The sequence below is a fragment of the Nelumbo lutea genome, chromosome 5 (assembly GCF_056320005.1).
Source record: "Nelumbo lutea isolate HS-2025 chromosome 5, American lotus-T2T, whole genome shotgun sequence".
In the NCBI taxonomy this organism is placed as follows: Eukaryota; Viridiplantae; Streptophyta; class Magnoliopsida; order Proteales; family Nelumbonaceae; genus Nelumbo; species Nelumbo lutea.
Window position 1 is genome coordinate 27,595,909 of NC_142688.1, and position 61,508 is coordinate 27,657,416.

Consider the following 61,508-nt stretch of genomic DNA (forward strand, 5'->3'; position numbering starts at 1 on the left):
GCCCTCATAAAAAGCATGAAGCCTAGGCCTGGGCCCGAGCCCGAAATTTAACCCATACTGTTAGCGACTGAATAGAGAGAGAGAGAGATTATAAAAAAAAGAATAAAAAATGTATATATTAAATTATAAATATATATTTTATATAATATATAATTTTGAGTCGGATCGGGCCGGACTGAACTTTTTTGATAAATCCCAAGCCTGGCCTGAAACACAATCGAGCTTACAGTGTTAGGCCTGAGATCAGGCCCGCGGGCCTAATTACATGACCAAACCCGACCGGAGTACGGGCCGGGCCAGGCCATCGGACTACCCAGCCCATGAGTAGATCTATCTGCTACCAGCGGGGAAGATAAGACACCATATGAAATTGGCATTGACCTGTATGATAAAGGTTGATACGGATGAGAGCAAAGCTAGTGTTTGGAATAAGAAATATATGCTATCTAGAAGGTATAGAAGAAATGATGGAGTATATTATTAAAGTAAGAAGGGAAACCTCCGGTGTTTTTGAAAGTTGACTAGGACAAGTGGGTTGATGATGATGAGGAGCAGAAAAGTAAATTTGGAGCTGACATGGACTTTGGGTATTTTGATTTCTATACGTTTATCATGGGAGGTTCTAGATCAGAGGGATTTGATGCTGCTGCCGGGGATGATGAAGATGACATTGATACTGACGTCAATGATGCCAAGGCAGCCGGTGGTGAATCTGAAGCAAAAAAATAAAAAGTAAAGCATCCTTTCCGAAATGAGCATGGTTTTAAAAGAATATACAAATATGTATACTACAAATGCAAATAAAATACAAGGTTTTGAACTTTACACATTTATATTTGTACTCCTTTCAAACTGAGCCTCATGCAGTATGAATGACCAAATGATCATGTAATGGGGTTTAAAATCCACCGAGGTATTCAATATAAACTGATCAGAGCATACATCTAATGGATTTAGCTCGTGCTCAAATTATTTCCAAGTCACAGGAAATGGCTAATAAACTAGAATCAATGAGAAAAGTTTCATCACTTAGGTTTTATTTTGAAAATTTGAGGAATAATGAGTGTAAATTCAACATTTCATTTTTTTTTTGTCAATACTTAACGATAATACCAATTGTTAGAAAACCTAAAGATTCTATAAGTGATTCTTCAAACATTAGGGTGAGTTTTTATCCATTTGCTAAATCATTAGGGGTACTTTAAGTATTTAACCTTTATTTTTAATATGTTTAATATTAATTTATTTATAATTTTTAATACTAATTAATTTATAATCAACTCCAGTAGCTCATAATCATGAATATTGACTTGAGTCAAGTTCGAGCTAGAAACTCCAAAACTCGGTCGAGCTTGAGTCAATTTTTAAGCTTTGAGTTTTTAAGTCAAGCTCGAGCTCAAGCTACTTACTATTCAGCTTGAGTTAGTTTGATTACACCCCTAATTCACCCCCATCCACCCATGACTAGGGCTGTAATTGGAACAAATTTAGTAAAATTCAAATTCAATCTGATTATTGAAAACTTGCATCCGAATCCAACCTGAAATCCAATCAGATTTGAAGACTTTGAATTTGAATTCAAATCCTAATAGACTCTAATCAAATTCAAATTTAATCTGACTTTGCTTTAATTTTTTAAAATATAAAAATAAAAATAAAAAGTTAATTACTTTTCAACTTTTATATATAATAAATTAATGTAAATATAACATACTAAATTGTTATATATTAATTCATATATAATATAATATATAAAAATATATTTTTTATAAATTTAAATATAATAATATAAAATTTATATATTAAAATCAATAAATATTATAATATTATCATAGTCAGTTTTAATCGGATTAGATTGAGTCAAATCTGAATCTGATCTGATTATTAATTAGATACATATTGCAAAAACTGAATATGATCCAATTACATCATTTCATCATTCGGAACCTATATAATCAAATCAGGCCATAAACTTTCAGGTATCATCGATAGGCCTATCCATTACCCAACCCTCTGATGGCTGTTAATATTAGGAAAATTTTATGATGCCGAAAAAGCTTTAATTATTCCAATTTTTTGGTAAAAGACTTAAACATACCTTGAGTATTCATAAATTGACTTAAATGTACCCTAAGTTTTTCAAAAATAATTAAAGATACATTGTGACTCTTTTACCCTTCATTTTCATTCAAATTTTCAAAATATACCTAAATTTTTTAGATCAGTGGGTGGTTGGTATCAAGGTTCAAAATATCGATACATATCGGGCCATATTGGTTAATACATATCATATCGGTGGCCTCCCGATATGCCCCTACAGGGGTAGGGGTGTTTCAGGGTCTCAACCAGTTTAGAGGGTGGACAGACCTTAAACCAGCCCATTTGAACCAGATTCAAAAAAAAAACTAAAAAAAAATAAAATAAAAACTGTCGATATTGCCCGATATGCCACTACCAACATATCGGACTTATCGATATTTTAAACCTTGGTTGGTATATCATCCCTCGTATCTATAGAATTTTGGTTAAACAGAGCCGTCCCGACACCCAATGGGTGAAAAAGGCACAAAAACGACAATCATATCACGTTTGCTTCATACAGAGCCATCTCTCCCAAAGGTGGTAAGTTCTTATTTTGATTTTTTTTTCATTAATTAGATGAAGATTTGATGACAATATTTAATACTCATTTCAATGAATTTATCCAAGACAATTTCATATTAGTTTCACATAAGTTGCACCTGGCTCGGGTATCATTGTTTGGAACTTTTTTATGAAAAAAAAATGTTGTTTCGTACTCTCTTTCTAGTTAAAGTCATTTGTTTCTTATCCGTAAAGATTGGATTTACCACTCAAGTTCTGGTACTGCACCATGTAGATTGAGTTGGGCCCCATAGTGAACAATAAAAAAGATTTTGAGATGAGGCCCCTCTTGTACATGATTAACTTTCCATTTCAGATTAATAGTAAAATGAATATTCACATCAAGTTGGAAACCATCATGTATGAAGCAGCTGAGAAAAAAGAAAATAAGGAAAAAAAAATGGGGCCACCCATTGATACAAGTTAGATCAACGAAAGCGTCTTCATTGCAAGGAATTGTGAAGCCACCCAGTGGAGGATAGAACCCAAACTCTTCCTCGGCTCGGCGTAACAAGTCCTGGAATAGAGGATGGTTCAAGTAATATCAAAAATCAGAATTACTAATTGCTCTTTGCTTCCATTTGTCAGGAATTGAGATTTAACCTAAAAGGACAAAAGAGGACTTTAAAAAATTTTAAGTGAATTTTTATGTGACATTTTATTGATGGAGGGTATGTTTAAGTTTAATAGGGTCAGCACGTAAGGTATATTTAAATCTATTTGAAAAATTTTAAGTTAATTTATGAAAACTTGAGGTATGTTTTAAGTCTTTTACCCTTATTTTATTTATCATTTATCAAAAAAATAGTTTTACCATCTTAATTTTTTATTTTGTTTTATTTCCTAAATTTGTTTTCAATTTTGTACTCCCACCACCAATCTTTGGCAGAACATTTTTCCCTTCAAGAAGGATCAATGAGGGTTCTTTTGAACTTATAATATAGAAAAAAAATCAAAAAATGATCAAATAGATTTTTGAAAATTTTTAGATGTCTTATGAACACAGTCAATCTTAAGATTGATAGCGTGCTCATGGAGGGGTAAAATGATTAGTTTAATTCTAGATTACAAGAAATTAAGTAAATAGGTAAACCCGAGATGATGATTTCTCCTTGTTAGTATTTGATCAAAGCCCTACAAGAGGTACAAATAATCTATCCTTTCTCTAATTATAAACATAACAAATATATACATGTAGACCTTGCAAAAAGTTGATCCAATCCGTGAACCTGACCCAACCCAACCCTCAAAAACAGAGTTAGGGTCTCATATTTATCTACCTGAATGCGAGAATGACCCATTCCAGAAAAACCTGGGTTGGGTTGGGCTGCATCATGGGTCAACCCGTTGACCCGATTGCCAAGTCTAATAGGAACTATTTATGCATTGTTAGAAGTTTCCACTCTTTAATTTTTTTCTATTTAGTTTTTACTCTTTATTGTTTCCTCTTTAAATTGTTAAATGTTCAATTTTTTTTATTTTATATTTGGAATTTTAAGGTTAATTCATTTAATTTTGGCATGTTTCATATAGTTTTTATTTTTTTAAGATGACCAGAATTGACTCAAGGGTCAACCCTAACCCGAACATTTAGGGTTAAGGTCTAACATTTGATAACCCAACACAAAATTCAACCCGACCCACAATCAACCCAAAGGGTTTTGACCCAACCCGAACCCGACCCATCCAACCCAATTGGCAGGTCTATAACACATGGGTTATACCACAAATTAGCTCTTCAGAAAAATACCAAAAATAAATAAAATAAAAATTATGATGCATGAAAAAAAATCTCTGCATAGTTTTTTCAAGCCATTTAAAGAAAGGTCACGAACCTGTGCACAGTTTAGTTCTAAAAAATATATATTTCTATATTTTCTGAACTTACAAAGTAGATAACGTTGCATTTCACATATTATAGAATCTACTAAAATATATACACACACACATATATATATATATACGCACACATTTAATGTTATAAAATAAATATTAAAGAGTATAACACCTTATTTTGAGGGTTGATTGTCCCAAGGGAAATTGACCTGAAAAGTTGAACAAAAATACATTTTTTAGATATTTCCTACAGTCGTTTAATGACCCCAAATCTATCCCACGGATGCACGGAAAAGGAAACAGAAAGCAGAATGAAATAGAGACGGGAATGACCGCCCATGTAGCAGCAGAAGATATATCCAGGTTAAAGGACTAATTAAGAAATTTAACAAAATTATAATATTTTGTAAGATGTATCTTTGGAAATCTATGGAAAGACATGGAGCCTTAGTTCAGATTCAGAATCTCTTAATAACCTACATTACAGAAACAATACAAGCAACATACATAAACTCGTCAAATAACAAGGTAAATATAGCTGTTGGAAGAGGAAAAACGATTCGGGTAGACTTCGAACAATTTGTAATCCCTTGCTGCCCTGAACAGGGCCAGGCGGAGGTAATTCCTTATCAGGCCAGTGATGTTGGAAGAATAAGCAGCTCAGAAGCCGCATCTATTCAAAAACCGTATTTGTCATCTATCTATAATCAGTAGAAGGTCGAGGTTTTCCCTTTGCGGAGTTCAAGTGTTGGGAGACGAATATGACTCCCATCACAACAATAAGGCAACCCACAAGCGTGCTAAAAAAGAGGGCACCCGGCTGCCTAGTCTGTACAAACCCATATACCCCATTGGATGTCACAAGAATAATATCAGTGAGGCCATCGTTTGAGAAATCCGCACAGATCAGGGCATGGGTGGGAGGTGCCGGAAGATCAAGTGTAGTTAGTATGCTGCCTCCAGGAGATATAACCGCAGCTTCTTGATCTCCTGCTGCAAGAATGATTTCTTGGTTGTCATGTACACGCAGGAAGAATGGCTTCAGTGTAGGCACTACTACTCCAGATTCCATCATCCCTGCCGGAGATGGGAGGTTCGACCATGTCACACCTGTTATAAGCTGCCACCGCCAAATAGCATCATGCCCATGTAAGCCTGGGGAGTATGATGTCACCTATAAAAGCACACATTCATAGGTTGTTAATCACCACCATAATAACCAGTAGCAAGAGATTAGTTGGTTCAGCACAATGTACACTAATTGAGATTAAGAAAAAATGAAACTGTTCATAATCCATACCTCCCCCCGGTTTGTTAAGAAAATAACATCACCATGGCTTCCCTTCCGATGCCTATGACCATCATTTCTTTGAATGAGAATGGGTGTTGCTACCTCTAAAGAACCTACATCATGACTGCGACCAAAGCTTCTGCTGAACTCTCCGTGTTGAAACATATTGAATGGGGAATGGTGGCATATAGAAGCATTGAAGAGTTGTTCTCGTACAGGAACACCAGATGTGGCTACGGCCCAACATGGCCTGAGGACTTCCATGGATCCACTTATCACAGTCTGCTCTACACCATTACCTCCAACAACCTATAAATGGTTCAGAAATTTATATCATTACATTCATGCAAAGTTGCAGCCAAAATGTTTACAGTTTACCTTGAGGATTTCAAACTTTGTCATCAGTGCCAATTCAGTTCAGTTTATTTGGGTTTTGGTTCGGTTTTATATCTTTGAAAACTTGGCTTTCGGTTTCAGTTTGGTTTTGGAAAATCTCTCAACTGAACCAAATAACAAAATAACCAAATTAATATATATATATAATATAATATATTTAAATTATAAATATTTATATTTATATTATACAAAACTGGACGACCCCTCTTTGCCCGTAAAACCGATTTCAAACACCAGACCAATTTAACTTTGTTCGGTTCGGTTTGTCAAAAGGGTCAAGGCAAAAAATTAGTTAGGTTCCCAATTACAACTGAACTAACCAAATGGACACCCCTAGCCATCATCATCATCATCCATGCCTTATCCCAACTATATGGGGCCGGCTACATGAATCCTGTTTCGCCAATCCATTCTATTTAAAAACATATCCACTGTTAAATTATTAGTGCTTAAATCACTTCTTACTACCTCCATCCATGTCCTGTTTAGTCTACCCCTAGCTCTTCTAATCCCTTCCACTTTTAACAAATCATTCCTAACTGGATCTGTTGGTGGTCTTCTATGCATCTAATTAAACCATCTTAGCCTACTCTCTTTATCACATATTAGAGCTACTTCTAGGTTTCTACGGATGGCTTCATTCCTGATTCTATCCTTTCTAGTTTTTTCACTTATCCATCTAAGCATTCACATTTCTGCCACAATCATTTTCTGAACATGTTTCTTGACTGCCCAACACTCCACTCCATTAAAACTATTTTATAAAATTTTCCTTTTAATCTAAATGGCATTCTCCAATCACACAAAAGTCCAGATGCACCCCTCTAGTTTGCCCAACCTGCTCTAATTCTCTGGGTGACATCCTCCTTAATCTCTCCCTTGTTATGAATTATTGAACTAAGGTACCGGAAATGGTCACATTGAGTTATCTCTTGGTTTCCAATCCCATGTGTCTTCTGATTTACACTCCTATTATTACTAAATTTACATGTCACATACTCTGTTTTAGTCCTACTTATTTTAAACCTCTTATTTCTAGGGCATTTGTCCATAAGTTTAATTTTGCATTTAATCCTTCATTTGTTTATCAATTAAAACAATGTCATCCGCAAACATCATGCACCTTAATATGTTTAGTCAATTCATCTATAATCAATCCCAAATAGATAAGGGCTAAATGCTGAAGACCAATCATAATTATAAAACCTAAAGTCCCTCCCACTGGTGTTCTAACATTGGTTGTTGCCCCCTCATACATATCCTTAATTAGGTCTATATGCCTATTTTGAGCCCCATTCTTTTCTAAGATCCACCATATTATCTCTCTAGGAATTCTATCATAAGCCTTTTCTAGGTCAATGAACACCATATTAAGATCTTTCTTCTTCTCTCTGAAATTTTCTATCAATCGCCTCAAAAGAAATATAGCTCCCATGGTTGATCTCCTTAGCATAAAGCCAAATTGGTTCTCTAAAAGAAATATGGCGCATTAATCGTCTCAAAAGAAATATGGCTCATGAATTTAATCCCTCAGTTATTACAACATCCTCTTCTTTTACTATCTTACTAAATAGCTTAGTTAGCTATAACAAGCCTCTCTCTCCTACATTGCCACACTTCTATTGGAATCCCATCATGTCCTAATGCCTTTTCCTTCATCTTATTTAGTGCCTCCTAGTGTTAAAAAATAAGGTGAATGTAGAAGCAGCCTAAAAAGTGTTGGAGAAATTAATGTGGGACTTCTTGTGGGAGCCAGCAGAGGAGAAGGATCATAGGGTGGGTTGGGAGGTGGTAACTAGAAGTAAAAGCCTAGGAGGTCTTGTGATAGGGAATATTAGGAAAAGAAACATGGCCTTGCTAGGGATGTGGTTGTGGAAATTTCCTTTGGAAAGGGACAAATTGTGGATGAAGATTGTGGCTAGCAATCATGGGCTGGAGGACAATGGCTAGAATTCTGGAATTTTGGCAAGAGCTACAGCTGCATCTTCGAGGAAATTTATCCATGATATACTTCCAGCATTCTCTCCTTGGATCAGGTATGGCTTGAACTCAAGTAACCTAATAAAATTTTGGGAACAAACTTGGGTTGGGGATTTCCTTTTGATGGAATAGTTCCCCTCATTGTTTGTCCTGTCAGACCTAAAGAATGAACCTATTTCTTCCTTCTTAGTTCCTTCAGACTCAACTTCTGGCTTTGGGTGGAACCTAGGCCTGAGAAGGGCCTTTAGGGATACAGATTTGGACTACATTTTGACTTTGTTAAACATCTTTGATAATGTTTTCATGGACCCCACTAAGGAAGATATCAGAATTTGGACCCCCTCCTTCTTAGTGCCTTCTCTTGTGCCTCTTTTTGAAACCTTAACTCATCCTTCTACTCCTCTTGGGTTGCCCTTCCCTGTTAAAGAGGTTAGGAGTAAGCCCATTCCTCCTCGGGTTGGTAGTTTTTGCTGGGAAACTTTCTTGGAAAGAATCAACACAAGTGGCCTGCTTCAAAGAAAGAGACCTAACTCTTGTTCATCCCCAAATCGGTGTTCTCTCTGCAAGGTTGATGGGGAAACTTGCTACCACCTTATGGTTACCTGAATGTTTGCTAATATCTATTTGGGAGTGGGCTTTCTCCCTTTTTTGGATGTAATTGGAACCCCCCTTTGAATGTGCAAAGTCTATTCTCTTCATCCTTTTTCAGCTGGCCTAAGTTCGTTGGCCCTTATGGGAAGAAAGTAACTCCCGTATATTTTCAGACAAGGAAAGAACAGCGAAGAACTAAACAGATTTGATACAGCTAAGGGTGGTTCACAGGCTGAAATCATTGTACCTTTTTGCAGACCTTTCCATGACTGACTTGCTGAGAAATCCGAAAGAGAGAGCAAACTCTGCTCAAGTTAAGAGGATTTCTATCTCCATTTGACTTCCGCACCCTCTGGATTCATAAAACTGAATTTTGATGGGAGTCATTTTGGAAATCTAGGGATGTCTGGGATTAGGGGTGTCTTTAGGAACGAGGAAGGGTCTATTCTGGCCTTGTATTCAGGCCCAATTGGAGAAGGGGACTCCCTCGGGGCCGAGATCTTGGCGGTTTTGGAAGGAATCCAAAGAGCAAGACAATTGAACATTAGAAGATTGGTCCTTGAAGGTGATTCGAAAGTGGTGGTTTGATGGCTAAAGGAAGACAACAGTACCATATCGAGCTATAGCAATGAAAGGAAAACAGTTCAAATGGTTTGCTAGGGACATTGAGGTGAAGTACAGCCGGGTGAAAAGAAATGCCAACTCATTTGCCGATGGGTTAGCTAAGCAAGGGGTGAATAGGGTAGGGTGTCTTTGTTTTGGGCTAATTTCTAATTTATCTCTTTTTGTAATTTGTTGATGGGCAGTTAAGTCATTTTACCTCCCCTATATCTTGTGATATTTCCCTCTTTTTTTTCTTTTAATTTAATGAAGATGGTGTTATTGATAAAAAAAAAAACTGATTGTTATTGATAAAAAAAAAAAAACATGTTAGACGCATTAAAAATAAAGATCAAAGAGTCATGGTAAAACATAAGGAAATCAAACAAAGATGGAAAAACCAAGAGAGGGTGCTAATGGAAGAGAAGCTAGCAATACCAATAGTGTTAAATAAGATAAAGGAAAAGCATACTCCTAGTGTTAAAAATAATACATAAAATCATGGCAGTCTACATTCTCTCATTTTATCATCTATTGGAGATACTCCTAGGTTCCTTCATATGAGAACCTTTTCTTTCTAGTTTTACCACTCATCCAACTAAGCATTCACATTTCTGCCACATTTTTCTGGTAACTTGCCACACACTCATTTTTTGGATATGCTTTTTCTTAACTACCCAACACTCTGCTCCCTACAACACCTTAAGTTTCCTTCCACCTGTAAATTGCAGTAGAATGATCTATCGATCCCATTCCTAATCCGTGTAGTGCCACCAATAGTTCAGCTCTTGTGTAATTTCCATTGCCCACCAGTCTAGAATACATAGCCAGTATAATCCCATGCCCTGAATGCCGGCTCCTGCACTCATCAAAATTTAACTTAAATTGATTTGTCATTGGTGGAGTCCAAGGTACACTCCATCCTTTGCCCGTTGATGAAGATGCCACCATCTACCATCCACCGGGGATGCTATATATGAAGAAGAGATCAAAAGTGCCCTATGTAACTGTCACAGATAATAGTTTCTGTTAATTTTTCTTCTGATCTTTTGTTTCCATTGAAGATTCTTTCATTCTCTCTTTCCAAGTTGTGCTTGTCCACAAGGCTGCTACCCTGATGCACTCCCACATTATCTTCCCCCCTATATCATCACATCCATATTCAGTTCCTTCCAAGATCTTGAAGTATTTACCTCAACAATTTTATGGCTGGCTTGCAAAAATGAAAACCATTAACATGTTTGCAATCTTTTGTTTAACATTCTTGTAATAAAGTATTATTTATCATATGACTGAGCCACCCAGCATCACATGGCTAAATAGGCTGTCAATGGGTTGGAACCTGATCAGCAATCAATCAGATTAAGCTAGATATGCACCATCTTTCAGATTGCCTTGGCAGGATCCATTAAGAATTGCTTGGATTAATATGGATATATTCAAATCAATACATTAGGGATCCAATCGACTTGTGCAAAGTTGTATGTATTAGATTACTCATATATTTCTATGACATTAATGCCTTCAGGATTCTATTATTAATTCACTAATTTAATTGGTACATTAAGTTGAACAGAAGGTTTCTCTGGTGACTGGTTCACATGTGGTGTTGTTTTAAAAGCCAATAGAAGAAACTACAAGTGATCCACAGATATCAATGCCTTGTCCAATACATCACATCAAGAAAGGGCCACTGATGGTATGGAGAAGATGATGATGAGAATACAAAGAACAGGAGATCCAACCAGTTGACACTTGACAGCTCCATATGCTTATCTCAAGGTTGTAGAAATACTGGTTTAAATTATGCAAGTTGATATGAAAATCACCTAAAAATTTAAAATAACTGAGTAGCATCCAAACAAGTGAAATCATTGTCATGAGTTAAAAATACATCTATAATAAAGCAAAGCCTTCCAACAGGAGGGCTTCTCCTTCAAACATGTGGCTAGCTTCCCACTCAGAAAAGGGTAAATAAAGTTTAATTCAAAATAAAAAGTGGTCTTGGGCCCACTCTGACTCTAAACCCCATTTCCTAAATTCTAGAATCACGTTGTTTCCAAACCAAATAACAAGAGAGCTGCTCATACCAAATCAAATATTCAAATTTATATTTCAGTTTTATAATTCAAATAGAAAACCCAGACAAAAGCTTTCAAAGTGTTACATTGGTGCTGGTACCATTCTTCAGATAAAGTAGGTTGCCTATTTACAAATCAAACCTAATTTAGTCTCCTAAAAGAAAACTCATCCTAAATACTTCATACCGCGTATGGAATTTGCACTGCATGCCTCAGATGGAATTTGCATTTCAATTTTCATTTTGCAAGGAAAAAAGCTATCAGATATAAAGGCAGGCATTGTCCAAGTAAAAATATTTTTGGCACCTGAACATGATCCAGGACGCCATCTCCATTGATATCAGCATGGAGGCCACCTTCTTGAAGATGAAGCTGGAAAAAGATAGAATGAAAATCTCATTACACAAATCTATTGGTGCTGATAATAACAACAAATCTGAGAGAGAGATAATATCATGAAATAAAGAATGATCGCATGGTATATCTTATATTCAGATGCATAAGAAGACACAGGTCTAAGACAATGCACCAATAGTGGTATAACTGTATAAGAGACCACCCCTCAATCATGTGGATGAAGAATGATAGAAAAACAGTTTAGATACTGCAACTTTAGGGCAAAATCTAAACAAGCTTTTACAAATGGAAGGAATTGAATCCAACATTTATAAAACTTAAAGATTCTTCAAGCAAAATATATATTTGTTAAGCACTATGGCATAGGCTCAGAAAAATGCTACAAGGCATCAGAAATCATTCCATGAGTTTCTGTGACAATCTTCCCCCTACTCTTTATGTTTTAGCATTGGTTCCATTCTTCCCCCTAATATTTTTACCTTATTTTTATTTATCTACTGTTATGCTGATTTACATAATAAAACACAATTCCATTTTTCTTAAGACAAAATCCATCCAAGACAAATTCCTTGCAGTCAAAACTTAGGAAAGAGTTCAAAACCTAGGAGAAGAGCCCAATAAATTGTAGGATTTGTGTCTGGAATGGGCTAAGATACTGCACACACGATCAAAGCTGAAGGACTGGATTAGCTATATCATACTCAATGGGGAAAAAGGTGACGAGACTCAAGAGTCACCCAACAATAAAGCTTGAACATCCCCTAGGATCTCTTTCAAATTACTGTTTGTGGCTATCTTCAAAAAGCATCCAATAAATTGATGTTGTGGGACCAAGGCTACAGGACCCAATAATAAATGAACCTGAGCTCCCAGAAATCCCTATGCTGTGCATGTTAAGACCAGCCAAAGGATGAGCACCAGTTGTGAGACTGACTTGGCCAAATATCAGGTTGAATAGATATCACAGCTACATGATTTGATGCTTTTTATTTGGACCATGAAAAAGTCCTGTTAAAGCTCAAGAAAGATTCCAAATTAATGCACCCATGAGATGGTTAAAATTTGTCAAATTATGATGATTATTGTGGTAGGCAATGCTTTCTCAAACCTTTCAATATGCACCCTGTGTCAAGTTAAGGGGGCCCAGAACCCTTGACAGATCCTATATCCTCTAAGAAAGCCTAGATTCTAGGATGGGGGGTGCAAGATGCTGAAGATGGATTGAAGTCTAAGAAGCCCATCACATAGAATAGTATCTTCAAACTGAACACTCCAAAAGATTGAATCATAAAACAAACTGGATAAGAAAAGGATGGGATCAAGAATTCCAATAAAATGCCAGAGTAACCCCTCCCCGTAGGCACTGCATCCTATTCAGTAGCTTTGAGACCATATTTGCTTTTGATAAATGAATGCCAGCGCCTGAGGCTTCTGAATCAACCTGGAATTTGTTTTTCATGCATCAAATAAAATTATCCCATATCCAATTTAAATCTCAAGGACCATCAAATAATGATCAGGGATTACTAAAGGTGTAAATCGGGCTGTGCCGCACGCGGCCCGACACAATTTTGAGCCGGCCCAGCCCAATGGCCCACAGCCTGTGCTGCAGCCCTGCACTATTGTAGCTGATGGACCGTGTCGAGCTTGGGATTTCAGGTCAGCGGGCCATTTCGGCATGGACCACACTGTCATGCCGTGCCACCCATGGCCCGTGGGCTGGCACGGCCCATATATATATTTTATATATAGTATATAATATATTAATAAAATAAACTTTTTTTTCAATTTTATTATACTATTTTATTTAATTGTTGTATATATAACTTTGGCCCGGTCCATGGCCCGGCCTGGCCCAAGGGTCAGCCCACGGACCAGCCCAGCCTGGGTCGAAGGCCAGTGCTGGCTCGGGCCATGGGCCGTGCTGGGCCGACCCCCCAAAATATTCTAGGGGAGGGAGGCACAGCCCAGATACCATATAATAATATTTTTTAGTCTCCAAACGATATAATATTTTTTTAGTCTCCAAATACCATATATGTGTGTCTAAGTATCTATTCAAAACATGATGACCAGATTTTACCTTACAAACAGTGCGGCCAGAAGCCAAATGAACTGCTTCTATCCCTTCCTTCTGATGAGCCACTACCACATTAGGAACCCACCATAGCTGAGTGTGATTTGTTATGGTGGGAAAATAAGGTAACCGCTGCATTAATGAAATTAAGAAGTTAGTGAAGAGCATCAGCAACCCAAAGTGACCCATCTTGGGGTAAAGGTCAGTAGAAAATACATCTTTTATGTTGCATTAGTCCTAGAAGGGAAAGTATAAGCAATACACCATATGCAAAATGCATGTTAATAAAATATAAGCAATTGACTCCTGATTTTGCTCATAGCATTGGAAAATATAGTAAAGGACAATCTAACTTACTAGAAGCTAAGATACACATATATGTTAACATGCTAAGCGTTAAAATGCAATCATGATACTTCCATCAACAAAAAGTGGACTTCAACAGAACTTACCAAAAGAAATATAAGTTTCATTAAACATGGCCAGGTATAAGGGCAGGAAAACACTCTCAGCTTATGATTTATGTAGCATCATGGCTATAGGATGCTTTCATCTATTTAAGTTTGTGTTTTCAAAATGAAAAGTCACATCATAGTTGCTGAGGTGTCACCTAGTCAACTAGGTGCCCTTTGTTGGGTGTTTTGTCTTAACACCTTGACTTATAGCAACAAGGCACCCACCTAGACAACAAAAATCACAAGACGAACACCTTATATATTATAAACCATATATATCATTTATGCTTTGTTTTAAAGTTCTGCTATTAGAAATAAAAAGATCCCAAGGCTTTGAGAAGAAATAAAGAAAGAGGGGAATGATAAAGAGTTTTCTTTTGTCTTTTGTATTTTCTGTTTCTATTTCCCTTAAATAAAATAGCGGCTCTACCATTGTTCCTTTACTTACCTTTGAAATCGTTTTACATTCTTCAAAGGTTCTCCATCACAATCACCTAGTATATGATTAACATCAATAGGGGTATCAATTGGCTTTGCACCTAATTTGCCTGTCTAGCAAGAGATTTAGGATTTTTTATCAATAACTGATAATTCATTAATTGATTAAGGAAAATAATATGAAGGGAGCTAAAATATCTTAACTCCCCACTACTAGCAATGTATACCCAAAATACAAAATCAGTTACAACTGGGCCCAAAAAATAAAATTCCTATTCACCCCTTGCCCAGCTAATCCATCTACAAATGAATTTGCACTTCTCGTTATCCATGTGCATCGAACTTCAATGTCTTTGGTCAGCTATTTAAATTTCCTCTTTTCATTGTTGTAGTTCCAGAGCCTAGTGTTGTCTTCTTTTAACCAGCTCACTACAGTCTCAGAGTCACCTTCAATGATCAGCTTGTTTATATGCAAGTCCTTGGCCCTCTGAACCACTTTCAGAGCTGCTAATATCTCAGCTCTCAGTGAGCCTCCTGCTCCAATTGGACCAGAGAACAAGGCTAACAGATTCCCTTTTTTATCCCCTATATGCAAGTCCTTGGCCCTTTGAATCCCTTTCAGAGCTGCTAATATCTCAGCTCTCAGTGAGTCTCCTGCTCCAATTGGACCAGTGAACAAGGCTAACACATTCCCTTTTTCATCCCTTATAACTCCCCCTATTGCAGAAGGCCTTGGATTACCTATGCTGCTGCCATCAAAATTCAGTTTGGTAAAACCAAGAGGTGGGGGGACCCAATAGGAGCTTGAGACCTTCCTACCTGAAGCTGAATTTGCAATTTCCTTCCAGTTTCTAATCAAATCATCTACTAAGAATTCTGCAAACAGATCCAAGGTTTTCAGCCAATAAATTACCCTTATATGAGTCACTTCTACCACTGCTTCCACACTTCTCTCCTTTTCTGAGAAGATCCTTGAATTTCTTTCTTCCCAAATAGTCCAACACTGTCACCCTAACACATCTCCACATAACCTTTGCTCTTTTTGTTGACCAAATGGAAGAAGAAGAGGTAAACAAGCTTGACACATTCAATGGGGAGTTCCACCTGCACCCAAACAAAGAAGTAAACCATTCCCAAATAAAGTTTGCAAATTGACGTGAATCCGCCTTTGAAGGGTCCAGGCAGACACCTTGCAAGATATGAAGAAGTGACAAAGGGCTGTTTAGATCTGAATCCCTGGTTCCCCTTCTGCAACCCAGATCCCAATCAAGCTCAAGACCACCAGCATTAGAAGAAAGGAAGTTGGAAACCGTTTTATTCTTATAATCAGACAAAGCATAGAGAGAGGGGAAAAAATCTTTCAAGGGTGAGTCTCCTACCCACAAGTGCTCCCAAAAATTAACCAAGCTGCCAGAGCAAAGGTCATACCTTATAAAAGGAAGGAAGGAAGGTAGGATAGCATGTATCGACTTCCAAAGAGAAGCACTAGTAGCTCAAGCCAACACTCCTGCATCCCAACCTTCAATCCTCAACCCATGAATACTCAAAATCACCTTGGCCCACAGTATATCCTTCTCTATTGGAAACCACCACAACCACTTCCTTAGTAGGGCTGTATTTCTTTTCTAAAAGTTGCCAATTCCTAATCCTCCAAAGTCCAAACCATTGGTTACAGTTTCCCAATTGACCCTGTGGTCCCTTTTTTCCTCCCCAAGTTCCCATAGGAAATCTCTAATTATCTTCTCTAGACTTTTGGAGACCCCCACTAACATTTTAAAAACCAATAGAAAACAAACAAATACATTGGCCGAGGTCGATTTGATTAGGGTTATCCTCCCACCCAAAGAAAAGTAAATCCTCTTCCAAGAAGCTAATCTCTTTGTGACTCTCTCCAACATTGGGTTCCAGAAGTTGCCATTTCTCGGACTATTCCCCTAGTGGAAGGCCCAAGTAATTTATAGGCCAAGTACCCAGGATAGCAGCACAATCTAACATCCCCCTTGCATCTATATATTCACACCTACTACACAACTCTTATCAAAATTAATCTTCAGATTTGGCATTTGCTCAAAGAGTTGGACCACTAGCTTTAGATTCCTTACCCATCTAAGGTCACCCCCTTCGCAAAAAAGAATCATGACATCAGCAAACTGCAGATGTGTAATAGGCACTCTATCTCTTCCCACTCTCCACCCTCTCACCAGGTCCCAAGAATCTAATTTTTGTATTAGCCTCCCTAACACATCAGCTACCAAAGTAAAAAGAAAGGGGGATAGAGGGTTGCTCTGCCTGATCCCTCTAATGGCTGGGAAGCTATAAACTACAATCCCATTCACCAAAATTGAGGAGTGGCAAGTCCTCAAACAACCTCAAATCCATTTACACCATTTCTCCCAAAAGCCAAAGTTCTTCATGACTTCCACCAGAAATGACCAATCCACCAAATCGTATACCTTCTCCAGATCCAGCTTGCAAACTACACCCTTCTTTCCATTTCTTCTGAAATCCTCAACACTTTTATTCGCAATTAAGATCTGGTCAACAATCTGTCTATCTTTTACAAAGGCTCCTTGGGTTGGGGATATGATAAAGGGAAGCACGAATCTTATTCTTTGAGACAACACCTTTGCAATGATTTTATATAAACTGTTCACCAAGCACGAATCTTTGAGACAACACCTTTGAAATTCATCAAACACCAACATTAGGTCCTCTTTGTAAATTCATCAAACACCAAAAGTCCAGATAAAATGCCATTGTAAATTCATACGGGTTTGGTGCCTTTGACCTATCGATAGCCTCCTTCACCTCTTCCAAGTCAAATTTCCTCCCCCAACCACTCCCTATCCTCTACACTCAAGGGTGGCCAATCCATCCCCTCAAGCCACACCATGTTATTTATGGGTCTTCTTAGTGTTTTAAAAGCGCAAGGCGCAAAAATACAAAAAAAAACTGTTAAAATTTAAAAAAGTGTCAGAAAATTCAAAAAAATGCAAAAAATAAAAAATAAAAAATATTAAACATAACATTAATAAGAAATATAAACTTAAATTTTAAAATTAATGGTTTAAAAAACCTATTATCTAAAATTAAAATACATAAACATAACATGTAAAGCATATTCAAATGAAAATTTAAAAATAAAATCAAACATAAAAAACATTTTCAAGCTTGTAAAGTCCACAATCTCTTTTTTTCTTCAATTGCATTACTTCAAGTAGCTAATGTGATGTAAAACATATTACATCCTTGATCCTACGAGTCGCCACTATGCCACACCCCTCGAGGCAAGCCCAAATTAATCCATGTTAGGGCCTTAAATTCTTAAATCTCACACAGAAAACAATGATTTTATAATTTTAATTGCCTTTTAAGAAGATATTTTATTAAGACCCTAACATGGACTTGTTTGGGCTTGCCTCGAGGGGCGTGGTCGAGGGACCAAGGACAGAGCCCCCAGCCCCAACGGCTAGGTTCAAAAAGGCAAAAAAAAGCATACAATTTTCAAAAGGCCCACGCCTGGTCCAAGGTGCAAGGCGCATCAGGCGTGTGCCTTTTGAAAGTGTTGTGCCTAGGACCTGGGCAAGGCGCGTATCCTAAAATGTGCCTCGCCTATGTGCCTAGGCATGCCTTTTAAACCATTGGGTCTTTTAAAAAAAATATCTAAAATGATCAGAAAATGCTCCAACAATCTCCCTTTGATTAGATAGTGTTACCCCTTCAAATTCCCAGCTTGAATTAATTTTTTTCTCATTTGAGATTGGATGTATTTCCTTTTAGAGACAAAGATACCCTTTTGTGAGCAGGCAACCCCAACCCAAGGAAATCTTTTAGGGTCCTAGATCTTTCACTTCAAATTGGGTGACTAGAAACTCCTTTTACTTCTATATCTCAAAGCCCTAGTTACCTGTGATGATGATGTCATCTACATACACTATCAACACTACAATCCATCCCTAACACCACTTGACAAAACAGGTGTGACAGACTGACAATATTTGAGCCCTACTTACTAAACCACCATATGAAACCTGTTAAACCAAGCTCTAGAAGACTATTTTAAACCATATAGGGACTTCCTCAACTTACACACCTTGTTTTACTTTGGCACAAAAACTTGGTGGTTGAACCATATACACTACTTCTAGATCACCATTCAAGAAAACATTTGGCATTAAGTTGGTGCAACTCCAAGTCTACATTGGCAGCCAATGATAAAAGAACCTAGATAAAATTCACATTTGCTTCTACGGCAAATCATAGTTAATGCCAAATACTTGAGTGTTCCCCTTTGCCACCAACATTACTTTGTACTTTCTATTGTCCCATCCACCCTGTGCTTCATTGTGAACACCCATTTACACCTTATTGGGTCTTTCCCTTTTGGAAGATCCACCTACTCCCAAGTATGGTTCTTTTGGAGGGCATCAATCTCCCTCTTCATAGCATCAGTCCATTCAAGGTATGTTAAGGCCTCTGCAACACTTTTTGGATAAGAGGATACTGTCAACAACAGACAAAAAGGCACAATAAGAGGGAGAAATATGGTCATAGGACATATAATAGGTGATGGGATGTTTAGTGGTGCATGGTTTGATACCCTTTCTTTGGGCAATGGGAATGTCTAGGTCATCCATACAGTCATCAACTAAAATGGGAACAAAGAAATCAACAAGGACAAGAGTACCTGGTTGGGTTGGACTTATCTCTTGGTATTCTAACAATGTCAATTGCTCCATCAGGATAGAAAGCCTTTAAACATAATATTTAAAACACCTACAAACATGTTACAATGCAAGAGGGTCTAATGTAATATTAAAAACCTCATAATACAAAACTTATGAATAGAATCTTTAGTAAACTCCTATTACATGTAGATGTACGATAATATTGTAGACCCCTTAATATAAAGCCAATAAAAATGAATAAGGAATAAGAAAGTTAATAGTTTAGATAAACTATTCATAAAAAACAAAAATAAAAAAAATGATTAAACTAATTACTTATTAGAATAAGATACTAGTCTAGAATGGTGTATAAATGCTTCTTTTATCAATTCATAAAATCATCATTCCATATTTTCCCATATTTCAGAATACTTCCACAACGTCTATACTTTTTACAATATTTCCATCCAACATTTCCAACATATGTTCCATATTTGGGTAACCAAGATTTCCATTGGCATCAACATTTTAAACCTTGGTTCCAACAAGTATCACATGTATGTCTAGAACGCGGCAATGGGTAGACCATAACTTGTACTTATCATCATTCTTATTGGTATCACTCTTCTTCATCACATGATTGCCACCTTTTGCAAGTAAAGCCACCTGTTGCTTTTCCCATCAATTGTAACCATCATATTGTGTCTATTTTCCACAGCCTGAACCGGGGCATACACTTCTTGGGTTGAAGGCAGCTCACTACTCCCCAAAATCTGAACTCTAAGGGCCTCATACACAGGGTTTAGCCCCAACAAGAAGGCAAATACCCACTGCTGAGAGACCAACTTCTCATATGTCTTGGCATCATCATCATGTTTCCACTCAATAGCTAGGTAGTGGTCTAACTCCTTGCACACTAAGATAAGGGTTGAGTGGTAGACTGACAAACTACAATCCCCCAAATTACAAGTTAAGGATTCAACTTGTAATTGATAAATCTTGGCATAATGCCTTTGCTCAAAGTTGTTTTTGCTTGTTCCCATATCTCACTAGCAGTATCTGTCCACAAAAAATTCTTCCTCACATCGGGCTTCATGGCTACAAGAAGCCAAGACATCACCATACTATTCTCATGGTCCCACCTATCATATTCAGCAATTCCACTTTTAGGTTCTTTCACTTTCCCATTAATATATCCAGCTTTTCCCCTTACAGTAACATGGAGCTTTATACCCATAGACCAATCCAAATAGTTCAAGCCATTCAAGGGGGTGGTCGACATGAGGAAAACCATGTTATCAACCCCTAAACTAGTTGTCCCACATGACAAGGAAACTGCAGAAGAAGCAAAATCATCAGTGACCATTAAAACAAACACTAGAAACTAAAGTAGGAAGAAGCTGAAGTGTACAACTGGTCATAACTCACCTCCAACACCCATGATCGCAAATAAGGACACAAAAACATCAACTGAATTATTCAAAGGAGTCAATTGAACTGCTGAAACTGAACAGCCGCAGCTGCACAGCACTAGAACCTGAAGGTTTAGCCACTTTCAGTCCATATACACCAAGGTTTAATCACCCTCAGTTCACATACACCATGCAGCAATAAGAATTGTACATACCACCTATGAAGGAGTCAACAACTCCTTTTCCATACAGATACAAAGACACACACCCCAAAAAACCTCACCTCTACTGCATCGAACTGTCACCAACTATTCTCCTTGGTGTTACTACCAAGAGAGAACAAAGAAAAAAAAAATTGCTGATTTGATCAGACCAATTAAGAGGACAACACTCCACATTCCAAAAAACATAAAGATTTTGGGTAAGAACAGCGATCTAATGCTTCTACTGCCCAATGTTCAGCTCTGATACCATGTTTTCACCCAAAAAACAACAGAGAATTGAGAGGAGAAGAGAAGAAAGTGTTTAGGGAACCAAAAGAATAGGCAGGTGGCACCCTCTCCTTTATAATAGGGTAACAAAATAAAAAGGGAGAAATTACAATAATGCACCAGGCAGCACAATCTAATAAAAAAGGATGCTGACTGCACAATAACATACTAACCATATAATAACAACAGTAACAAAATGTTCTATGAAGACCACTGACGAGAAGGCCAATCCTAAATCCTGATTGAGATAAGAAGACAATGATGATATGTCTTAATAACATAGTTCTTTGGAAAAACTTCCCATCAATCACATGGATTCTTGTTGAAATGATATTGTTAAGTATTTTTATAGGTAATGCAGCTTCTTTGCTTTTGTAACATAATATATAAATATAGTAAATTTTACCTTCTTGGATTTTGCAGAGCCAGCATAGTTTGCTGCTTTCCCAATAAAATTTGCAATTTTCTTTGTTGAGTCCTTCCCTGGAGGATGGTTTTCCTCGGGCTTATGGAAAGGGTAATTTGCACTTTTCCCAGGAACTCTCTTCAATGATTTTCGTTTGTGCCTTCTGAAGTTTGCCAGGTGGAAAGAAGTGTCTTCCCTCCTATCCTGATTAAGATGCAACCATAATGTGATTTAATTCAACACTCTTATCAATTTAAAAGGGGAGGGGAAAAGAGGAAGCGAAAGATAATTACCCAGTGATGTGGCATGACCCCAAGAATTGATTCTCTAAATTCCCTGCATTCAAACTGCAGTTTAACATGTTACAGTAACACCACAATGAATTTTCTTTTACAAGCAAAATAAAATTTAACTACCATGTCAATGCTTTAAGCAACAACCAAGTACAGTAGCACTTTTGACAGAAAACAACTAGCTTATGGACAAGCGAGATGAGGAGAAAGGGAGTTCTATTACTTGGTGCAATAGAACCTTAGGTTCACATGTGTGAGAACACAGATCCAAGTCTGAATGTGTCCACTTTGTACAAAAGATGCCTAACTTTAGGTAAATATCCCATCCAAATAGCCAGGACTAACATTGGATGATGCCCTAGAGAAAGATCTAGGTGCCTTTAGAAAAATGATCAGAGAGATGTGATATTTGATTTCTAGATTGAATCCTTTATTCAATCGGGATGCCGGCCCTTGTCGAGTAAGTTTGGTATCCACTACTCATGTGATAAATTTGGGTTTGATTTCCCCATTTAATTCAGAAGATTAAAAAAGGTTTAATTTGTAATTAATGGCCCAATTTATCTAAAAGAATGAGATACAGATCTTACAAGTCCAGACCCAAGGCACACTAGGCGCCTTGCACACCAGGCAGGCGCCTTTTCAAAGAGCTGCGTCTGTGACCTAGACAAGGTGCATATCATAAAATGCACCTAGGCGCATCTTTTAAACCATTGACTCTAGTAGATTTCAGACCTCCCCTTTCTACCATTTTACAACCTCTACCCATCGAGACCCAAAGTTCCACCAAATCTCTCTCAATGCTTTGAAGGTAGAGGGAATCAAGTAATCTGGTGCCAGAAGTATAAGACCTTTGTTGGACAGGGAGGTAGAAGAATGCATTGTCTTATTAAGCATTGACATGGTAAAATGGACACACAAAATAAATATATGTTCTTAAGGAGAGTGATTATAATATTGTAAAGTGGACCAAAAATCATTTCCAAATGAGTCTCAATGAACATTAGTAAAGTCAGGTAGAACTTAGATCCAATCCAGAAAATACAAAAACAAATTTTCTTTTTGATAAACTACACAAACATAAATATAAAAATGTTGTTTTCCCAATATTTGTGCATACAGAATAAAAATGATAGGTATCAAAAATTGGCAACCACATGTTGACTGACAAATTTTGATAATTGACTTAAAACCATACCTCTCCAGGATGACGAGCATTTAGAGAATGAACATCAAGCTTGTAATTATGTTGGGGGATTAACATTGCAGTATCTGACGATTGCATCTGAATATTCTGAAACACCACATGACTAAATAAATAAATAAATAAAACTAGTAGTATTGTATCATTAAAGAAGTATCAAAGATAAGATCTCCATAATCAATAGATAAATATAGCAAAACCCAAAACTTATATAGAAAACCCTTGCTGTCTTGGAGGTGGCTATGGGAATATAAGGGGACTATGGGAAGGGCCTTGGTGTCTTGGAGGTGACTTTAATGTTATAAGATTCCTGGAAGAGACAAATAGTCTAAGGTGGAGGTCGACCTTGAGTATGAGGAAATTCAATCAATTTGTGGATGTTTACGAGCTTAAAGAGATCCCACTATCACACAGCTGTTTTACTTGGTCCAATCTCCAAGTGAACCCGATTTGCTCTAAGCTGAATAGATTTCTATTCTCAAATGACTAGGAAGAACATTGGAGGAATCTAAACTCTAGAGCATATCCAAGGGTGACTTCTGACCATCGGCATATTGTAATCTATAGGGAGGAAGGGAGAAGTGCTGGTCCTGCTCCCTTTAGGTTTGAAAACATGTGGCTAGGACACCTGGGGTTCATAAAGAAAGTCAAAGAGTGGTGGCTAGAAGGCAATCCAATAGTGAAATGGAGTGGAATGAGGTTTCATAAGAAGCTCCAATTACTGAAAGGCAAAATCAAGGAGTGGAATCTATTAGAGTTTGGGAGATTAGAGGAAAGAAAGCAAATAGTGACTGCACAAATTGAGGACCTGGGTGGCAAGGAAGAAAGGGGTTGTCTTACAAAAGAAGATAAGGAGCTAAGATGGAAATTGCATAAACAGTTAGAGGATTATCTTCTTCAGGAGGAAATAAGCTGGAGACAAAATTCAAGGAGTAAATGGCTAAAGGAGAGGGATAGGAATACCAAATTTTTTCATGCAGTGGCAAGTGGAAGAAGAAGAAGGAATTTTGTATTAAGTCTGGAGATTGAAGGGGTTACAATATCCACCCAAAGAGAAATAGCAGGGGCTTTTGCAAATCACTTTAGGTCTATCTTTAGAAAACCCCTAAATAGTTGGGTGTGGATTGGTTGGAAAGGAAATTTGAAGTGGAAGAGATAAGGGAGGCATGTCCTCTAATGGATAGATCAAAGGCACCAGGCCCAGATGGTTTTACGATGGCATTTTATCAAGATTGCTAGGAGATATTAAAGGAAGATCTATGGACTGTGTTTGATGAATTCCACAATAGAGGGGTGATCCACCCAGGGCTAAACTCCACTTTTATTGCACTGGTTCCTAAGAAGAGGAGTGCATGTCACCCAAAGGATTCCAGGCCGATCAGCCTAGTCAACATCCTTTATAAGATTATCACCAAGGTGTTGTCCATCAGAATAAGGAAAGTGCTCCCAAATATTATAGCAGATAATCAAGGAGCCTTTGTGAAGGGGAGACAGATAACACATCAGATTTTGATAGCAAATAAGAGCTTGGAGGAGTTTAAGAGATCCAAGAAAAAAGCGTGATTTGTAAACTGGATTTGGAAAAGGCTTATGATTTGGTGGACTGGTCTTTCTTGATGGAGGTGATAACCAATTTTGGTTTTGGGGATAATTGGTGCAGATGGGTCATGGGTTGTATCAGGAACTGCCATTACTCCATACTGGTAAATGGGACAGTGGTCGATTTCTTCCCAGCCTTAACAGGGATTAGGCAAGGAGACCCCCTCTCTCCCTTTTTATTTACTTTGGTAGCTAAAGTTCTGGGGAGACTAATTTTTAGAACAGATTCCAGGGGCTTTATCAAAGGTTGGAGAGTTGGGAGGGAGCTTGTGCCACTCACACATTTACAATTTGCAGATGACACCATACTCTTTTGTGAAGTAGGGGACCCTAACAGGATTAGAAACTTGAAGCTCACTATACGACTTTTTGAGCAAATATCAAACGTTAAGGTGAATTTTGAGAAGAGTTGTATAGCTGGGGTAAATATGGGCGAGGGGGAGATCTATGAGGCTGCAAACATCTTAGAATGTGCAATAGAAAACTGGTCCCTTAATTACCTTGGTTTGCCATTGGGTGATAACCCTCAGAAAGGTGAGTTTTGGGTTCCGGTTGTGGAGAGGTTTGAAAAGAAATTAGCAACTTGGAAGGAAAACTATTTGTCTCTTGGAGGGAGAACCACTCTAATCAGGTTTACTTTAGCTAACCTTCCTGTTTACTTTTTGTCAATCTTCAGGATTCCGACAAAGGTGGCTAGTAGATTAGAAAAACTAATGAGAGACTTTCTCTAGGAACCGGGGGAAGGAAAAGAAGGATCGTAGGGTAAGGTGGGAGATGGTTTGTAAGAGTAAGAGGGAGGGAGGTTTGGGTATCGGGAATTTAAGGAATAGGAACCTAGCTTTTCTAGGGAAATGGCTTTGGAAGTTCTCATTGGAGAAGGACAAACTTTGGGTGAAAATGGTGGAAAGTATTCATGGGGTTGCAGCAAATGGATGGGACTCTGGGATTCTGGCAAGGAGTACAAGAGCATCTCCTTGGAAAGCTATTCAAGCTATTCTACCTTTGTTCTCTCCATGGATCAGGTATGACTTGCACTCAGGCAATCTCATTAATTTTTGGGAACATGTTTGGATTGGGGACTCCACCCTAAAAGACCAACTCCCAAGCCCTTTTGCCCTTTCCACTTTTAAAACTGAATCGGTGTCTTTATTCATTGTTCCTTCTAATTCTATTTATGGGGTCGGCTGGAACTTGGGCCTACGAAGAGATATTAGGGACATAGAGCTTGATGGTATTTCATCATTGTTATCCATTCTTGAAGGGGTGTTCCTAGAGCCAACAAAAGTAGATAGTAGAATTTGGACTCTCACCCCCTCTGGTCCTTTCACTTATGCCTCTTCCTTTAGTGCTCTCACACATTCTTCTTCTCTGAGCTTGTCTTTCCCTATTAAAGAGGTGTGGTGTCATCCTATACCTCCTAAGGTCGGGAGTTTCTATTGGGAAGCCTTTCTGGAAAAAGTTAACACAACAGATTTACTTCAAAGAAAAAGACCCAATAGTTGTTTTTGTCCACACTGGTGTGTTTGGATATCACTTACTAATCTCCTGTCGGTTCACTAACATCATTTGAGAGAGTTGTACTTCTTTGTTTGGGTGCAAGTGGACCCCCCCTTCGAATGTGCAAAGCCTATTCACATGTATGCCATTTCGGCCAACAAAAAGGGCCAAGTTTATGTAGAGGTGTACAAGAGCTGCAATCTGTTGGACTATTTGGGAGGAAAGAAATTCACGAATATTTACAGATAAGGAGAGAAGTTTGGAAGCAATGCTGGAGGTCATCCACATTAGGGTTATACACTGGCTGAAAACCTTGGCTTTGTTCATAGAATTCTCAGTTGATGAGCTACAAAGAAAGTGGAAGGAGATAGCAGAACTTGTTCCAATGAGGAAGGCCTCAAATGTTTGTTAGGTCCCCCCACCCCATGACTTTGATAAACTGAACTTTGATGGCAGCAGCTTGGGCTCCAAGGCCATCCGGAATAGGAGGAGTAATAAGAGATTAACAAGGGAAGTTGTTAGCTATGTATTCTGGACCAGTTGGGGTGGAAGATTCTTTGAGAGCTGAGATTCTTGCAGCTCTTGAAGGGGTACAAAGAATCAAAGATATGCATATTAACAAGTTGATCATAGAAGGAGATTCTGAAGTGGTGGTAAACTGGCTGAAAGAGGATAGTCGTAGACTTTGGAATTACAGTAATGAAAAGAAGAAATTCAAGTAGCTGACTATGGACATGGAAATCCAACACAAATGGGTAAAAAGAAGTGTGAACTCTTTGGCAGATGATCTAGCTAGACAAGGGGTGAATAAACATTCTATTTTTTTGGTCGTCTTGTAATTTTTGTTCTTTTGATGCTTAATGGTTGTACTTGGGAGCTAAGATTGTTTAGCCCCCTTGCGCTGTAATTTTCTCATATTTTTAATATTAATTCAATCCACAGTTATTGATAAAAAAAATATATAGAAAACACTTGCTCTCTGTGCATTATAACAATGACTCCAAAACAGTAACATTATACAAATAATTGTATATTCTCATGGAGAGTGATTCGAATGCAGTGTTTTAAAAGGCATGGGAGGCGTACGCTTGGAGGCGAGGCGTTCCCAAAACGCCTTGAGGCGTATGCCAGAGGCGCTAACACCTCTGAGGCGTGTGCCTCTTGCGCTTTTTTCATGAGGCATGCTAGAGGCGTACGCCTCATGCACATCTAATATAAAAAGACAAAAAAAAAAGGAAAGGAAAAGAAAAGAAAAGAAAAATAGGGAAGGGAAAGAAAAAGAAGATTAAAAAAAAGAGAGAGAAAAGGAAAGGAAAGGAAAAGGAAGGGAAGAAAAGATAAGGGGAAAGAAAGTGGTTTTTGCCCCCTACCCCTTCGGCTGGGGGGCTTCGCCCCCAGACCCCCCCCCCCCCTTTGAACTAATGTTATGCATTTTTATTCTTCTTAATATAAAAGGTTTTTATTAAAAATAAAGAAAAAATGAGATCCCCCCTCCTCTTAAGGAGGCTTACGCCCCACGCCTCTAGGTGGTGGAGCGCCTCGCGTCATGCCTCCACTTTTAAAACATTGTTCTAATGTTGTTATTGTTTGGATGAGAGATGGATCTCATTTCTCCTCAAGGTTTAGAAACAATTATAGAGATGCCCAAATCTCTAACATCTAGGTCAGGCATCTCATCAAAAGTAACTTTTAAGCCTCATTCGTTTTCCTGAAAGTATGGGCCGGTAAGTTGGTAGTTCCCACGAAAAAGAAATAACATATGTTCATTTTCCAGTACTTAGTGGGTCCCGCAAAAAAGAACACTTCCCCATCAGCTCCTTTACCTGGGAAACAAAACTCTCCTTAGACATGGGTACATTACTTATCCATGCGCACCGAAAATCGCTAATACGTGATGGGGCAATATTGTCCCTTCAATAATGTCACTTTTATGGATAAATCGGTCATTGTACAGCTTTACCTAGGAATAGAAGAACACTGATAAGTGCTCATATTGGTATTAGTGTTTCCCAAGAAACACTTGTCTGGATAAGTGCATTTACCCAAATAATTCGTTTACCGAGACACAAATGAGGCCTTAAGGTATTCAACATCAAAACTCAGCATCTCATTACAGATGAGCTTGCCAGAGATGCAGTGTTGAGAAGTAAATTGTACCAAAGTAGACTAATGTAGCCTACAAATGAGGTGCAACTTCATTCCTTTGTCAGTTGCCTAGCCCTTTCCTCTTGTAGGACAGACTGGGCTCAGCTAGTGAGTGAGCATATTGGGGTTGGAAACTCTTCTATCTTAACAATACTAGATATGTACAGCACCTGGAAGGCATGTGCAAGTTTTGATGTTTTAGACATCAGATCAGGGAAGGTGCTATGTTTGATGCAGAAATCTTTTTTAAAAAATAAAAAAGAAAATTCAGAAAAAAGGTTACAAAAGAACAGGTCATAGCTGTCAAGGCAATGCCTAGGCAACAAGGTGCCCATGGAAGCTCAACTTGCCTAATCGCCAAGCAGTTTTATACAGTGTGTAAGAACATTGATGTGGGCCCCACAGCTGTGGTCCCACTCTGTCCGTAGGGTAGAATGTATCTAGTCATAGCTGATGGTTAATTTATTATTTTGTTATCTTAGTTGTCATTTTTTTTCAGTTTTATATTGCTATGTGTTATTATGTAAACACCAAGGGCAGGTGTGTCCTTTCATGTAACTAGCATAACATATAAATATTAAATTGACGTGGCGGCGGCAGAACATTGAGGTTCTGTTCTTCTACTCAAAACATGTGTTCTACTGCTCTCTCACCACTCTTTCTCCTCTTTCTTCTTCACTTTCTCTTCTCTTCGAACCTGAAGTTTCTTAGTGATCAAGACTGATAGCAGTCTTGAACACCTACATGGTATCAAAGCCAAGTTAGGGTTTCTCATGTGAGCCTAATACCAGCCGACCACATTAGAATCTCCTAGGACTGGAAGCTGAAAAGGAGGAGTTCGCAGACTGATTCTTGGAGATCACCAGAAGTGCTAGCAGCTATTGGAAGCTTGTTAGGGTTGCAGAGTGTTGGTGGTCAGGAAGGATCAGAGAAGAATAGGGTTCGGGTAACCCTAGAAGGCAGCGAACATTTTTTCCTTGTAAGTTATTTACTTTCTAAGAGAAGTTCTATCAGAGAAGATAGGTTGGACCTATCTGGAGGTGAAGGCCAAACCATTCTAGGGTTTTCTCTCTTCGATTCACTAGGGTTTTATAGCAAACCCTAGGTCGAACTGTCTCAACTTTGTTTCTGGTTTGAAAGTGATCTTGCGGCAAGCCCTAGTGTTAGACTGAACCTTGTGATCTACCTAGAGCTTCCCTCAAGTTTATTGTTAGCGTTGATCAGATTCTATGGTTTCTTATTAACCCTACTGCAAGTCTATCTATACAGTACTGATTGGATTGTGCAACTGAATTGTTCACTTTAAGGACTGTTTAAAACCCTAACTTTGCCAAGCATATCAGACCTATTTTTATGCTGTTTTTCAGAGTCCTAAGGGGGTAGAGCTCTACGGACAGCTACTGTTGTGTTGGCTAGTTGGCTTCAGATCAGAATTATCCCAGTTTTGTGCACATACATTGTGAATACAGATCAGGCCTATACTGTTTTTTATTGTGATTGGTAGTCTAAGTGTTGTTTTGAGACTTGACAGAAATGAAGTTTAAAAATCAGGCAAAAGGCAGCCTTGGGAACATCAGTTATGGTAGTGTTTCTGAGATGGGTGGTCAGATTACAACCGTAAAGTTTGATGGATCAAACTATTTGGAATGGGCCCAATCAGCCATGATGGCTATTGGTGGAAGAGGTAAATTAGGGTACCTCTTGGGAGACATGAAAGAACCTCCCAAGGGAGACCCGACATATACCAAGTGGATCCAAGAAAACTACTTGGTTATGCCATGGCTGTGTAATTCTATGCAGCCTCATATTAGCCGGAATTACTTGTGGGCAAAAACAACTAAGGAGATATGGGATGTTATGAAAGAAACTTATTCCCAACCCCTTAATGTTGCCAAAGCATATGAAATGAAATGTGAAGTGAAAAATCTTAAACAAGGAGAGAGACCGGTTTCAGTATATTTCTCTACCTTGCAGTCCTTGTGGCGTGAGATTGATCACTTAGAGACTCTTGAGTGGGAGAGTCCCAAAGATGCACAGATATATAGAAAGCAGGTTGACACAAACCATGTATTTGAGTTTCTGGCAAGCCTAAATTCAGAGTATGATATTGTATGACAACAGATTTTGACTAGAGACAGTGTGACTCTCTCTCAGGCATACTCATTTGTACACAGTGAAGAGACTAGAAGGAAAGTTATGATGCAACCTCAGCCCCCCACACCAGCCTTTGAAGCGGTTACACCCAAATCAGGGGGTGATTCAAAGAAGGACAGGAGGAAGGAAGACAAGAAGGATGTGGTATGTGAACATTGTAAGAAGCCCAAACATACAAAAGAAACATGTTGGAAACTGCATCCTCACTTGGTTCCTGCAAAGTTGAGAAGCAAGAAGGTCACTGCTCATGTAGCCGTTAACACTGATTCAGCATCCTCATCTGGCACAAAAGGAACATCTTTAGAGACCTTGGCTGCAGTTCGGGCTGCCCTGATACAGTTCGAAAATGAAGTTGGAAATTCAGCTCAGCCACCGCAGTCACCATCAGCCCCTGCCACATCTGCCTTCGCACATTCAGGTACTCGAGCTCCAGCCTATCATGCCTCAGCTCCAGGTACTACTGAACCTTGTTGGGTAATAGATTCAGGTGCATCCGATCACATGACTAGCTTGCCTTCACTGTTTACTACTTACCATTTGTCTTCGGGTAGGGATAAAGTATCTATTGCAAATGGCTCCCTGGTTCCTATTTCTGGGAAGGGTGACATCAAATTATCAGATGCTATCTCCCTGTCATCTGTCTTGCATGTTCCTGAGCTTGATACTAACCTTCTTTCAATCAATAGTATTACCAAGCATATGAACTACTCAGTAACCTTCTTCCCCGACCGATGTGTTTTTCAGGACTTGGAGACGAAAAAGGTGATTGGGACTGGTCGTGAGACGAATGGGATCTATCTACTCGGGGAGAGGTTACTTATGTTGTTAGTGTTGTCAGCCAGTACATGCATTCTCCTAGAACCACACATCTTCTTGCGGCAGAAAGAATCTTAGCCTACTTGAAGAGATGCCTGGGTAGGGGTATACTATTCAAGAACAACCACATAAAGGTGGAGGTCTATACGGATGCTGATTGGGCTGGGAGTGTTGATGACAGAAGGTCTACCTCAGGATATTGTGCTCTTGTAGGAGGAAACCTTGTCTCCTAGAGAAGTAAGAAACAAAGTGTTGTCTCCCGATCAAGTGTTGAAGCAGAATACAGGTCCATGGCCAACAGAGTGGCTGAAATTCTATGGCTAAGATCTCTACTTGAGGAGTTGGGTATTGAGTATGAGAAGTCCCTGATGCTGTATTGTGATAATCAAGCAGCCATTATTATAGCACATAATCCAATGCAGCATGACAGAACCAAACACATTGAAGTTGACCGCCATTTTGTACAAGAGAGGGTCTCATCTCAAGAAGTATGCCTCCCTTACATCACATCCAGTATGCAACTAACAGACATCCTCACTAAAGTCGTATCAAGAAAGAAGCTAGAAGCGGATCTATCCAAGTTGGGAATGATGAACATTTACTCCCAACTTGAGGGGGAGTGTAGAGAACATTGATGCAGGCCCCACAGCTGTGGTCCCACTCTATCTGTAGGGTAGAATGTATCTAGTCATAGCTGATGGTTAATTTATTATTCTGTTATTTTAGTTGTCGTTTTTTTTCAGTTTTATATTGTTGTGTTATGATGTAAACACCAAGGGCAGATGTGTCCTTTCATGTAACTAGCATAACATATAAATATTAAATTGAAGTGGCGGTGGCAGAACATTGAGATTCTGTTCTTCTACTCAAAACCTGTGTTCTACTGCTCTCTCACCACTCTTTCTCCTCTTTCTTCTTCACTTTCTCTTCTCTTCGAACCTGAAGTTTATTAGTGATCAAGATTGATAGCAGTCTTGTGAACACCTACACAGTGTTATAAAATACCAACAAACATAGCTAAATGTTGTCTTTAACCCTCAAAGACTTAAAAAAACCAAACCAATAAGGAAGAACTTAAAATTTTGTCTAATCAACACACTATCTTTTCCTATAACAAAATAGGGGTTCGGCCCACATATTTTTTGAGAACTAAAGCAAAGCTACCTTCTAGAATTCTCTGCAATTTGCACTAGAATTTGTACTTGTAGAGAACCAGCACTTAGTTGTGAGTATGGCATGTAACAGACAGGATAGGGCCACATAAATCTAACCCAAAATAACAATTGTTTATGTGGATCTCAAGATGTAAAACTGAAGAGATCTGACTGAATAGTAAAGACAAAATGCTATGAAATATAAAAAGGGAGAAAAATCATATAAAAGGAGAAGTTTTAGGGCAAAAAAAGAAATTCCAACAAAAAAAGCTGAGGTCAACAAAAGAAGTGTGTGACTTGTTCTTTTCTATATAGGCTATAGTTATTGATTTCTTAATTGTTCATCAGAAAAAATACATATCATGTGCTTCTGAAACTCCAAAAAGTCAATGCAGTCATTAATAAAAAAAGTAGGGGAAAAAGAGAAAATTCCTGGAAAACAGTTGAGCTATATTGGGTGATGTCACACACTAGCAACTTGTAAGACGGAAGAAGTTACAAACACTGGAATGCAAAATGACAAGTTCGTACATATCATCATCGTCTAAGCCTTGTCCCAACTATGTGGGGTCAACTAAAAGAATCCTTTTGACAGGGGAAGCATTGTTCTAATCTTCTCAAGACCAATTGTTTTGGAAATTCACAAAAAGCAGAGCTACCTGCTGCATTCCAATGGTTAAAATTTGCCTCAAGAGCTGGCTGAGCAGAGGTTCAGGTGCAGTAAGACTGCCAAATGGTAATAAATTGGTTGAAATTTGGAAATGAAATGTCACATCACCCAATAGAGCAGGGAGCCAATAGGCCTAGCTGTAAGATTAAAAGCGAATCTAAAGAGGCCTGACACATATTGTCCTTTATTAGAAAGGAGGGCATGCTTCTCTTGTACATTACTTGTTCTTTTTACTGATCAATAAAATTTTTTACTGTTACTAATCGAAAAATATGGAAAAGAAGTGCCATGAGATTCACACTCTTGGTAAGATATGCAAGAGAGTCAGAGTCCAAGTGGCTGCCTAGATCAGCAAATAGTATGGCTGATCCACTAGCAAATTCAGGTGTCTCAAACTCAAAGGAAATTTTATTATCAAAAAAACAAAAGAAAACTTATGTTGGGGTGAACCAGGAAAGGTAAAGTGGGAATGACGCAGGAACCAAAGAGTCAAATTTGGAAATTTCTGAATTCTTATGTATTTCATGTAATGTTCAACAGCGGGACTATTTTGGTCATTTTACACACTGTCTGTGAGATCTGGCCTAATAGTTTGATTTGCATAGTCATAGTTAGTTTGTGTTTAAAACTTCAAAGTCATTGATCAAGTCTTTTAAGAGTTATTAGTTATCTACAATACTGGCAATTCTATTAACTCCAGTTTTTCCAAATTGGTTAAGTCGTTTAAGATCTCGAAGCTTACATCTCACACATCAGATCCTAGTGCCTTGGCTCATCTGCCTTTAAAACAGTACATCCAATATCAAAAACAAAACTTCCTTAAGAACTGTTAAGTGTACTTAAAATAGTGCCTAGATGGCTTATCTTTCCAAGGAGAATTTATTTTCTTTTTGGTCAGCAATGAGAAGTAAATATATGAGTGAAATATCCCAAGAAAGCAGAAAATACGAGTAGAATAGAAGAACAATTATTTACCTCATTCTTTCTACTCCAACGGAGTATTCCAGTGCGACCAGCAAATGCATAAAATGCAAAATGTCGCAAGTCCACAGTACCAGCGTTCTCAAAAGCCTATAAAGGGCATAAAAAAATATACATGATACCTTCACAATATGCATTTATGTTCTTCCTACTCAAGCACATTATATTAACTCCACAAAAACCTAATTAATGTTGACCTTACCATCAGAGAAAGTAACAAAAGCAAAAAGGGCAACAAAAAAATAGTGACTGACTTGTTAGCGAAGAATCATGATGTTAATGCAACCAAGCTTTAAATTAAATGATTTGATGTGACAAGCACATTTCTTTTCCTTTTCATTCTTCTTTATTTTTTATTTTTTGGGGAATGGGTGAATAGAACCAAGGGAGACATGAAGAAGAAGAAAGAGACAAAAGAAAAGGAACAAAAATACCCTGTAAAGTGTAACAATGACATGAAAGGAAATCTTGTTTAGTTGTAGAAGATGAAGAACTATGGCCCGAGGACTCTAATCAAAATTAGAAAATAGTTCTCAGTTGGAAGGGTTCAATGGACATGTCTCATGTTCAATGCCAAAATTTGACTGAAATATCTGATCTTTCCTTCCAAAGGTAGATTTCTGACTGTTTTTAAATATGGGAGACCATTCATAGCAATTCAGTAGAAGGGAAAAGAATCCAACCTTCCTTCGCATATTCTTTTCTCATTGAAACTAAGGTATCCAACACCTGCAAAAACTTTATACCTTGAAGGAAGATGGGGAGAGGGAGGGAGAGATGAAACACACACATAAACCTTCATCTAATAGCATTATGGCAATCCATCTTGAGTGATGAAAATTGATGCATTTTTTGTTGATAATGTGCTTTCTGCATATGTGTAAAAATCAACTCTCCTCATCATGTTCTGATTAAAGAGTAAAAAAGAAATTTGCAACTTTCAAATATATAATATTACAATTTTTCTTGGTAATGAAAAAACCAAAAAGAAAAGAACAAAACTGCTTAGAAGCAGCTTTACTACTAAATGAGGAAGAAACATCTCAACAGCATTATCATACAATCGCTAATTAACTATAGATAAATATAATATAGAGGAATGTGACAACAATAAGAACAAGACAATAAGTAAAACAGCTTATGGAAAATGGAAAAGACTGAGAAATCTTTCCTGGAGTCAGAAGACCCATGCAGAATACCACCTAAATGGATCCTCTTATTTGACTGGGCAGAAGTTATAGGATACCATTTTCTAAAAATCTTAGTAAAGTCCACAAGTTAGGCAATGACTTAACAGTTTACAAGAGTGGTGAAAATCAAAATCCGTTGCACATTCACAATGAGAATTTGCTGTGTAATTTGCAATGAACTCAGTATTTCTTTATGTTCAAAATTTATGCTAACCATCATATCTAGTAAAGATTGAGTTTACAAAACAAGCTATGGTAAATTTGAAACTAATGGTAACTAAAAGGTTAACTTTAAGTGTTAAACTTGTCGTATCAGGCTTTAACCCCAGGCAACAATACATCCACTTAATTCAAAGGAACAAACCCAAAGTAATTGTTTTCTCCTTGTTCAGTCCTCTACTGTCCCTGTGAAAGCTTGTTAATGGTTTCACTCCTTGAGAATCCCACATAAAATGGCCATGAGTGGTGAGAATCCTTTGGACATAGGACTGTAGTCAGTGCCTCTTGCTAATGGTAACTAAAAGGTTAACTTTAAGTGTTAAACTTGTCGTATCAGGCTTTAACCCCAGGCAACAACACATCCACTTAATTCAAAGGAACAAACCCAAAGTAATTGTTTTCTCCTTATTGTTCAGTCCTCTACTGTGCCTGTGAAAGCTTGTTAATGGTTTCACTCCTTGAGAATCCCACATAAAATGGCCATGAGTGGTGAGAATCCTTTGGACATAGGACTGTAGTCAGTGCCTCTTGAGTTTCTGTTGCCTGATCTCTCAACTGGCAGTTCTTACACAGTGGCATTAGTTTCATCATACAGTTTGTATCTATAATCTGGTGGATTGACCCATGAGGTCTGATACAGAAGAGGCTGAAGCACTGGATCTAATTCAGTTTCATAACATCACCATCCAAATTATGTACATAAAATAACTGCATACCCAATTTAAATAATCTGTATTTGAACCAACAACGTTGATAATGAGGTAATCATATTCTAGTTATGGAACTAGAGCAAATGACCGTAACATGTCCCATTAGTCAAATCAATAACCAAGCTTTAAGTTTTAGACTTTTAGTTGCATAACTATGTGCAAGCACTGTATGCCAAAGTAATTGCATTCACATCAAAGGATATGGCATCAAAGAAGAAATTAAATGCACATCGAATCAGATTTTATGGCATCTAAGAAATGAGATACAGAAAATCTAATGTGCATAAACAACAAAAGGCGAATACCTCCTTCTCAGTGGCACTTCTTCTGTGCTGCTCAGCACTTTTCTCTGTCATTCCAATCACTTCAAAAGGATCTAGGGAAATCTAGAAAAGATGAAGTCCTAATAGTTGTTAGTGCATTGAAGAAAAGAGGTAAACAAACATTAAAAGATATTTAAGCTCTAATCTTAAACCAAGCAAAATTGTAAGTTTCATGTTGGATATACATCACCACAATACCAGAAGATCATACATTACACATAAGCAGTGTTTTAAAAGCGCAAGGGCCAATTTGTGCCTAAAGCACAAGGCAAGGCACGCGCCTTTTTTGAAGCGAGGCACAAAATTACAATAAAAATGCCAAAAAGTAAAAAAAAATGTCAGAAAATTCAAAAAAAATCAAAATTCAAAAAACGTTAAACATAATGTTAATAAAAAATATAAACTTAAATTTTAAAATAAATGTTTTAAAAAACCTATTATCTAAAATTAAAATACATAAACATAACATGTAAAGTGTATTCAAATGAAAATTTAAAAATAAAAGCAAACATATAAAGCATTTTCAAGCATGTAAAACTCACAATCTCTTTTTTTCCTCAATTGCATTACTTCAAGTAGCTCATGTGATGTAAAACATATTGCATTCTTGATTCTATGAGTCGCCTTTGTACCACGCCTAACCCCCTATTTGCTAATGGTGTTCATTCATTCATTTCAATAAAACATCTTCTTAAAAGGCAATTAAGATTATAAAATCATTATTTTTATGTGAGAAATAAGAATTTAAGACCCTAACATGGACTTGTTCAGGCTTGCCTCGAGGGGGTGGGCGGGGGTCCCCCATCCCAGCCATTAGGCTCAAAATAAAAAAATAAAATAAAAAAATAAAAAGCAAAAAGCAAAAAGCACAGAATTTTAAAGTCCCATATTACATAGGTTTAATGTTGGAAAGGGTGTTGACTCAAGTAAGTTTAATGTTGTCCATGTTACATAGGTTTTTTCAATATTCAAAGATGGTTTCGTAGGAGTAGGGTTGACCAGCAAATACAAAAGAATTTATAAAAGAAGAGAAGCAAACTCTCAAAATATTTGTTATGAGAGCGCACAAGTGGAGAAGCAATCTCTACAAGTTGGAGATGGGAATGAGTTTCATCCAGCAAATCCCCAAGGTGATGAACTGAAAAAGGTTGACTTGGTAGAGAAGACGGCTTGCTTGGATGTTAATAAAAGCTTTGAGATTTCTTCCAATGTGGTATTGGAGGAGGAGAAAAAGAAGGGAAGTTTAGATTTAAAGAGGTTAGTTGATAGAGAGGTGGAAATCAGAATGTCTCTAGGCTTATTCTTTTTGGGAGGGGAGAGTTTTGCTAGGAAAGCTATTGAAGCCTTTGAAAGAAAGAGGAAGGAAGAAAGTATGAGGAAATTTGTTGGTGCACCGTGGATTGAAATCCTAATGGAATTCATTTGCTTGAGTTTTGTTCTTTGAACTGATCTGGGAGCGTGTCATCGGTGAGAAAGGTGAGGCATCAGAAGATTGCGAACACTAGAGACTGTTAACACCGGAAACCTACAACAAGTCCTAGATTACTACAACAATGAGAAAGTCAATAGCAATCAGTTCAAAATCCTTTGAGTTCGACACAAAACCTTTCAAACAAGATGATTTTATAATGCTTACTGAGAGAGGAAAGGGTGGTTGGTCGAGAATATCCTTGAAAGCAGAGGAGACGACCTAGATGAGAGATTTCCTCCGAGAGGTGATTTCCATGCAAACGGGAATAGTTAAAGAGCACAAACACACTCACAAAGGGAAGGTGTATTAATTCAACAAAGTGAAAATCGTTGGGGTAGATTCATCCGTTTAAGTTGTTGGGAACTCGCCAAAAAGCAAAGGTTTATCTGCATACCGCAAGAAGAAAAGAAGTCAAGTTGGAAAATTTTTCTCAAAGTGCTCGATTCTTTCACCCCTAAGCTCGGACCTTCAGTCTCTGAAACCCCAGCTACTTTCCCGTCACTGACGATCGGGCAGAGCAAAGTTGTGAAGGTTGGAGGTTCGGCCTTTATCTCTATCGCCACCAAAGAAAGACCTTTTGGTTATAGAAAGAATGTGTTTGTGTGCACCAGAACTGACGAACTGGGTTGGAATGAAATCGAACTCGACCTCTGAGCAAACCTTCACACTCCGACCCTCATCCGTCTTTACCCATTCTCCAGCAACAAAGCGGTGGGGTTCACTCCTTCTAAAGACCTAGCCTTTGCTTGAGCTAGAATGAAGAATTTCTACATTTACGAAAGTTGGGTGAAGCTAAACTGTCGGTGGCCAACTGCAAACACCGTCCCCTCAAATCTACTCTTTAATGGATGGATTCCCGTTTCACTTGTGGAAGGAGGAAGTTTTCAAGCTGATCGGAAGTCTGTGCGGAGGACTAGAAGAAATCGATCCCAAAACAAAAGGCTTGTCTGAGTTGAGGGAGGCTTGATTGAAGGTGAAAAATCAAGGAATACACTCTATCCCTCGATCAATACCAATCCTCGATAGGAATGTCTAGTTTTTTGCTTTGGTCGTAGTGGAGAAGACAACCGAGTCAAATATCAAACTCGTTGAGTCATCTCGGAGCAACGGTAGACAAATACATGGGAGTTCTATGGCCCACGATCAACCAAGAGATGGTGCAGATCGATTACGTGCAAAGGAAGGAAAACCTGTGGCGGGTTCTGAAGAGATGGGCGAAGTCAGAAATAGGCGGGCTTTTGCTCTGCCGAGAAATAGAAAGAGAGAGGAAGCAAGAAAGAATAGCTCAAAGAGTCGGGTTAGGAAGCCTTTTCAAATTTTAAAAGGAGCCTTGGCTCAAAAGTTCAGCTCAAAGAAAGAGGTGCTTCTTTTGGGTTCGGATGAGCCACATCAGCACAAACATGATCCAGCTAAGAATCCTAGCCTTGTCTCAAGCCAAACCCACCTCTCCCATGTTGTCCGCATGCGTCAAGGTACTCAGCATAGCCTCTCTTCAGCTCCCACTTACAATGGACAGAACTTCCCTAACCCCCCCCCAAGCTCAAAATCTCGCCAGAAAGAAGTCTTCCGTTCACCGACACTCAAGTACCCATCGTCAAGCGCTCCGGAGAAGTAGAAGAGTCAGACTCAGATGAAGGTATGAGTTCCTACAAGATAGAGACAGAGGCCAACCCACAGGAAGTGACACTTTCCAGAGCCAAAGCTCTCCTTGGAGGAAAGGAGTGGGGGTGCGTCGATTTGTTAGAAGAAGTCTGTTTACTTGATCCAGAGTACGGGATTTAGTTGCCTACTTACAAAAGCCCTGAGGATGAACGAGGAAGAAACTCACCGCACTCTTTTAACACAACCTCATCCAGATCTTGCTCTTCTTTTAACCTCGAATCTACTCGTCCTTTTAATCATTGTAGCTTTCCACCTTCTCACTGTAGCCATTTGTTTCCTTGTGATCCAAGTTCAGGCGACCAACAATCCCAACCATTGGACAATCCCAGTATTCACAATCGCAGTCTAGTTCAAAGGAAACTTCGCTGGTCAAAGCAGAGACCAAAGTTACAGCAAGCCAAGAAAAGGAAAAACAGAAAGTAACTGAAGTTATAGAGATGGCAGGGAAGCTAGGAATTCACTGTAGTGGAACTAGTGGGATCTCGAGCTTGGAAAGAAAGAACACAAAGGAAATTCGTGAGCCTAAGGAAGTAAACTACTTAAAGCAAGGAAAAAGAAAGGGAACCAATAGGGAATTAAAGCGTCTGCAATGAGGGATGGTAGGCCAGAATGCGGATAGCATAGGGGAAAAGAGTAGAAGATTAAGTAAGGGAAAGCCAACTAGAGTAAACTAATGAAGATATTGAGCTGGAATGTAAGGGGGTTGGGTGGTGATGTCAAGAGAAGCATAGTGAAAGACACGTTGAGAAGAGAGAATCCTAACATAATTCTCTTAAAGGAAACAAAAAAAGAATCCGTAGAAAGGAGATTGGTAAAATCAATTTAGGGAACAAGAGGCAGAAATTGGGCTGCCCTTCTGGCCATAGGCACCTCAGGAGGAATTATCATAATGTGGAGAGAAGATGTAGTGTCTGGAGTAGAAATAGAAAAAGGTGATTTCACGATTTCAATCTTGTTCAATAACAAGGAAGAGGACTTCACCTGGATCCTAACTGTGATTTATGGTCCAAACACCCCCTCAAAGAGGAATCAGTTTTGGGAGGAGTTGGATTCCCTTCATGAACAGGCAGACATCCCCTGGGTTGTGGGTGGGGGATTTCAACATCACTAGATTCAGTTGTGAGCACTCAAACGAGAAAAGAGTAAACATAAGTATGAGGGAATTCTCCAAATTCATTTCTAGGCACAGGTTGCATGATCCTCCCCTTAGAAATGGAAATTTTACCTGGTCCAACATGTAAGAGAATGCTTTAAGGTGCAGGCTAGACAGATTTCTTATATCACTAGAATGGGAAGATCTCTATCCATTGACCTATCAAGAGATCAAGCCCCGATGCATCTCTGATCATTGGCCAATCGCACTTACCATAAATCTGAAGCATCAAGGGAAAACCCCTTTCAAATTGGAAAAATTATGGACTTAGCATAAAGATTTTTCCAAGAAGGTGGCAACCTGGTGAGAGGAATACAAAGTGGAAGGCTGGCCAAGTTATAGATTTTTGGAAAAGCTAAAGTATGTGAAAAGGAATCTAAAAAGGTGAGGGACAGAGGAAGTTAAAGCTTTAAAGGAAGAGAAACTACTCTTGCTATCAAAATTAGATGACCTAGACCAAAAGGAGCAAACTGGCCAGTTAGAGGACAGCGGAAGAAGGAGAACCATCTTAAGACAAGAATGGGAAAAGGTGGTAAGGCGTGAAGAAGTGTATTGAAGACAAAGATCAAGGATCAAATGGCTGAAAGCGAGAGATAAAAATTCCAGATTATACATGCTTCTGGAAGGAGGAAAAGGAATCACATCTCAAAAATAAAAATCAAGCAAAGAGAGATGGAGGACCCCAAAGAAATCTCTGAAGCCTTTTTAATTTTTTTCAAATATCTCCATTCAAAGATTGAAAGTAGAAACTCTCATCTAAGTTCTTGGGAAAGCTTAAAAATTTCAGAGATAAGTAAAATCTGGTTAGAAAGGGAATTTCAAGAACAAGAAGTGATGGAAGCAATCTTCAATATGGACGACGATAGGGCACTAGGGCCAGATGGATTTCCTCTTTTTTTCTATCAAATTTGCTAGAATACCATTAAACAAGATCTACTAGAGGTGTTTAAAGACTTTTACCACTCGGCCATAGTAAATAAGGGGAATAACTCGAACTTCATATGTCTGATTCCAAAAAAGCAAGGCACTCCTGAAGTGAAAGATTTCAAACCTATCAATTTAGTTGGAAGTGTTTACAAAATTCTAGCAAAGGTGTTGGCTAAGAGATTGAAGGAAGTTCTAGGTGAGATCATTTGTCTAATCAATTTGCATTTGTAAATGGGCAGCAAATTGTTGATAGCATTTTGATAGCAAGCGTGGAAGAGAGGAAAATGAATGGCAAGCCGAAAGTGATTGTGAAGCTAGACTTGGAAAAAGCATACAACAAAGTGGATTGGGAATGTCTATTAGAAACCCTAAGGCTAATGGGGTTTGGAAGAAGATGGATTTAGTGGGTGGAGAGAGGTGTTAAATCCACATGGATCTCAGTTCTAATCAATGGGCAACCTAAAGGCTACTTCAAGGCTAGTAAGGGATTAAGGCAAGGATGTCCCCTCCCCCTTACTCTTCACTCTCATAATGGAAATTTTTAGCCAATTGGTGAAGAAGGCAAATCTGTTAGGGTTGGTGAGGGGTTTCGAAGTTGGAAGAAATTCAATTCAGATGACACACCTTCAATTTGCATATGACATTATGATGGTTTTAGAGGCTGAAGAAGACAATGTTGTCGACTTGAAAAGGATCATAATCTGTTTTGAATGGATTTCGGGGCTCTGTGTTAACTTCTCTAAGAGCAGTATTGCAGGGCTGAATGTAGCAAATGTTCAATCCCTAAACAATTTTAAGGAAATTCTTAGCTACAAAGTTGAAAGCCTTCCTTTCTCCTATCTTGGAATGTCCCTTGGAGGAAACCCAAAGACTCAAAAGTTTTTGGGATCCAATAATAGAAAAATGTGAAAAAAACTGGCCACGTGAAAAAGAGACTACTTGTCCAAAGGTGGGAGACTCACCCTAATCAAAGCTTCTTCGGCAAACTTGCCCACATACTATCTCTCGTCCTTTCAAAGGCCAACCAAAATTGTCAATCATCTGGAAAGACTTCAAAGAAATTTTCTATGGGAGGGAAGTGGGGAAAAGGGATCCCATCTCGTGAATTGGTCCCATGTGTGCAATTCTAAGAAGGAAGGAGGTTTGGGAATAGGTCATTTGAGAGAAAAAAACACAGTTATTCTGAGTAAATGGCTGTGGAGATTTCCTCTAGAACCAAATGCCCTTTGGACTGAGACCATCAGCAGTACGTACGAGAAACATGCAAACGGTTGGGATTGCAAGTTGCACTTGAACCGAATCAAGGACATAAACCCTTGGAAAGGTATACTCTCAACCTACCAAAATTTCATCTCTTTTATCAGATACAAAGTGGGAAATGGGGATAAAATAAAATTCAGGATTGATGTTTGGTGGGGTGACTCTACCTTGGCTGAATCCTTTCCTCGTCTCTATAGCCTTACCTGAAACAAAGTAGCCCCCATCTCCCTTGTCCTATCCTCACATCACTCCCAGTACAATTGGAACCTAGATCTTAGAAGACCTCTAAGAGAAAATGAACTTGAAGAAATATCTAGATTCCTTTACAATCTCAAAGAAGTGTACCTTTCCCCAAACACCCCTGATACTCGAGTCTGGACCCTACACCCAACAGGTAAGTTCTCAACCAAGTCCTACTTCAGGGCTATAATCAAGAAAGATCAGTTAACTAAACTTTTCCCGTTTAAGACAGTCTGGACCACTCACATTTCCTCCAGAGTTTGCTTTTTTGCGTGGGAAGCCAATTTGAAGAAGATCAACACTTTGGACCTTCTCCAAAAAAAGAACCAAGGAAGGTCCAATTTATCCCCTCATGTTTGTTGTTTGTGTTTAAAAGCCAGGGAATCAGCAAATCACATTCTGATCCACTGTGAGGAAACCAAAAATTCTGGAATTTCTTCCTCAAATTTTTCAATTTTAGTTGGACATTCCCTGAACATGTGATAGACTGTCTCAAACAATGGACAGCAAGAAGGTTAAGCAAAAGATGAAGGATTCTATGGATTTCCATAGCACATGCCATCTTATGGAGCATCTAGGAAGAAAGAAATAACCGAATTTTCAACAATAGAGAAAGAAACTTTGAGGAGCTTTTGTCTATCATTTCCCGTAGAATTTTCGTTTGGACCTCCAACTCAGAGCATTTTAAAGGGGTTCCATTTTCTGACCTCCAAAGAAATGCTGCAGAATTTCTGTTCTCCAAACACCAATCCTTAATCCTCCCTACCCCACATTCTTCTGTGGCAGAAGGGGAGATAGCCTTGTACTTTGATGGAAGTGCGTTTGGAAACCCAGGTGCAGCAGGAATCGGTGGAATTTTCAGAAGAGATGGCACAGTTATTTTGGCTTTCAGGGGACCAATAGGGATAGCCTCTTCAACAAAGGCTGAAATTATGGAAGCACTAACTGGAATCAGGATTGCAAGAGATCTGGGTTTTCAGAACATCACCACAAAAGAAGATTTAGCAAATACAATCAGATGGCTAGCTGACCATGGCAGTGAGCCATGGGCTTTAGCTCATTTTCTTATTGAAGCAAGGGATATCCTTCTCAACCTAAATGCACAGCTGTGTTGGATCCCTAGGGAGCTAAACACTGATGCGGATGGTCTAGCAAAAGCTGGTGTTCACAGGGATGTCTTGTTTAGTGATAGTTCTCTTCCTACTTAACTCTTGAGTTGTAATTTTTGTGTGCATCTTATGTACCCTCTTTTTCATTAATAAAGTTACCATCTTTTTCAAAAAAAAATTGTCGGTGAACTTGGAGGAGAAATTTGGGATGAGGAAAGAGGTTGTGAAGAGTTTGGAGAGATTGCAGATTAATTGAGCTTCATTGTAGCAAATTTGCTCCTGATGTATTAGTACAAATTTGGTTTCTTTTGAGCTTACTCTTATGATTTTTGTCTCAATTTATGTGGAAATATGCAAAGATATTTTGTAAAATGATAAAATAAGCATTAATACATATTTCTAGACTATTATCTTATTCCCAACCATTTTTTTTATAATTGTATCTTATTCCCAACCATTATATAAAGCTAAGAAACTAAGATCAATAACAAATTAGTAAATGACAATTTACTGACTTATTATGCATTTTGATATTTTTACAAGGTTAGCTGATATTTTCTTTTCTTATTTTTAATTCTGATTTATTATAAATTCTAATATATTTATTTCACAATAGTAAATGGAAATACATTTATTCTGATTTTTTAAATATTAAAGTTATAATGCATTATGTTTTATTATATATTTAACAAACTGATTCTCCTTTTTGTAGTATTAAGATTATGATAAATTCTGAGTTCTTATAAGATTTAATGAATTTATTATGATTTTTAATACTAAATTTATAATAAATTATGATTTAGTATAAAATTTATTCTGATTTTTTTATATTAAATGTAGAATATGGTTTATTATAAAATTTAATAAACATTTTCTGATTTTAATAAAAAATTTTAAAAATACTAACTAGTTAATATTTTATTACTTGAAAATATTTTATGTTTTATATTATAAAGTAATTAATTTATTCTTTTTTTATATATTTTGTTAATTCTTTTTATAAATTTTTTTTTAAATATTAAATAGAAATTATTAATGGAATAATCTTTATAAATATACTGTATTATATTAATAATAATATACTAATATATTATATTTTTAATGTACACTAGTCGACATCCTGTCGACTTAATAGGAAAAAGTGTATTTTTTTGGTTATTTGGACCGATTTAGGAAATGTCGACCGACAAAATGTAATTTTTATATTACCATCCATTTTCATGTCAGTGAGCCTCGACATCGACATATGTCAGGCGACATTGGCGACATTTGAAACCATGGTAGGGATATACATTGGGCTAAAACCTTGAATCTTTTTTTCCCATTTTTCCTTTGATGGTAGCAGCCTTAAAACCTGGTCATCAAGAATAGGGGGTGTTTTCAAGGATGGAGGAGGGCATATAATTGATTTATATTTGGGCCCGGTAGGAATGGGGGACTCTATCTATGCTGAGTTTCAAGCGGGTATTGCAGGGTGTGCAGTTTATGAGACAGCCAGATATGGACAGATTGATAATTGACTTCCAAGCATGGTTTAATATGTCCCTATATTTCCTAATCATTCCACGACATATTTCCATTTCCATGGGTAGCAAGATGAAGTTTTACTAGAATCAACATACTCCCCAGTGAACACTGTCAGCACTATGTGGAGTACAAGAGATGGTTTCAATGACATATTTCCATTTCCATGGGTAGCAAAACAAAATTTTACTATCAACATATTCCCTAGTGAACACTACCGGCACTATGAGGAGTACAACAGATAGTATTAGCATAAGTTGATGATAAATTGACAATATTGTAGATATGTAAAGTAGCAATGTGAATAAATAAAAAAGGAAACTTTATTGAATAAAGAGAAATACAAAGATAATGATGAGATATCACAGTTATCACCCAAGATAGAAAAGCACCACAAACCCGACAAAACAACCAACCAAATCCTTTCCAACTAAAAACAAACACACAAAAACTTTCAACTGAAGAAGAGCAAAAAGAAAAAGACCAAGGCCCTGAAAAGAAACATAGACCCCTACCAGCCCCATCCAAGAAACATCCACCATTTCACCCAAAAGTGCTTCCCAAATCCATCTAACCCCTGCATAAACCTTTTAATCCCCCCTGCCTTCCCAAGACACTATGATTTCTGTTTCCTGACTTTCTTAATTTTCTTGCTAAGACAACCTCCAAAAAGTAACTTCAATCTGATGAAAACTGTTGAGACTTAAACAGTTCATAATTGCTTCTTGTTTCTAAACATTCTTACAGCGTTGGGCAGATGCTCTCTGTCTTCAAGGCCCTCCTTACACTCAATCAAACGAGCTTGATATTCATTTCAAACATTTGTTTGATTCCATGTATCTCATATAAAGTTTATGAATTAATCTACACAGTCGATCATAAATGTCTAATTTTTACAATTTATATGATAAATAAATTGGAAAAAAAGACAGACAATTGAATATAAACCAATAAATATTAATTTTAACAAAAATGGTAATAAAATAATTTTAATCAATAAACTTTAGTGCCTTTGTAGGAGGTTTCCCATGCAAGGCATTTTTTGGCAGGTTATGTAAGATGCATTTGGTGTTAGGTTGCATGCTGGACATCAAGCTGAGGTATGGCATGCAATGGTTTTCTTTTGATTGTGGTTGGTCTAGCTCTCAGGTTTATCACATTTTGTATTCCTTGTTAGTGTAAAAAGGGAAATGTGTGATGTATCTAATCAATGAGTAGGAGAGATAAAATTGTCAAAACACTAGGGACCAAACTCGGCCACGAGATTAATGAGTAGACGATATTTTGGGTTGTGGATGGGGCCGGCCCACAATATATTGTGGACCAGTCCCATCCACGGCAAACCGAATGCCGTGACCATCCCGTTGTATGGATCAAAACGGGGCCATCCACGAGATGACCACGGTAGCGAACACCACCTAAGCTAATGACTTTTTTATCAGCAACACAGAAATGGTTTCATTGATTAGAATAAACCATGGTTACAACAAGAGATTGTTAAAAAAGAGCACAACTTTAGAGGGCTGGCCAAATCCAAATTTACAATTGAGCCCAAAACAAATAAGTTCTTTGCACCCCTTGCTTAGCTAAACCATCTACCAAGCTGTTGGCAGTTCTCCTCACCCATCTAACTCAGATTGGCATGTCCTTTGATAGCCATTTAAATCGCCTGAATCCATTCCTCAAATGTCATGTCACCCCCTCCCCCTTCTGCAGACATTTCACAACAATTTTCAAGTCTTCCTCAATGATCAGTGACATCAGTCTATTAATACCCAACTCTTTAGCCTTTTCAAACCCATATACTGCAGCCAAAAGCTCTGATCTTGCCACATAACCTTGTTCGCGGGGCCAGAGTATAAAGCAAGGATGTTTCCTTCTTCACCCAGATTACCCAAACAACTCCCATCAAAGTTCAGCTTCTTCCAGCCACCTATTGAGCGCAACCATGTCTCAGCAGATTTCTGTCTTCTAGATGAAGAGGCAACAATAACACCCCAAGCCCTGAAAAAGTCTTCAACCTTAAAATCTAAAAACATCTTCATGCTTTTTGCCCAGTGTGCCCACTCTCAAAGTTATTATTTCTACCAAAGCTTCCTTGCTTCTTTCTCTTCAAATAGTCTTGCATTTCTTTCCTCCCAAACAGTCCAAAGCACTGCTGCTCTAGTACACCTCCATAAGATCCCACCCCTCCTTTTAGTGCAACTAAAGCCAATAGAGCTAAACAATCCTTCCAACCTGTCAGGAAAAGACCATCTACATCCAAAGAAGGAAGCAAACCAGTTCCAAATAAAGCTAACAGAAGGGCAAGAGATTAGAAGACGAAATGCAGTCTCACCATTTAACTTACACAGGACACACCAACTGGGGAGCAAACACCAAATTGATCTTTTTCTTTGAAGCAAGTCATAGGTATTAATACAACCATGAAACACATCCAAACAGAAAGTACTAATTTTAGGGGGAATGGGAAAGTACCAAATTTCATTGACTGGTAAGGAAGGAAAAGGGGTGGTGGCTACCAAGGAATATAAGAAAGATTTACAAGAAAACAACCCATCAGAATTTAGGCCCCAAACCCTAGAATCCAAGCCTCCTCCCAAAAACACTGAATTCAGCAAGCCTAACAACTCGGACACACTAGGAATTTCAGATTCTCTAAGGTTCCTGTTAAAGCCAATGTTCCAGTTCGGCCCTAAAGGATGAAGGTGCTGACCTATGAAGTCAGAAAATAGGTCTACCCTTAAACCTAGAAAGATCAAAAAGAGAAGGAAATCTCTCACCCAGAGCGTTATCCCCAATCCACACATCCTCCCAGAATCTGATTTTTTACTTGAAGCCAAGTCAAACCTGACATGATTTAGAACAGTAGGAAAATTTCCGTGGATGGCTTTCCAAGGAGCAGCCAAGGTAGCTCAAAGAAGAGCTCCAACATCCCATCCATTGTTTGACATGTCATGAATACCTGCAACAACTTTGTGCCATAATTTCTCATTTTCACTGGGGAACCTCCACAGCCATTTGTTGAGCAAAGGCAGATTCTTCGAGCTAACATTACCAATTACAAATACCAATTCTGCCTTCAATTTCACCACATTTTTCCCATCTAACCAAATGATCCTTCTATTTTTCGCCTAGCTCCCAGAGAAAATCCCTCACGATTTTTTCAATTTTCCTCACCATCACTCATGGCATCATAAACACTGGCACATAGTACACTAGAAGGTTTGCAAGGGTAGACTTAATAAGAGTTACTCCCCCCCCCCATCAAAATGCAGCTACTTTTCCACCCAGCAAAACACTTCTCAATCCTTTCCACCACTGGAGACCAAAAACTAGGGAATCTGAGATTATCACCTTTCTCACAACCTAAGGAACCTGTTGTAGCCCTCAATTCATCTTGTTCAATGTTGGTTCCAACACTAAACTCTTCGACCAAATAATCCTCAAATTAAATAGCCTTTCAAAGAGTGTCACCACCAACTTCAAGTTTTCCACCCCCTCATTACCATCTCCATCACAAAAAATCAGAATGTCATCTGCAAACCGCAAGTGAGTGATCAAAATATTCTCTCCCAAATGATCAACCTCTAAATAATTGCAAGGAATTTGCTCTTGAAATCAGCTTACTCAACACTTTTTTATCAGCAAAGAAGATCATGTATTGATTTAAATCTGAAATCAAGATACAATACTTTCCAATAGCAAAGTAGTTTACAATACTGCCCAAAATAAGAATGGTCTATTAGCTCCCTGCTTGGCTAACACATCCGCCAACTCATTAGCTCCCCTTTTAACCCAATTGAAAGTAGAGCTAAATCTATTTGCAAGTTGATCAATCTATCTAAAAGTGAACCTTAGCTTCCAAGGTACTGACTCAATTTGCTTTGCCCATGTTATAATCAGAAGCGAGTCTCCTTCAATTTGCAGCTCTCTTGCCACTAACTGTTCTGCACACTTCAGCTTACTCAACACTTCAGCAACCAAAGTAAATAGAATGGGAGAGAGGGGGCCTCCCTGTCTAAGCCCACGAAAGCGCTTAAAGAAATCATACACCGTTCCATTAACAATAATTGAGCAATGACTAGATTGTAAGCAACTCCTAATCCGTTTACACCACAAATCTCCAAAACCACACCTCCTAATATTATCAATTAAGAAGTTCCAATCCACCAAATCATAGGCTTTCTCCAGGTCCAATTTGATAGCCACTCCCTTCCTCTTTAATCTCTTTGGGGCCTTCACACATTCATTCACAATTAGAACTTGATCAATTATTTGCCCATCTTGTACAAAAGCCCCTTGAGATTGTGATATAAATTGGAGATCACTTTCTTAATCCTCAAAGACAACACATTTGCCATTACCTTGTAGATACTGTTGACTAAGCCGATAGGTCTAAAGTCCCATAGCTGGTTAGCAATGCTCTTCTTTGGGACCAGTGCTAAAAATGTAGAGTTCATACCAAAGCTAATAACCCCTCTTCTATAAAATTCACTACACACTCTTGATAAAATGCCATTGTAAAACCATCAGACCCTAGAGCTTACAATTGTAGTTTGTGAGTTTACAAAAGTATGCAAATAAATATGAACTGAATGGGCAATGCAAAAAATAGATCGCCAATTTTCTCCATATCACAAGGTTAAAGTACAAATATTCTAGATGGGATACTCATGCCTCATTGGTCAATTTGTATCTTGTGTGTCACTTACCAAGGGTTGCAATCCACACCAATAAAGACACTTTTGGGGGGACAGGGAGCTTTCAATCTCCGTCTGCACTCTTCTTCCAACATATTCACAATGTGGAAGAAAGACTTGATAGAGAAAATACCTGATTTATCCCACATCCAAAGTCAAATGTCATTCTTCTTAGATTAAGGAGAGCAAGTACTAATTTTTGAAGTAGGCAAGTCATTTCCAAACTCTCGATCATTCAAATGCCACCCAAAAGTGGAGATCCACATTGCTTCTTCACCAATTATCTCATATTGATTTGCCACTAGCACCTCTCCATTTTCAGCAATGAAAAATAAATAAGGGAACAATTCCATCATTGCCAGCGGCCAGCCTATCACACCATGTGTCTAACCACAACCTGACTTTGTTTCCCACACTGATCCTCACTTTGAGTTCAGTAATAAAGGGTAGAAGTTTTCCATACCTTCAAAAATAACCAACCATAGTTGTTGATAGATGTTCCAAGATCATGACATATTTTTCTGCAATTAGTTATCTTGATAGGCTATCCAGTTGAGTGCCAAACAATCAAAAGTCAATATTGCATATTATTCTATATTGATCTTTGCTTTTCAAATTTTTTCCAAAAGTGGTCCCCTCACTTCTTCAGAAACATACCCCACCTCGTGTCTTGCATCTCAGGTTCTAAAAACCCCTTGAGCTTTAGTTGCAAAAAATACTACCTAAAGGTTCTCAACAAACGAGGGCTTAGGAATTTCAATCCTTTTGACAGGGATAAAATTGAAAAGAATGAGGTTAAAAGGTGCTCTTTTTTCTACTCAGATGACCCAAGATAGAAAGAGGAGAGGGAAGAATAATGGTGTTGGTTGTTATGAGATACTTACAAGGTCAAATGCCTGACAAGTGGGGCCGTACCTCAGCCAGTGGTTGGCAATATAGGAAAATCTCACTCCAATGATGATGTTGCCGGAAATTGAAATCTGGGCTACTGCACTAGTATTTAAGATTTCATTGAGAATCCAAGGGGGCTCTTTTCAAATTATTGTAAGAAAACTTGTATGCATAAATCTGAAGATGAAAGGTTTGTTCAATCTGTTGATGACAAGGATGGACATCAGGTGTATTATACTTTCTTCTAAAAATTTTATTCACTATCTTATTAATATGATAGTAACCCCTTCATTTAAAAAGTTTGCCCTTGCCAAATGTTAAATGATTCCACCATAGTTGTCAAGGCGTCACCTAGGCGACTAGGCGCCCTTGGCTGGGCGCCTCGCCCAAACGCCTTGACTTTTAGCAACTAGGCGCCCACCTAGGCGACTAAGTGCCCGCCTAGGCAACAAAAATGACAAGACGGGTGCCTTTTATAATGTCATTTATATTGATGTATCTTATTAATGTATGTCATAATACATTTTATTATATGCTATATATATCAATTATACTTTGTTTTAATGTTTTACTATTGAAATTTAAAAGATCAAAGGGTTTTGCGGAGAGAAAAAGAAAGAAAGAAAGAAAGAAAGAAGGAAAGAAAGAAAGAAAAGAAAGAGGAAAGAAAGAATAGAATAATAAAGTTCTTTTTTTTTGTTCTCTCTCTCTCTCTAATTAAATAAAACAGAAACCCCATCCTTGTTTTTTTTCTATTTTACTTTCTATCTTGAATATTTATCATATAAAGTTAATAACCTTCTTTAGTAGCTGCTAATTAATATGAATTTGCTCTATTAAATACTTATTATAGTAGTATTATTTTTGAAAATAATGAAATTAATACATGTAAAAGATTTTTATATTATAAAACTAGGAAATTTATATTATAAAACTAGGAAATTAATACATGAAAATAATGAAATTATTTTTGCCACATTTATAGAAGAAATTTAATGTTCTTAATAAAGAGAGTTGCTATTTTTTCAATTAACATACGTGCTGAATGGTATATAAAACTAGGAAACTAGCCAAAAGTCAGTTTTTTATATTATAAAACTTTTATCGCCTAGGCGACTAGGCGACTAGGTGCCCCAATGTCGCCTAGAATCGCCTAGATGCCTTGAAAACTATGGATTCCACCCTACCAAGGATCGGGGGAGGAAACGGTGAAGAATAATTCCCCGATCCTGGTCAACCTGGTGAATGATGTCCCCCCAACCATGAAGTGAATGGCATTGCTGGAAGGGTTTGAAATTAAATACTTCCAACAGATATACCTGCAAGGAGGAAAATACAAAACAAATATGATCTTGCAAATCAAGGGCATTATGTCACCCACCCCTTTGTTTGTTAAGTATTAGGCCAAGCATTGGGAGGTGGGTCTTTAATCTTGTATTTTGGAGCTTGAGATTAGCATCTTCTGAAAGGGAAGGGCAAATGAAACTCCTCCTGCTAGGTAATACATGTTTTCAACTAATAAAATATCCAGTAGGATTAGGGAATCTTGCTCATAAAAATGAAGCTCTTCTAGGGAAGTGGTTGTGGAGATGACCTTTAGAGAGGGAGAGGTTGTGGCATGCAGTGGTGGCAAGTATACATGGCTGTTCCAAAATTGGTTCGGATGCAGGGGTATCTAGACAGGCTACTCTTGCAACACCTTGGAAGGCAATTCATGGCATCCTCCCCAAATTCCTCCGCTTCGTCAAGTATGATGCTTGCTTTGGGACCCATGATCTTTTCTAGGAAGGCACTTAGATGGAAAATTTGGGCCTCAAGGACCTGTTCCCCTCTCTTTTCTCTATTTCCCTTTATAAAAAAAGAGCCTGTGTCTACCTTTCTTTTTATCCCCATATACCCGTCTACAAATTGGGACCGTGGCTTCCATGGAGGGTTGAGGGATGAGGAATCCTTATTAGTTTCTGAGCTCTTATTATTACTTGATTCTGTTTGCTTAGGCCCGCTCAATCTGATAGGAAAATTTGGACTTTGACTGCAAAAGGTTCATTTACTTGTGCCTCTTTCTTTAAATCCTTTTGCTCTAGTTCTTCTCCTTGGGCATTCCCAATTAAAGAAGTCTGGTCTAGGCCTATTCCCCCAAAATTAGCTATGTTTTGTTGGGAAGTTTACTATGGTAAAATCAACATGATGGATAACCTGTAGAAGAAAAGACCTTTCTTGTGTTTATTCCCTAACAGGTGTACCCTGTGCAAAGCGCAAAATGAGGACTGTTACCACTTACTGATTTATTGTTCTTTTGTTGCAGCTATTTGGAATTGGGTATTTGATCTGTTTGGGTGCAGGTGGAACTTAGCGGCTGAGGTAAATTTGTTGTTTTCTCCATCTACCTTTGTGTGCCCCACAAGAAGAGGGATAATTATGTTAAAAGTGTACAAGAGCAGCTCTCCTATGGACTATTTGGGAAGTAGAAAGAAATGCCATAATTATTTAGAAGAAGTAAAGAACCATTCTTGAGGTCAATGAATGTATTTTTCACAAGAGCTATTCTATGGCTGAAAACCTTAAAGCTCTTTGAAAAACACTCCTTCAATGATATAAGGAGGAATTGGTCTGCAGTTGCCTTCCCTTCTTGTAAGAAGTCCAGAACTCAAGTAACTTGGACTCCGCCTATGGAGGGTTTTGTTAAGCTGAATTTTGATGGGAATAGTTAGGACAATCCAGGACCATCTGGTATTGGTGGTGTATTGAGAAACGAGAACAGAAACATTCTTTCTCTTTTTCAGGACTGGTGGGAATAGGAGACTCTGTGAGGGCTGAACTCCTAGCTGCGGTATAGAGGATGCAGATTGCTTATCAATTTGGAGTGCAGAACTTAATAGTTGAAGGAGATTCCAAGGTGGTAGTAGGATGGTTGGCTGACCCAGGTACTGCCACTTGGGGCTTTAAGGATGTCTTAAAAAAGGTTAAATGGTTCACGAGCAATATGACAGTTGGGTTTCAGTGGGTGGGTAGATCAGCAAATGCCTTAGATGATTATCTTGCTAAACAAGGGGCTACTCGGGTTACTTTGTACTGGGCTTCTCTGTAATTTTCTTTGTCCTTTGTTCTGTTTATTCAACTAAAGGGTTGATGGAATCCTCCATCTCCCCTCCTTAAAGGAGAGGTAGCATCTCATACCTCTCCTTGATTTGTACTCTCTTTGGCTATGATTTAATAAATCTTTCTATTCAATGATCAAAATAAATACCCAGTAGAATAGCTCTTGTAAAAATACACTCATTGAATCTTATTATTTAATACACAGCAGAACTTACTACACTCAAAGAATCCTACCAAAGAATGGTATATCACACTCATTTATTTAAAAATAGGGTTTAGATTGTGCAAATTACACTCATTGAATCATACTACACTCAAAATAAATACCCAGTCCCTTAGCTATGCTAAAATGTACAGGGAGGAATGGAAATTTGCACCATCTGAACTCCATTATTCGATTCATGTTCCACACAACCAACTAAAACGACGAAATAACTAACTGCGAAATCTGCCAAAGAATCCCTACAATAATTTCTTTTCCCTTATTTTATGAAATGTAAGGAGTAAAAACAAAGATAAACAAACAATAGGGGAGAATATGAGAACATACATGTGGCTGTATTTCCATCCTCCCTCCAACGATAACCAATCCTGCATCTCCATGCTTTAGGGTATAGTTACTTATAGAAATTGCTATCTCCCTATGATGAGCACCATGTGGAAAATCCTCCTGTCAAAAACTACAAAAGAATAAGTGGATCTATGAAACTTAAAAGTAACTAAAATATGACTATAAAGGACGAAACACACTCTGCATACCTGCAAGTTCGTCTCCCATAGCTTTTTGAGGTTGTGATCAAAACACATAACTGACCAACCTGACGTGACAACAACGATGACCTGTTTCTGTACTTCCCCGTGTTTATAGGTACGATCAATAACACCTGCGGCCATGGCTACAGCACGTCTCCCAGATGAAACGCGGATTTTGTCAGGCAACAAGGAGACCTCTGCCCTCAGGCGTGCTTCAGTGAATCCTCCATCTACTCGCCTACTATGAGGCTCCAAAATCTAAAGAAACCATAGATAGTTGGGGAAAAAAGATAAAACAAAAATAATAAAAACAGCAACAAGGAAGGAAGTGAAGTCTGAGAAAGGAGAACAGTGAGCAAAGAATTTGTTATAAGCCTTATAATGTCAAGATTGCAACCAAAAAGTATCGTACTTCAGAAAACGCGTCGGGAACATAACTTAAATAAATATACATTCCTCTGTTTCAATGACAAAATCCAAAGTCTCATACCGGATCCTTTATCAACCTCAATATAAGGGCAGAACCACTCCCCAAATAAGGCACATCTATGCACCTCATAGCGATACAACAATAACTTCATGGTCAAGAAAGAGCCACAGCCAACCAAACACAAAATGAAAATGTAAAACGTTGATCGGACTAGTAAGCATCTACGGCATAAATCACCTGAATTTTGGCGTCATGAGTTGCCACGAGAATTTCACTCCTTCCATCACCATTAAGATCGGCAACTACTGGTGGCGGGAGACGTTCAGCCTCATATTTGATGGGGTACTCGTCCAAAAGGTGAAACCACGCCTCCTTGAATGAAAAATCGCCTTCGTGCTGAAAGAGAAACACGGATATCCACTTGCGCTATCAAAGACAGCTCGAATATGTACGGTTTACCTAATTACAACATCAACTCGAGGTATCTATTTTTAAGGAGATGGACCAGAACTTGAACGCATGATGATATTGATCGATCTTTTAGGGTTCTGGTGCTAACCAAACGTTTCTAGAAAATAAAACAAAAGAAAAAAAAATGAAATACGGACCTGAAGAGAGAAGAATATAGCAAAAGCAGAGAGAAGCAGAATGGCCAAGTCTCGTTTCCTCATTTCTCGTCGTCCTCGTCTCTCTGATTGATCACGAAATCCAACTTCGTGAGGAGGATTTGGAAAGAAGGGGCTAAAGAGTAGGAGAAGTGAGTCTTTATTTTTTCAATTTGGTACCAGGAGTAAAGTCCTATGAGAGGGAAGCGGCGTTCGGCCGTTCGCTCTAGGTTGTGTGGTGGTCGACTGGTCGGATTCGACCCGGGAAAAAGAAAAGGCTGCGTTTCCGATTAGGGGTGATTGTGGGCTGAGCTGAACCGGAATACCAACCACGATTATACCGGTTCATGGGCCGGGTACCAACGGGCCGGCCCGTTCTTCGTCAGGCTTGGACGCAAATTTAGGCCCACGGTTTTTTTTTCCAAATAACAAAAAAAAAAAAACTTAATTAAGCAAGGAGGATTACAAGAATAACTTGCATTTACGCACTAGTCCACTACTATATTATATTTACATTCATCATAAGCTAATTTACGAATAGAAAAGATTTTTTGGTTCGTGCCGAAATATCTATTTATATACTTAAAACATTTAGAGGTATACAGTGACCCAAGTGCTCAACACGTCTACTGTTTTGAGGATTCTGTATTTAACACGTGGTCGGCTTGGTCCCAACGGAATCTAAAGGATCTCTCGCAAAGGAGTCGGAGACTTTAATCTTAAGGTCACAGGCAAAGTCTCGCGTCCGGCTCCCCTGTGCTCCAACGGATCCAGTCGCGTCTCGCAAAGGAGAGTCTGTCAGGGACTCTCTTAACAGGCGAGTCCGGCTTCAGAGATAATCTGCAGCCTTGATTTTCCCAGCTAAATCCAGCGACGACTGTAGACATTTGTTGATCGTTACAGAGAGATAGCCTGCAGCCTTGGTTATCCCAGCTAAAGCCAGTGACGACTGTAGACATTGTTGATCGTTACAGAAACATGGGTATCTCCGTTGTCACTGGTATTGGTCTCGCTCTTACTCGCTGTGGGTTTTTTGTAAAATTTGATTTTTCTTTTTCTATTTCAAAGTCTTATTGTGGACTATCGGATTGGTTCAAAATTGGTACATTGGATTTGGTGGATCTACTGCTTTTTCTTTGAAAGAAAAATGCATTAAACCAGGAACTTATGAGAACTATAATTGCATGTTTGTTTCTTTGTCCTATTTCGCCTTTTTCCTCCTCTCGACATTCGCTAAATTTAATCTACTTCTGCCATGTATAAATTATCTTAAGATATTTTTCTTCTCACTTTGGTTCTATTTGGTTTGTTTCTTCCATTTGCATGCTTTTTCTTCTTTAATTTTCTTCATTTTATCTAAAAGTTGGATCCAATGGAAACATCTGTAACCTTGTCTGGTTTTATTTTTATTATTCTAACGAAGAAGAAGAAAAAGAAGACTGAGCTGAAGTTCCTGATCCTTGAATGACCTTTGGACTTCGAGGTCTTCAGCCTAAGGAGCACTAAAATGCTTCTTCTATTAATAGTGTTAATGTTGTGCAACGTGTATGGCCTTAATTGTTTATGACTTGATTGTTCCGATATTAACCGATGAGCTCGAATCAACTGCGTCCTTCATCACAGTAAATCCTTGCGACCATCCATTGTAACAAGGACACGCTCAGTAGCGATCCAAACCCAAACCGGATGACCCGAAATGATGTTGTCTATGGAGTCCGGGCAGAGTCTCGCGTGTAAACGGATCCAAAGGATCTCACTCTTAATAATTTATTATTATTATTATTGGTTTTTATAATTATTATAATTAATAATATATTATTAATATATTACTAATAATTATTTACTGCTAATTATTACCAGTAATTTTAATTGATAATATTATTATTATCCAATATTTATTTGATTTAGTCAAATAAATTAATTATAGATGCAATTATTATTTCATTAATTAACTAAAGGCATTAATTATAACAATTGAATTATTTAGTAATAATACTATTATTAAGCAAATAAAATAATATTACTAAATAATCCAATTTCTTAATTCAAATATAAATATAACTATTAAATAATTAGTGAAACTCAAATAAAACAATATTATTGCAATAAACAAAAAAAATGTAAAAACCTAAATGATACATGCATGTGACTGCTCCATAATGGGGTCAAACGCTAAATAAAATATGGTAAATACCTTGAATTAAATAAAAATCTATCAAAAAATCAAATGAATTTATTTGGTTTTTGGGATGTTTTGGGGGGTCAGCCCGGCACGGCCAATGGCCCGAGCCTGTACAGGCCCATGATGTGCCACGAGCTGGTCTGGTCTGTAGGCCAAAGCCACTGAAGGCTTATTTAAAAAAATTGAAAAAAAAAACTTAAAATTTTTATTTTATATGAATTTTAATGTATACAATTGTTTACATATACAATAATTAAATAAAGCATTATAATCACATTTATGTATTACAAATTCTGAAAATTGGTAGTTTTTTTATTGGACATTTACTTTGGGTTTATTATTGTTCTAGTTACTGATGTTGTTCTCTTGAATTTGAGTTCATTTAGCGAGAGACCTTTTCTACTTGCTACTGTGTTACTCTGTCTTTTTTTTTTTCTTTAATAAAATCCAGACTTTGCAAATTTAAGAAGCATTGTAAAGGGTTTAGGTCGCTGCTAGTGATGACTTCAAATTTAGGAAGCTAAATACAGTTAACAATCACCAGTGATGATTGTTGGTTTCCACAGTTGGAGAGGGAGAGAGAGTAAAAGGGGTCTCGGTAAGTTAATAGTCCTTGTTGTGGCGTTCCAAAGGATGGGAGCAATGAATAGTGCCATTGAAATTTGAGTTGGTGTGCAAAATTTAAGAAAGAGTAATTTGGTCCCTAAAAAGAAACTTGTTGTTACCGATGTTTTGTAATATATTTCTATACGTATCTGATTTTTTTGTGTTTTTTGTAAAAACCCCAATAATTTAAACATTTTTTAATGCAAACGTCAAAGTTTAAGAGCAAAGTCGGCCTTCATAGGAAAACAATATTCCTTCTACAATACAATAAACTATTTATTTATTTATTTATTTTATCCAGTTTAATAAAATATTATCTAAACATTTATTTATTTAATCAAATTAAAATATATTGTTTATTTTTATTTATTACTTTTTTATTGTGAGAATGACGATTCAGCCCAGGGTCAAAATTTTTAGGCCCAAAGTATAGTTGGGGTAGGTGTCAGCTCATAATTGATGCGAATTCACACAGGCGGACATCAATGTATAGAGTGGGGGTTTTTGACATTTTGAATGTTTATAACTCTGTAGTGGAAATCAGAAATCTGCATTGAGCATGTCTGTACTTCTTTGCTTTTTTATTTTATTTTTTATTTATTTATTTAGTTAGGAAGGAATAATTTACTAACAAACTATAATTACTAGCAAAAAGGTAACTAGATTATGGTTATCAATGGGTTGGATCTACCTAGACTTGTTCGTGGGCCGAGTAGCCCAACGAATTGGCCCAGTCCGTTATTAAGTCGAGCTTGGTCATAATTTTAGGCCCATAGGCTCAGGCTTGGGCCCAAAGCACTAGACCCGACTTTTTTCGAGTAGGGTTTGGGCTTTCTTAAAAAAGCCCAGCTCGAGCCTAAGCCCAACTTTATACTATATATTAAATAATAAGAATATATTTTATTTAATAAATATATATAATATTTTTTCTTTGTTACTCTTTTTTTTCATGTAATAGTGAGATGTTTATTATTTTTGAGTTTTTGAAGTTTTTTAATATAAATAAAACACTTTTTATTGAATATAAAAAGAAAAAACTTTATAGCCGAGCTTGGGCTCGGGCCCAGGCTTCGGGCTTTATATGAGGTTGGGCTCGGACTCAAGACTTGGGCTTGAGTGTATTATGTTGATACATATACAAAGACCAGCCCGGCCCATGAACAGGTCTAGGTCTACCAAATGGATTGAAACTGACCGATCCAATTATAATAGTTATAGTTCTACTATTTTGTCTCTATTAATGGTTGGTGTGTGTGTGTGTGCTTTTCTACTAGTTGTATATGATTATTTTGGACCAGAGTTGAGTATACTTTCATATTAAAAAACAACTCGAATTTAAAGTTTTAAATGTAACCCAAAATATTTTATATAATAAAAATATTGTTGTTATACTTTTTTCCTCTATTCTTAGGTTTTGTTGTCATTTAATAAAAAACAAAATCTGTTTTGTTATTAAGTAAAACAAAAGAAAATTTTGTCTTATTCCAAGCTTGGGTTTTATTAGAGAGTCGAGCTTGGTCTAGGCCTAATGTGTTCTATTTATAAATAGGAAATGTGTGGCCCAGTCCAACTAATGAACATGTCTACCTATGATGCGGTGTGTAGTATCAGCGTGGGCCTTAAATCGACATGCACCAGTAGCCTGAAATATAAGTTCGGGCCTAGTTGCTTTAGCTTCTTGATTTAAGGATATGAATATTTTTTCTTTAATAGTTTTTTTTTTTTTTTCCTTTTGGTAAAAAGCAGCAAGAGAAAGTTCATTAAAATAAACACAGAGTACAAAAACAACAAAAGTTAAGGTCTAATTAAGTCTTGGTTGGCGAAATCTTGGATCCACCTGGGTGGATCATGGACAAACAACCCAGACTCTTTTAGACCTCTCATGGCTAACATATGCACAGCAACGTTACAAGATCTATTCACACGATTAAAAGAAATTGCTAAATCTTTAGTTAGTAACTTAATATCCCATGCACAAAAAGTTTGCATCAGAGACCAAGTCCAAACTTCCTGCCTTTAGAGCTTGCACCAAAATTTGACAATCGGATTCCACATCTATATCTTCCTCCTTGTATATACTCAAAACCACTAGACTGTTGAGAATCGCCATTGCTTCTGCCTGGATGGGAAATGAAGCTTTTGATTTACCAAAAACTGTAGCTATTACTATTCCTGCATCATTCCTTAAAATTGCACCAAAACTTGAATTTCCAGGAC

At 37.8% G+C, this 61,508-nt stretch overlaps 1 protein-coding gene across 1 annotated transcript; it reads right to left on the reverse strand.

Moving 5' to 3' along the window:
- Positions 1–4,820: 4,820 nt before the first annotated feature.
- Positions 4,821–56,801, reverse strand: LOC148851248 (FG-GAP repeat-containing protein). The gene is made up of 13 exons (XM_088942925.1): positions 56,507–56,801; positions 56,136–56,294; positions 55,475–55,726; positions 55,266–55,385; positions 36,659–36,739; positions 34,229–34,324; positions 23,213–23,308; positions 22,015–22,068; positions 21,722–21,925; positions 13,859–13,984; positions 11,725–11,790; positions 5,780–6,079; positions 4,821–5,653 (listed from the first exon to the last, which is right to left on the reverse strand). The coding sequence occupies exons 1-13, from the start codon at positions 56,567–56,569 to the stop codon at positions 5,177–5,179; spliced, it is 2,094 nt and encodes a 697-aa protein (XP_088799051.1). The 5' UTR covers positions 56,570–56,801; the 3' UTR covers positions 4,821–5,176.
- Positions 56,802–61,508: the final 4,707 nt, after the last annotated feature.

Bases quoted from the DNA above. Each gene is read 5' to 3' on its own strand.
- LOC148851248 (XM_088942925.1), bottom strand. From the start codon at position 56,569: ATGAGGAAACGAGACTTGGCCATTCTGCTTCTCTCTGCTTTTGCTATA. The intron at 55,727-56,135 runs GTGATTTATGCC...TGGTTTCTTTAG, and splicing joins CTCATGACGCCAAAATTCAG to ATTTTGGAGCCTCATAGTAG. The intron at 11,791-13,858 runs GTAAAATCTGGT...ATCTTTTTCCAG, and splicing joins CTGGCCGCACTGTTTGTAAG to CTTCATCTTCAAGAAGGTGG.